Source organism: Conger conger, unplaced genomic scaffold (assembly GCF_963514075.1).
Source record: "Conger conger unplaced genomic scaffold, fConCon1.1 SCAFFOLD_37, whole genome shotgun sequence".
NCBI lineage: Eukaryota > Metazoa > Chordata > Actinopteri > Anguilliformes > Congridae > Conger > Conger conger.
In genome coordinates, this window is record NW_026890511.1 from 748,645 (window position 1) to 820,733 (window position 72,089).

The 72,089-nt window shown below is 40.2% G+C and overlaps 1 protein-coding gene and 1 long non-coding RNA gene across 2 annotated transcripts; both read right to left on the bottom strand.

Moving 5' to 3' along the window:
* Window positions 1-17,966: 17,966 nt before the first annotated feature.
* Window positions 17,967-23,853, bottom strand: LOC133120474 (uncharacterized). Its single transcript, XM_061230326.1, has 8 exons — window positions 23,813-23,853; window positions 23,379-23,515; window positions 23,172-23,265; window positions 22,953-23,052; window positions 21,688-21,938; window positions 21,363-21,549; window positions 20,936-21,063; window positions 17,967-20,840 (listed from the first exon to the last, which is right to left on the bottom strand). Exons 2-8 carry the CDS (start codon window positions 23,417-23,419, stop codon window positions 20,523-20,525), a joined length of 1,119 nt encoding a protein of 372 aa, XP_061086310.1. The 5' UTR covers window positions 23,420-23,515; window positions 23,813-23,853; the 3' UTR covers window positions 17,967-20,522.
* A 10-nt stretch (window positions 23,854-23,863) lies between these two features.
* Window positions 23,864-24,822, bottom strand: LOC133120475 (uncharacterized). Its single transcript, XR_009707342.1, has 4 exons — window positions 24,739-24,822; window positions 24,389-24,529; window positions 24,105-24,238; window positions 23,864-23,955 (listed from the first exon to the last, which is right to left on the bottom strand). It is a non-coding gene; the product is annotated as an uncharacterized LOC133120475 (long non-coding RNA).
* Between the last annotated feature and the right edge of the window lie 47,267 nt (window positions 24,823-72,089).

Genomic DNA, 72,089 nt, shown 5'->3' on the forward strand with positions numbered 1-72,089 from the left:
TGGGAGCAGCTAGTGTATTCTCTCTTCAAGATATGCTCTTTTTCACCAACTATGAAACTTAGAGTGCCAAAGCTTGAAATCGTCATTTTGGGGGATTTCACAAGCTCTGAATGCGGTTTCTGGCAAATGGGCATACACCTGATAGATTTTCGCCCCACCATCAAACCTTTTGGTTTTGGATGAAATGTGAATTTTGACTTTCAAGAAATGCGCACTCTGAAAAACTTTGTTTCTGAATGCGGGAAAAGTTAAAGTTTTTATAAGGCCTATATCTAAAGCTCCTAAAGGAGCACATGGCTACCTTTGGGATATATGATATGGAACCACTCACCATCATACATATTTCATTTGGGAGCAGCTAGTGTATTCTCTCTTCAAGATATGCTCTTTTTCACCAACTATGAAACTTAGAGTGCCAAAGCTTGAAATCGTCATTTTGGGGATTTCACAAGCTCTGAATGCGGTTTCTGGCAAATGGGCATACACCTGATAGATTTTCGCCCCACCCTCAAACCTTTTGGTTTTGGATGAAATGTGAGTTTTGACTTTCAAGAAATGCGCACTCTGAAAAACTTTGTTTCTGAATGCGGGAAAAGTTAAAGTTTTTATAAGGCCTATATCTAATGCTCCTAAAGGAGCACATGGCTACCTTTGGGATATATGATATGGAACCACTCACCATCATACATATTTCATTTGGGAGCAGCTAGTGTATTCTCTCTTCAAGATATGCTCTTTTTCACCAACTATGAAACTTAGAGTGCCAAAGCTTGAAATCGTCATTTTGGGGATTTCACAAGCTCTGAATGCGGTTTCTGGCAAATGGGCATACACCTGATAGATTTTCGCCCCACCATCAAACCTTTTGGTTTTGGATGAAATGTGAGTTTTGACTTTCAAGAAATGCGCACTCTGAAAAACTTTGTTTCTGAATGCGGGAAAAGTTTAAGTTTTTATAAGGCCTATATCTAAAGCTCCTAAAGGAGCACATGGCTACCTTTGGGATATATGATATGGAACCACTCACCATCATACATATTTCATTTGGGAGCAGCTAGTGTATTCTCTCTTCAAGATATGCTCTTTTTCACCAACTATGAAACTTAGAGTGCCAAAGCTTGAAATCGTCATTTTGGGGATTTCACAAGCTCTGAATGCGGTTTCTGGCAAATGGGCATACACCTGATAGATTTTCGCCCCACCATCAAACCTTTTGGTTTTGGATGAAATGTGAGTTTTGACTTTCAAGAAATGCGCACTCTGAAAAACTTTGTTTCTGAATGCGGGAAAAGTTAAAGTTGTTATAAGGCCTATATCTAAAGCTCCTAAAGGAGCACATGGCTACCTTTGGGATATATGACATGGAACCACTCACCATCATACATATTTCATTTGGGAGCAGCTAGTGTATTCTCTCTTCAAGATATGCTCTTTTTCACCAACTATGAAACTTAGAGTGCCAAAGCTTGAAATCGTCATTTTGGGGATTTCACAAGCTCTGAATGCGGTTTCTGGCAAATGGGCATACACCTGAAAGATTTTCGCCCCACCATCAAACCTTCTGGTTTTGGATGAAATGTGAGTTTTGACTTTCAAGAAATGCGCACTCTGAAAAACTTTGTTTCTGAATGCGGGAAAAGTTAAAGTTGTTATAAGGCCTATATCTAAAGCTCCTAAAGGAGCACATGTGTCACGTTTCAGGTCTGTCTCACCATGTTTTATGTTGATTTATGTTTGTTCATGTTGTCTTAGTCACGTAGTGTCTTATCATGTATTATGTTAGTCTAGGTTCGTCATGTTGTTTAGTTTATTTCTTGTTACGACTTATTTTCTCGTCATGTCTAGTTATGTTTCGTTACGATTATATTACCTGGTTATGTTGAGTGATTATCGTCTTAGATTCGCTTTGTGTTATGTTTCGATGCATGTTTATTGTTACGTTCACTGGTCGTTGTTATGCATACACTTTTACATGTTTTTCCGCAAACCTTGCGTTCCGCTTTTTCTCTCTCTCTCTCTCTCTCTCGTTCTGTCCTTCACTCCCCTAGCGTTTCTATTTGTCTATTTACTAAAACTACTAACGCTAGATCAGGATTGGGTAGAAACTAACAAGACTAATCATGTGTTCATGTTACCTTACGTTTCTCGTGCATGTCATTTACTAATTTACTAATGCTAGGGCAGGATAGGTTTATTACTAACGATTACTAATCTCCTTGTTAAACTTGTCATCCATCGCACCTGTTTTCCATTTCCTTGCTACGCTCTAACTAATTGTCTACACCTGTCTACACCTGCATTCATAGCCCAGTCGCGCAACTGTTCACTGCGAAATTGTCTGCCTCTGTTTTCCACGCAACTCTTGAGCATTATTTACTGTTTGATTACACGTTACGATCCACGCCTGTTTACCGACCATCGATTATTGATTTCTGTTTTGTGACCTTCGTTTTGTTTCTCGACTACGTCCCCGCCTACCGTTTTTGTACTTTTGCTTCGCTGATTGTTTCATGGTTTCGACTCCCGCTTCGTCCACGACTACGCCTCTGCCTGCCGTCCGTCTGTTCATCTGCCCCGCTGACAGCTCCCCTGCTACCGGACCTCCCTGCACGTCTACCGACTACGAGTTTGCCTCTTCCCTCGGCACCGTGCTTTTTGTTTGTTTACTTTTTGTTTGGCTGGATCTACGTGTATGGACTTTGCTTGTGTTGACTACTCTCCTGGGATTCGTCCCGAATAAAGCCCTGAGGGGTCTTTATATTACTATTGTTTCTGAGTCGTGCATTTTGGGTCCAACCCCCACGCACCCGACCAGGAGCCATCCCAGAGACTGATTGCTCTGCGCCAGGGACGGAAGACCGCGGCAGACCACTCCATCGACTTCCGCACCCTCGCGGCGGCCACTAGTTGGAACGATGCGGCGTTGGCGAATCTCTTCCTGGCCAGCCTGAGTGAGACGCTCCAGGACGAGTTGGCGCGACTGGACCCCATCACCCAGCTCGACCAACTCGTGCGCACCACGATCCGCCTGGACAACCGTGCCAGACTACGCCGGTCGGAGAGACCGATCCTTCCCGGCAACCCGTACCCCAGGCAGGGGCCAAATCCTCGACATGAGGAGTTGGAGGGACCCGAACCCATGGACCTGTCCCGGGCCAGTACCAAGATCTCTACCGAGGAACGAGCACGCCGCAGAACCACCGGCTCGTGCTTCTACTGTGGGAGGCCGGGTCACACCCAGGCTCGGTGCTCCTTCAGGACCAGGCGACCAGTAGAGGTGAGAGCAGTCGACAGGCATGAGGGTTCTGACAGAGACAACCATCGTCTCACGCTCACCACCCTGCTGATTCTTCCCGACGGAACAACCCGGGTTAACGCATTGGTGGATTCTGGAGCGGACGCCAACCTCATCGACGAAGTTCTGGTGTCTGAACTGAACATTCCCACCCTCCCTCTACCCCACCCTGAGAATGCGCGGTCGCTGGATGGAAGGACGTTCTGCCGCATGACGCACATCACTATTCCCGTACAACTGATCATTTCTGGGAACCATGACCTGGGCGCAGTGTTCTCCAAGATACAAGCTCAGTCTCTGCCACCTCATCGACCCTACGACTGCGCCAACGAGCTCCTTCCTGGTTCGTCACTTCCCTCAAGTCGCCTTTACAACGTCTCCAGACCTGAAAGGGAGGCTATGGAGACATACATCCGTGACTGCCTGGCTAACGGACTAATTCGCCCTTCTTCCTCTCCCGTCGGTGCGGGATTCTTCTTCGTCCAGAAGAAGGATGGCTCCCTACGCCCGTGCATCGACTACAGGGAGCTGAACAACATCACGGTGAGGAACAAGTATCCTCTGCCCCTGATGGACTCCGCGTTCCACCCACTTCACGAGGCCACCATCTTCACCAAGCTGGATCTTCGCAACGCGTACCACCTGGTCCGGATCCGTGAGGGCGATGAATGGAAGACCGCCTTCAATACCTCTCTCGGACACTTTGAATACCTGGTCATGCCATTCGGCCTCACCAATGCTCCTGCTGTGTTCCAGGCCCTGGTGAATGACGTTCTTCGGGACTTGTTGGGTCGCCATGTGTTCGTCTACCTGGATGACATCTTGATCTACTCCACTAATGCCAAGGATCATGAAAACCACGTCAGGCAAGTTCTACAAAAGCTTCTAGAAAACAAATTGTTTGTCAAGGCAGAGAAATGCGTCTTCCACTCCGACACAGTTGAGTTCCTTGGGTTTATCCTTGAGAAGGGACAGATCAGGGCGGATCCCAAGAAGATTCTGGCGGTCACCGACTGGCCCACACCCACCTCACGCAAGCAACTCCAGCGCTTCTTGGGATTCGCCAATTTCTACCGTAGGTTCATCCGTTCCTATAGTCAAGTGGTCTCCCCCCTAACCAAGCTCACGTCCCCAGCGGTGCCATTCCGGTGGAGCCCCGAAGCTGAGACGGCCTTCACCAAGGTCAAGAGACTGTTCGCTTCCGCTCCCATCCTGGTACACCCCGACCCCACCCGCCAGTTTGTGGTCGAGACGGATGCTTCCGACACAGGGGTGGGAGCAGTGCTCTCTCAGGTGGCGGCCGCTGACAACTGACTACACCCCTGCGCCTTCTTCTCCAAGAAGCTGTCCCCGGCGGAGAGGAACTACGACGTTGGAAACCGTGAGCTGCTGGCAGTCAAACTGGCGTTGGAGGAGTGGAGACATTGGCTGGAGGGGGCCGAGAAGCCGTTCATTGTTTGGACCGACCACAAGAACCTGGCATACCTCCAGACAGCCAAAAGGCTGAATTCTCGACAGGCAAGATGGGCGCTGTTCTTCGGGAGGTTCAACTTCTCTCTCACCTACCGTCCAGGTTCGAAGAACGTTAAGCCCGATGCCCTGTCCCGTCAATTCAACACCTGTTCTGAGCGTGAGATCCCCGAGAACATCCTTCCTACCTCCTGCACCATCGGATCTGTCACATGGAAGATCGAGGCGGTGATCCAGAGGACTCTACGAGAGGATCCCGATCCCAGGTCCAACCCCGGATTACGCCTATACGTCCCCTCAGCCGCTCGGACACAGGTGCTGCAATGGGCCCATTCATCCCTCCTTTCCTGCCATCCCGGCTTTACCCGCACCTTGGCGGTGCTGAAGCGGAGATTCTGGTGGAGTGCCATGATCCCCGACACCAGACGCTTCATCAAGGCTTGCACCACATGCGCCAGAAGCAAAGCATCTCACCAGGCCCCTGCTGGACTGCTTCAACCATTGCCGGTGCCCAGCCGACCATCCGACCCTGGAGTCACATCGGAGTGGACTTCGTGACCGGACTTCCCCTTTCCGAGGGTAACACCACCATCCTGACGGTGGTGGACCGATTCAGCAAAGCGGTACACTTCATCCCCCTGGCTGGATTGCCCACCGCCCAAGAGACCGCGGATGTTCTGGTGAGAGAGGTGTTCCGCATCCACGGACTTCCATCGGACATCGTATCTGACCGCGGCCCCCAATTCATTTCCCAAGTCTGGAAAGCGTTCTGCGTGGCCCTCGGGGCCACAGCTAGCCTCTCTTCGGGCTACCACCCTCAATCCAATAGCCAAACTGAGAGGGCCAATCAGGACCAGGGGGCCGCTCTACGCTGCGTATCGGCCAAGAACCCAGCCGGCTGGAGCAAGATGCTTACCTGGGTGGAGTACGCTCACAACACCCTACCCTGCGCTGCCACCGGGAAATCACCTTTTGAGGTCTCCCTGGGCTACCAACCTCCACTGTTCCCTGACCAAGAAGCCGAGATCGCTGTTCCCTCCCTCGCCATCCACATGAAACGGTGCGCCAAGGTTTGGAGGGATGCCAAGGCCGCGCTGCTAAGCACGGCAGACCGCAATCGGCGTTTTGCTGATCGCCACGCACTCCAGCTCCAGTCTACAAACCAGGTGACTCCGTCTGGCTGTCCACTAAGGACATTCCCCTCCAAGCCACCTCTCACAAGCTACAACCCCGCTTTATTGGTCCCTTTAAGATCCACAGAATCATCAACCCTTCCTCTGTTAAACTGTCACTCCCGGCTTCCCTTAAGATTCACCCCACATTCCATGTCTCATGTATTAAGCCCGTATCCTCTCACCCCGGATCCCCCACCACCTCCCCCCCGCATTATTGACAACCACCCCGCATTCACTGTTAAGAAACTCTTGTACATTCGTAAGAGGGGCCGTGGGGTGCAATACTTGGTTGACTGGGAGGGCTATGGCCCTGAGGAGCGTTCCTGGGTCGCTCCCAGTCTCATTCTGGACAAATCGCTCATCAGAGACTTCCATCGTGACCACCCTGATAAATTCCAAGGACCGCCAGGAGTCGGTCGTTAAGGGGGGGGTCCTGTCACGTTTCAGGTCTGTCTCACCATGTTTTATGTTGATTTATGTTTGTTCATGTTGTCTTAGTCACGTAGTGTCTTATCATGTATTATGTTAGTCTAGGTTCGTCATGTTGTTTAGTTTATTTCTTGTTACGATTTATTTTCTCGTCATGTCTAGTTATGTTTCGTTACGATTATATTACCTGGTTATGTTGAGTGATTATCGTCTTAGTTTCGCTTTGTGTTATGTTTCGATGCATGTTTATTGTTACGTTAACTGGTCGTTGTTATGCATACACTTTTACATGTTTTTCCGCAAACCTTGCGTTCCGCTTTTTCTCTCTCTCTCTCTCTCTCTCGTTCTGTCCTTCACTCCCCTAGCGTTTCTATTTGTCTATTTACTAAAACTACTAACGCTAGATCAGGATTGGGTAGAAACTAACAAGACTAATCATGTGTTCATGTTACCTTACGTTTCTCGTGCATGTCATTTACTAATTTACTAATGCTAGGGCAGGATAGGTTTATTACTAACGATTACTAATCTCCTTGTTAAACTTGTCATCCATCGCACCTGTTTTCCATTTCCTTGCTACGCTCTAACTAATTGTCTACACCTGTCTACACCTGCATTTATAGCCCAGTCGCGCAACTGTTCACTGCGAAATTGTCTGCCTCTGTTTTCCACGCAACTCTTGAGCATTATTTACTGTTTGATTACACGTTACGATCCACGCCTGTTTACCGACCATCGATTATTGATTTCTGTTTTGTGACCTTCGTTTTGTTTCTCGACTACGTCCCCGCCTACCGTTTTTGTACTTTTGCTTCGCTGATTGTTTCATGGTTTCGACTCCCGCTTCGTCCACGACTACGCCTCTGCCTGCCGTCCGTCTGTTCATCTGCCCCGCTGACAGCTCCCCTGCTACCGGACCTCCCTGCACGTCTACCGACTACGAGTTTGCCTCTTCCCTCAGCACCGTGCTTTTTGTTTGTTTACTTTTTGTTTGTTTACTTTTTGTTTGGCTGGATCTACGTGTATGGACTTTGCTTGTGTTGACAACTCTCCTGGGATTCGTCCCGAATAAAGCCCTGAGGGGTCTTTATGTTACTATTGTTTCTGAGTCGTGCATTTTGAGTCCAACCCCCACGCACCCGTCTCAACATGGCTACCTTTGGGATATATGATATGGAACCACTCACCATCATACATATTTCATTTGGGAGCAGCTAGTGTATTCTCTCTTCAAGATATGCTCTTTTTCACCAACTATGAAACTTAGAGTGCCAAAGCTTGAAATCGTCATTTTGGGGATTTCACAAGCTCTGAATGCGGTTTCTGGCAAATGGGCATACACCTGATAGATTTTCGCCCCACCATCAAACCTTTTGTTTTTGGATGAAATGTGAGTTTTGACTTTCAAGAAATGCGCACTCTGAAAAACTTTGTTTCTGAATGCGGGAAAAGTTAAAGTTTTTATAAGGCCTATATCTAAAGCTCCTAAAAGAGCACATGGCTACCTTTGGGATATATGATATGGAACCACTCACCAACATACATATTTCAATTGGGAGTAGCTAGTGTATTCTCTCTTCAAGATATGCTCTTTTTCACCAACTATGAAACTTAGAGTGCCAAAGCTTGAAATCGTCATTTTGGGGATTTCACTAGCTCTGAATGCGGTTTCTGGCAAATGGGCATACACCTGATAGATTTTCGCCCCACCATCAAACCTTCTGGTTTTGGATGAAATGTGAGTTTTGACTTTCAAGAAATGCGCACTCTGAAAAACTTTGTTTCTGAATGCGGGAAAAGTTAAAGTTGTTATAAGGCCTATATCTAAAGCTCCTAAAGGAGCACATGGCTACCTTTGGGATATATGATATGGAACCACTCACCATCATACATATTTCATTTGGGAGCAGCTAGTGTATTCTCTCTTCAAGATATGCTCTTTTTCACCAACTATGAAACTTAGAGTGGCAAAGCTTGAAATCGTCATTTTGGGGATTTCACAAGCTCTGAATGCGGTTTCTGGCAAATGGGCATACACCTGATAGATTTTCGCCCCACCATCAAACCTTTTGGTTTTGGATGAAATGTGAGTTTTGACTTTCAAGAAATGCGCACTCTGAAAAACTTTGTTTCTGAATGCGGGAAAAGTTAAAGTTTTTATAAGGCCTATATCTAAAGCTCCTAAAGGAGCACATGGCTACCTTTGGGATATATGATATGGAACCACTCACCATCATACATATTTCATTTGGGAGCAGCTAGTGTATTCTCTCTTCAAGATATGCTCTTTTTCACCAACTATGAAACTTAGAGTGCCAAAGCTTGAAATCGTCATTTTGGGGATTTCACAAGCTCTGAATGCGGTTTCTGGCAAATGGGCATGCACCTGATAGATTTTCGCCCCACCATCAAACCTTTTGGTTTTGGATGAAATGTGAGTTTTGACTTTCAAGAAATGCGCACTCTGAAAAACTTTGTTTCTGAATGCGGGAAAAGTTAAAGTTTTTATAAGGCCTATATCTAAAGCTCCTAAAGGAGCACATGGCTACCTTTGGGATATATGATATGGAACCACTCACCATCATACATATTTCATTTGGGAGCAGCTAGTGTATTCTCTCTTCAAGATATGCTCTTTTTCACCAACTATGAAACTTAGAGTGCCAAAGCTTGAAATCGTCATTTTGGGGATTTCACAAGCTCTGAATGCGGTTTCTGGCAAATGGGCATAAACCTGATAGATTTTCGCCCCACCATCAAACCTTTTGGTTTTGGATGAAATGTGAGTTTTGACTTTCAAGAAATGCGCTCTCTGAAAAACTTTGTTTCTGAATGCGGGAAAAGTTAAAGTTTTTATAAGGCCTATATCTAAAGCTCCTAAAGGAGCACATGGCTACCTTTGGGATATATGATATGGAACCACTCACCATCATACATATTTCATTTGGGAGGAGCTAGTGTATTCTCTCTTCAAGATATGCTCTTTTTCACCAACTATGAAACTAAGAGTGCCAAAGCTTGAAATCGTCATTTTGGCGATTTCACAAGCTCTGAATGCGGTTTCTGGCAAATGGGCATACACCTGATAGATTTTCGCCCCACCATCAAACCTTCTGGTTTTGGATGAAATGTGAGTTTTGACTTTCAAGAAATGCGCACTCTGAAAAACTTTGTTTCTGAATGCGGGAAAAGTTAAAGTTTTCATAAGGCCTATATCTAAAGCTCCTAAAGGAGCACATGGCTACCTTTGGGATATATGATATGGAACCACTCACCATCATACATATTTCATTTGGGAGCAGCTAGTGTATTCTCTCTTCAAGATATGCTCTTTTTCACCAACTATGAAACTTAGAGTGCCAAAGCTTGAAATCGTCATTTTGGGGATTTCACAAGCTCTGAATGCGGTTTCTGGCAAATGGGCATACACCTGATAGATTTTCGCCCCACCATCAAACCTTTTGGTTTTGGATGAAATGTGAGTTTTGACTTTCAAGAAATGCGCACTCTGAAAAACTTTGTTTCTGAATGCGGGAAAAGTTAAAGTTTTTATAAGGCCTATATCTAAAGCTCCTAAAGGAGCACATGGCTACCTTTGGGATATATGATATGGAACCACTCACCATCATACATATTTCATTTGGGAGCAGCTAGTGTATTCTCTCTTCAAGATATGCTCTTTTTCACCAACTATGAAACTAAGAGTGCCAAAGCTTGAAATCGTCATTTTGGCGATTTCACAAGCTCTGAATGCGGTTTCTGGCAAATGGGCATACACCTGATAGATTTTCGCCCCACCATCAAACCTTTTGGTTTTGGATGAAATGTGAGTTTTGACTTTCAAGAAATGCGCACTCTGAAAAACGTTGTTTCTGAATGCGGGAAAAGTTAAAGTTTTTATAAGGCCTATATCTAAAGCTCCTAAAAGAGCACATGGCTACCTTTGGGATATATGATATGGAACCACTCACCATCATACATATTTCAATTGGGAGTAGCTAGTGTATTCTCTCTTCAAGATATGCTCTTTTTCACCAACTATGAAACTTAGAGTGCCAAAGCTTGAAATCGTCATTTTGGGGATTTCACTAGCTCTGAATGCGGTTTCTGGCAAATGGGCATAAACCTGATAGATTTTCGCCCCACCATCAAACCTTTTGGTTTTGGATGAAATGTGAGTTTTGACTTTCAAGAAATGCGCACTCTGAAAAACGTTGTTTCTGAATACGGGAAAAGTTAAAGTTTTTATAAGGCCTATATCTAAAGCTCCTAAAGGAGCACATGGCTACCTTTGGGATATATGATATGGAACCACTCACCATCATACATATTTCATTTGGGAGCAGCTAGTGTATTCTCTCTTCAAGATATGCTCTTTTTCACCAACTATGAAACTTAGAGTGCCAAAGCTTGAAATCGTCATTTTGGGGATTTCACAAGCTCTGAATGCGGTTTCTGGCAAATGGACATAAACCTGATAGATTTTCGCCCCACCATCAAACCTTTTGGTTTTGGATGAAATGTGAGTTTTGACTTTCAAGAAATGCGCACTCTGAAAAACTTTGTTTCTGAATGCGGGAAAAGTTAAAGTTTTTATAAGGCCTATATCTAAAGCTCCTAAAGGAGCACATGGCTACCTTTGGGATATATGATATGGAACCACTCACCATCATACATATTTCATTTGGGAGCAGCTAGTGTATTCTCTCTTCAAGATATGCTCTTTTTCACCAACTATGAAACTAAGAGTGCCAAAGCTTGAAATCGTCATTTTGGGGATTTCACAAGCTCTGAATGCGGTTTCTGGCAAATGGGCATACACCTGATAGATTTTCGCCCCACCATCAAACCTTTTGGTTTTGGATGAAATGTGAGTTTTGACTTTCAAGAAATGCGCACTCTGAAAAACGTTGTTTCTGAATGCGGGAAAAGTTAAAGTTTTTATAAGGCCTATATCTAAAGCTCCTAAAAGAGCACATGGCTACCTTTGGGATATATGATATGGAACCACTCACCATCATACATATTTCAATTGGGAGTAGCTAGTGTATTCTCTCTTCAAGATATGCTCTTTTTCACCAACTATGAAACTTAGAGTGCCAAAGCTTGAAATCGTCATTTTGGGGATTTCACTAGCTCTGAATGCGGTTTCTGGCAAATGGGCATAAACCTGATAGATTTTCGCCCCACCATCAAACCTTTTGGTTTTGGATGAAATGTGAGTTTTGACTTTCAAGAAATGCGCACTCTGAAAAACGTTGTTTCTGAATACGGGAAAAGTTAAAGTTTTTATAAGGCCTATATCTAAAGCTCCTAAAGGAGCACATGGCTACCTTTGGGATATATGATATGGAACCACTCACCATCATACATATTTCATTTGGGAGCAGCTAGTGTATTCTCTCTTCAAGATATGCTCTTTTTCACCAACTATGAAACTTAGAGTGCCAAAGCTTGAAATCGTCATTTTGGGGATTTCACAAGCTCTGAATGCGGTTTCTGGCAAATGGACATAAACCTGATAGATTTTCGCCCCACCATCAAACCTTTTGGTTTTGGATGAAATGTGAGTTTTGACTTTCAAGAAATGCGCACTCTGAAAAACTTTGTTTCTGAATGCGGGAAAAGTTAAAGTTTTTATAAGGCCTATATCTAAAGCTCCTAAAGGAGCACATGGCTACCTTTGGGATATATGATATGGAACCACTCACCATCATACATATTTCATTTGGGAGCAGCTAGTGTATTCTCTCTTCAAGATATGCTCTTTTTCACCAACTATGAAACTAAGAGTGCCAAAGCTTGAAATCGTCATTTTGGGGATTTCACAAGCTCTGAATGCGGTTTCTGGCAAATGGGCATACACCTGATAGATTTTCGCCCCACCATCAAACCTTTTGTTTTTGGATGAAATGTGAGTTTTGACTTTCAAGAAATGCGCACTCTGAAAAACGTTGTTTCTGAATGCGGGAAAAGTTAAAGTTTTTATAAGGCCTATATCTAAAGCTCCTAAAGGAGCACATGGCTACCTTTGGGATATATGATATGGAACCACTCACCATCATACATATTTCATTTGGGAGCAGCTAGTGTATTCTCTCTTCAAGATATGCTCTTTTTCACCAACTATGAAACTTAGAGTGCCAAAGCTTGAAATCGTCATTTTGGGGATTTCACAAGCTCTGAATGCGGTTTCTGGCAAATGGGCATACACCTGATAGATTTTCGCCCCACCATCAAACCTTTTGGTTTTGGATGAAATGTGAGTTTTGACTTTCAAGAAATGCGCACTCTGAAAAACTTTGTTTCTGAATGCGGGAAAAGTTAAAGTTTTTATAAGGCCTATATCTAAAGCTCCTAAAGGAGCACATGGCTACCTTTGGGACATATGATCTGGAACCACTCACCATCATACATATTTCATTTGGGAGCAGCTAGTGTATTCTCTCTTCAAGATATGCTCTTTTTCACCAACTATGAAACTTAGAGTGCCAAAGCTTGAAATCGTCATTTTGGGGATTTCACTAGCTCTGAATGCGGTTTCTGGCAAATGGGCATACACCTGATAGATTTTCGCCCCACCATCAAACCTTCTGGTTTTGGATGAAATGTGAGTTTTGATTTTCAAGAAATGCGCACTCTGAAAAACTTTGTTTCTGAATGCGGGAAAAGTTAAAGTTGTTAAAAAGGCCTATATCTAAAGCTCCTAAAGGAGCACATGGCTACCTTTGGGATATATGATATGGAACCACTCAACATCATACATATTTCATTTGGGAGCAGCTAGTGTATTCTCTCTTCAAGATATGCTCTTTTTCACCAACTATGAAACTTAGAGTGCCAAAGCTTGAAATCGTCATTTTGGGGATTTCACAAGCTCTGAATGCGGTTTCTGGCAAATGGGCATACACCTGATAGATTTTCGCCCCACCATCAAACCTTTTGGTTTTGGATGAAATGTGAGTTTTGACTTTCAAGAAATGCGCACTCTGAAAAACGTTGTTTCTGAATACGGGAAAAGTTAAAGTTTTTATAAGGCCTATATCTAAAGCTCCTAAAGGAGCACATGGCTACCTTTGGGATATATGATATGGAACCACTCACCATCATACATATTTCATTTGGGAGCAGCTAGTGTATTCTCTCTTCAAGATATGCTCTTTTTCACCAACTATGAAACTTAGAGTGCCAAAGCTTGAAATCGTCATTTTGGGGATTTCACAAGCTCTGAATGCGGTTTCTGGCAAATGGGCATAAACCTGATAGATTTTCGCCCCACCATCAAACCTTTTGGTTTTGGATGAAATGTGAGTTTTGACTTTCAAGAAATGCGCTCTCTGAAAAACTTTGTTTCTGAATGCGGGAAAAGTTAAAGTTTTTAAAAGGCCTATATCTAAAGCTGCTAAAGGAGCACATGGCTACCTTTGGGATATATGATATGGAACCACTCACCATCATACATATTTCATTTGGGAGCAGCTAGTGTATTCTCTCTTCAAGATATGCTCTTTTTCACCAACTATGAAACTAAGAGTGCCAAAGCTTGAAATCGTCATTTTGGCGATTTCACAAGCTCTGAATGCGGTTTCTGGCAAATGGGCATACACCTGATAGATTTTCGCCCCACCATCAAACCTTCTGGTTTTGGATGAAATGTGAGTTTTGACTTTCAAGAAATGCGCACTCTGAAAAACTTTGTTTTTGAATGCGGGAAAAGTAAAAGTTTTTATAAGGCCTATATCTAAAGCTCCTAAAAGAGCACATGGCTACCTTTGGGATATATGATATGGAACCACTCACCATCATACATATTTCAATTGGGAGTAGCTAGTGTATTCTCTCTTCAAGATATGCTCTTTTTCACCAACTATGAAACTTAGAGTGCCAAAGCTTGAAATCGTCATTTTGGGGATTTCACTAGCTCTGAATGCGGTTTCTGGCAAATGGGCATACACCTGATAGATTTTCGCCCCACCATCAAACCTTCTGGTTTTGGATGAAATGTGAGTTTTGACTTTCAAGAAATGCGCACTCTGAAAAACTTTGTTTCTGAATGCGGGAAAAGTTAAAGTTGTTAAAAAGGCCTATATCTAAAGCTCCTAAAGGAGCACATGGCTACCTTTGGGATAAATGATATGGAACCACTCACCATCATACATATTTCATTTGGGAGCAGCTAGTGTATTCTCTCTTCAAGATATGCTCTTTTTCACCAACTATGAAACTTAGAGTGCCAAAGCTTGAAATCGTCATTTTGGGGATTTCACAAGCTCTGAATGCGGTTTCTGGCAAATGGGCATACACCTGATAGATTTTCGCCCCACCATCAAACCTTTTGGTTTTGGATGAAATGTGAGTTTTGACTTTCAAGAAATGCGCACTCTGAAAAACTTTGTTTCTGAATGCGGGAAAAGTTAAAGTTTTTATAAGGCCTATATCTAAAGCTCCTAAAGGAGCACATGGCTACCTTTGGGATATATGATATGGAACCACTCACCATCATACATATTTCATTTGGGAGCAGCTAGTGTATTCTCTCTTCAAGATATGCTCTTTTTCACCAACTATGAAACTAAGAGTGCCAAAGCTTGAAATCGTCATTTTGGCGATTTCACAAGCTCTGAATGCGGTTTCTGGCAAATGGGCATACACCTGATAGATTTTCGCCCCACCATCAAACCTTCTGGTTTTGGATGAAATGTGAGTTTTGACTTTCAAGAAATGCGCACTCTGAAAAACTTTGTTTTTGAATGCGGGAAAAGTAAAAGTTTTTATAAGGCCTATATCTAAAGCTCCTAAAAGAGCACATGGCTACCTTTGGGATATATGATATGGAACCACTCACCATCATACATATTTCAATTGGGAGTAGCTAGTGTATTCTCTCTTCAAGATATGCTCTTTTTCACCAACTATGAAACTTAGAGTGCCAAAGCTTGAAATCGTCATTTTGGGGATTTCACTAGCTCTGAATGCGGTTTCTGGCAAATGGGCATACACCTGATAGATTTTCGCCCCACCATCAAACCTTCTGGTTTTGGATGAAATGTGAGTTTTGACTTTCAAGAAATGCGCACTCTGAAAAACTTTGTTTCTGAATGCGGGAAAAGTTAAAGTTGTTAAAAAGGCCTATATCTAAAGCTCCTAAAGGAGCACATGGCTACCTTTGGGATATATGATATGGAACCACTCACCATCATACATATTTCATTTGGGAGCAGCTAGTGTATTCTCTCTTCAAGATATGCTCTTTTTCACCAACTATGAAACTTAGAGTGCCAAAGCTTGAAATCGTCATTTTGGGGATTTCACAAGCTCTGAATGCGGTTTCTGGCAAATGGGCATACACCTGATAGATTTTCGCCCCACCATCAAACCTTTTGGTTTTGGATGAAATGTGAGTTTTGACTTTCAAGAAATGCGCACTCTGAAAAACTTTGTTTCTGAATGCGGGAAAAGTTAAAGTTTTTATAAGGCCTATATCTAAAGCTCCTAAAGGAGCACATGGCTACCTTTGGGATATATGATATGGAACCACTCACCATCATACATATTTCATTTGGGAGCAGCTAGTGTATTCTCTCTTCAAGATATGCTCTTTTTCACCAACTATGAAACTTAGAGTGCCAAAGCTTGAAATCGTCATTTTGGGGATTTCACAAGCTCTGAATGCGGTTTCTGGCAAATGGGCATAAACCTGATAGATTTTCGCCCCACCATCAAACCTTTTGGTTTTGGATGAAATGTGAGTTTTGACTTTCAAGAAATGCGCACTCTGAAAAACTTTGTTTCTGAATGCGGGAAAAGTTAAAGTTTTTATAAGGCCTATATCTAAAGCTCCTAAAGGAGCACATGGCTACCTTTGGGATATATGATATGGAACCACTCACCATCATACATATTTCATTTGGGAGCAGCTAGTGTATTCTCTCTTCAAGATATGCTCTTTTTCACCAACTATGAAACTTAGAGTGCCAAAGCTTGAAATCGTCATTTTGGGGATTTCACTAGCTCTGAATGCGGTTTCTGGCAAATGGGCATACACCTGATAGATTTTCGCCCCACCATCAAACCTTCTGGTTTTGGATGAAATGTGAGTTTTGACTTTCAAGAAATGCGCACTCTGAAAAACTTTGTTTCTGAATGCGGGAAAAGTTAAAGTTGTTAAAAAGGCCTATATCTAAAGCTTTTAAAGGAGCACATGGCTACCTTTGGGATATATGATATGGAACCACTCACCATCATACATATTTCATTTGGGAGCAGCTAGTGTATTCTCTCTTCAAGATATGCTCTTTTTCACCAACTATGAAACTTAGAGTGCCAAAGCTTGAAATCGTCATTTTGGGGATTTCACAAGCTCTGAATGCGGTTTCTGGCAAATGGGCATGCACCTGATAGATTTTCGCCCCACCATCAAACCTTTTGGTTTTGGATGAAATGTGAGTTTTGACTTTCAAGAAATGCGCACTCTGAAAAACTTTGTTTCTGAATGCGGGAAAAGTTAAAGTTTTCATAAGGCCTATATCTAAAGCTCCTAAAGGAGCACATGGCTACCTTTGGGATATATGATATGGAACCACTCACCATCATACATATTTCATTTGGGAGCAGCTAGTGTATTCTCTCTTCAAGATATGCTCTTTTTCACCAACTATGAAACTTAGAGTGCCAAAGCTTGAAATCGTCATTTTGGGGATTTCACTAGCTCTGAATGCGGTTTCTGGCAAATGGGCATACACCTGATAGATTTTCGCCCCACCATCAAACCTTCTGGTTTTGGATGAAATGTGAGTTTTGACTTTCAAGAAATGCGCACTCTGAAAAACTTTGTTTCTGAATGCGGGAAAAGTTAAAGTTTTTATAAGGCCTATATCTAAAGCTCCTAAAGGAGCACATGGCTACCTTTGGGATATATGATATGGAACCACTCACCATCATACATATTTCATTTGGGAGCAGCTAGTGTATTCTCTCTTCAAGATATGCTCTTTTTCACCAACTACACAGTAAATCTTGCAGTGTCAAATGAACACTTAAAGAGTCAAATTTAACACTATTCCCGAGTGTATTTGGTCCCACTCAGAATTTGTGTTAAATTGACTCTTGCTCTTGTGTTAAAATTTTAGAGTTAAATTAACTCTAAATAGAGTACAAACTTAACACTCGCTTACACTGTATAGTGTTATTTAAACTTAACACTATAGGTTAAATAACTCTGGAGAGTGTAAATATTATTCTCAGTAGTGTTGATAATTTACTCTTCTGTGATAACAAATTAACTCTGATTGAGTTGAATTCCAATGCTCATTAACACTGCATTGAGTTATTAAAAGTTAACACTGGAGGGTCAAATAACTCTGATGAAGTGTTGATATTACACACTACTGTGTTGATAATTTACTCACTTGCAGTGAAAAAACATCTCTGAAAATAACACCCATTAACACTGCACAGTGTCAATGAAACCTGACACTATTGGTGAAAATAAACCTCACTGGTGTTAATTTTACACTTAATTTACTCTTGTAGTGTGAAATTATATTTACATACAATATACATTAAGTAAGTAAAAATCACAAGTTACCACAAAATAATGAATTCAACAATTTTATTTTTAGGTCAGGCCTAAAAAAATAATAAAACATCTCATAAAAAACAACAACATTGACCTCAGCAGGTCTGCATAAAGTGGCAATATGGAACAATGTAGTTTGAGAAATCTGTCGTTCCATACTTCATTTGAACATCAAATGGTTTGAAGTAACACAGCTGATTTATATCCAACACCTTTACAACTCTGTCTGGATGCAGTCTGACCTTAAAGGCATGGTAATGGTCATCAAAACACATGGTTTCCATCAGTTTTCCACAGAGCAATACACTGTCATCTTTCACAGCAATAGTCTTGATCTTACAAAACACAGGCATCTCAAATGCTACCTCAGTACAGATAATCAAGTCACAGCGGTACTCTGTACCATGATGTTTTATCCACTTGGCAGAAAAAACACTGGTTACTATCTCCAAATATGGAAGCAATCTCTGGACCTTCTTTGAGCTCAACAAGTGCCACCATCTTTCCTGGACCTAAGGTTAATCTTTCCTTGGTAAAGGACTCCTGATACATTGCCATACAACTTTGGTGCTTTTTGGCTAATGTCTTTGTAATGTTTTTAAAGCTTTTTAATTGTCTCTTAAAGAAGTTATGTTTAGCTTCATAACGCATGCACCACATGTGCAGAATTGGGCCGATGTTCCTTATATTACGAGGGTAATGTATCATGAAGTGATGCTTTGGCAATAGGTTGATTGTAGGAAATAACTGCTTGAAGAGCCGATGATGATCAGTGATTAAATGTTTGAGATAAATGGTCATGCCATCTGACAGGACTGGTGAAAATACAATGTTAACAATCTGTAGAAGCAAAAGCAGAAGATGCCAGTACTTATCATCTGTCTGTATTAAATCACCAAATAGCAGAGGCATATTGCGCAACAAGCACCAAGACTGTGTGGCATTCAACCCCAAATCATTACTTCCATCCAACAACTTGACTCTTGGAGGACGGTTTCGCTGCTGATTGTAACCATAGTCAAAAGCATGTATTCTGCCAGCCAGTTGTTCAGCATTTAGAAGTTTCTCCTGAAGAATGTACCGGAGAACAAGTTTCACCTCAAACTGAGCAACCCCCTCTAAAATATCATGCATGATATCTACAGAGAAGTTGGTGGCTGTGTTGAAATACTGAAGTGAATTCAACAGACAACTGCGTTTCACACCATATATATGAGGTAGCGTAGGATCTGTCTGTATAGTTTGACAGTGTTGTGCGTGCATCTCAACAGTTCTTAGTACAACATCCGGATCATCTTCACAGAATACAGTCTGAAAACGAGCTTTCTCAAGGAGACAGAAACGACAGCAATACCGAGCCCCAAATGACTCCACAAACCCAAACAGACCATGTAAGCCAAGGTTATCCCCGGTGACCTGAACTATGGTACCACGAATCACGTGTCTAAACATGGGAATTTTAAGTCCCTCTGTCTCCAGTACTTTCAGATCATTGACAAGTGGCTCAAGTATCAAATTAAAATCATAACGCTTAATGTCCTGTGCATGGAAAAGAGCACACAAATGAATATTAATCAAAGAGGAATTATAGATTGGGGGAAAATTTCTTAATGTAAAATATATAGCACCTAATTTATGTATACCCTTTTTAGAGCCCAATGGATTTGCAGTTTCAAAGTCATCATAAAAAAGCTGAATTTGTAAGGAATCTTTTTCTACAGAAAACAGGGGACTTTCTTTAAAATAGGTGGCATCTCTCAAGTCTGCATACACACCTTCCTTGGTCATGTGCCTGGGCTTTAACATGTCTGCAAGTTCTGGGTTTTGAAAAATGCTCTTCAGTGTTTCCAAAATGGGAATATATGCAAACTTATCAGTTACAATGACCTGGTCATATGTCCCAGTAGTTTTGTTTCTTCTGCTGTCAAATCTTGTGCCAAGCACCTTTTCAATGGGTTCAACTTTTCCCCATTTCTCTGTGAAGTGTTTGTTTCTTTTAGCCTCTGAATTTAAGGGTGTGAATGGGTTTTCCAACTTTTGGAATGACTGTTCTATGCTGTTCTTATTTTCTGTGTCCTGTGGAGATAAGCACTGTAGAGCTGCATCTTTAGCCTGACTATGAATCTTGGAAACCACTTCTTCCATGGTTGAGACAAAACTATTTACAGTAGACTGACTTAATCCAGCAGCCTTGAGTTGTGCGACAGCAGTGGCACACATATCTAGAGTGCTCCTATTGGAGTTTCTGAACAGTTCACATGTGGCCGTCACATCGACATCAGATGTTGTGGCGGTCTCATCTACATTAGCTATCACCGCCTCTCCTACACTGTTTACATTAACATCAGTGTCAACCTCTTGGTCAATATACTCAGTGTGTTTGGTGTTTAAATGTTTCCTAAAACCAGAAAACGTACCAAACATATAGCCACATCCAGTCTGAACACATTTAAGGCGAAGATTTTTTCCTGGCAAGTAACCGTGAACTAATCGCAAATGCCTAACAAGCATATTTGAACAACTTAACTCCTTCTGACAATCAAAACACTTCATGGTGGAGGAGAAACCTCATGCACTAATGAAGCAACCTCGCCCTAACTTCAGCAACACGAGGACTCTCCTTGACAATCCCAACATCAATACTGTACACAGTGGTCTGGAGGAACGTGTACATGTTGCGAAGCATGGTGTTGTATGCTGTGCCAAACACATAATGTGCCTTAAAGAGTTCATCAAAAGCACCAAGAGAAGAGATTGACTTGCAAGGTATGGCCTTCTTCTCGAGAACGATGTAGAACTGGTGGATCGCATTCTTCTTCACTCCAACAGCCAGGAGATAGGGTTGAACGCTGGTAGTGATGGCATCAAGATGCTCTTGGATGCTTGTTCCAGTCTGAGAAGACAAACACACATGGAGAAACGATTAGAATTACATGGTTGTAATATTATAATCATAAATTCATACATACATTAGGAGAAAATACCAACCTTCTTGAAGACCACAAGATGCTTCTCTGCTTGGGACGCCGACACCTTCCCTGGTCTCTTCCGACCCTGAGCAGAGGGTGGAATCAGGTGCAACAGCAGTAAAACCGATGAGAGGTCACTGTCCCAACCTGTAACGATACAAGTTGGATTTAAGACACTTGAATTATGTGGACCATAACCAAAATTCAGTCCATCTGCAATGTCAGCAGTATTTTTACAAAATAAGAGAAAAGACAGCAGTTCATCACAAGAAGCTCTGCCACTCAAAATATGAATATACAGTACCAGTAAAAAGCTTGGATGCACTCATTCAAGTGAATGGGAAGATAACTTTTGACTGGTTGATAATACAAAATGTCCTCGTACATTTTCCACAGAAGTCCATGAGTGAAAAACAACAAGAATGGTATGCTCAAAAGCAGCTTACCAACGTCAGCATCCACTTCAGTGTCATCCTCAGGAGGATCAGCTGCCAGCAGGAGCTCTTCAAGCTCACTGGTGGATGGAAGCTGTCTGCATTGTTGGATGATCTTTTTCTTGTATGTGGTCGGCCACCTTTCCAGAAGCTTGCCTGATACACCCTCTCCAAACATCAGAACGAAATCCTGTTCAACCTGGAGAGGGGGGATTGGGGGACAATTTCAGGATTTCACAGCCAACCAAAGTTAGTGGGTGCTAGTTGAGGTACAATACATCTACCATCTAGATTATTCAAGTGTCACAAAATGGTCAAAATAATGGCAGATAATTACCAAGCCCTTGACGTCTTGGAAACGTGGAAAGTCAGACAGTATGCTGCTTGACTGCTGGGGGTCGAGGACCTTGTTGCGCCTATAGTCAAATGTCAGTTTCATCTTGTTCTTCACTGTGTCCTCATCAGCTGAATGTTTCATTAGTGAGATCGCTTCCTTGCACTCCTCTTCGCTCAGGGCAGTCTCTGGAACAACATGGGAATCTCGTCTGGCAGTTGGTCCTCCTCCATGAGATGGTCCTCCACAGGATTCTACAGAATATGGGAAAATATCTCAACACACTCTACCAAGGCCACCAAGGCCTGATTGATGGAGTTCTGCAGGTACAGGTTTATACAGTAATCAATAATGTCGCTTGTTTTGTTAATCAACTCGTTGTACTCAAGATATGAATTGTCACATTGAAATTGATGAGCAGACTTTCAGCTTGTCATTGTTAGGCTGTACAGTGCTCAAAAAGTAATGAGCCAAAATGTACAAAAATTGTGTCACTAATATCATGTCTGGAGCTGACTAATTTAAAGGACAAGTTAGAGATTTAGCACTTTGAGGTCTGTTAGGTTATTTACCATCATATACAATGGTCCATATGAACATTTTGATGAACGGTGCACTCTTGTATATATTGCGAATTACTCATGGCTCCGCTATTTACACAATTGCTCCTTCAAACAGCATAAACTCACAGTGGTCAGGAAACTCAGGTGGTCAGAAAACTCACAGTGGTCACTGGCACTGATGTTCTGACAAAATAATTGCTGCAAAGTATGCTTCCTATCAGATTTTATGTAGCCTATAATTTAGCATGGAACTATTTTCAGTCACAGTGCAGCCATACACTTCCGCTGGAAATAGTTCCATGATACATAAACCTGATAGGCAGCATACTTTGCAGCAATGTTTTTGTCAGAACATCAGCGGACACCAGTGACCACTGAGTTTCCAGACTTTTAAAACGAGAGTTTATGGTGTTTCTTTTAAGGATTCTCTACATGCCAATCCAGATCCCATTGTGTAAATTAGCTGGGCCATGAGAAATTCGCAATATATAAGAATGCACGGTTGGTCAAAATCTTCATATGGACCATTGTATATAATAGTAAATAACCTTCTAACAGGCCTTAAAGTGCTAAATCCCGAACTTGTCTTTTAAGAAAACTGATTGTTTATTTATTGGCTGGAGAAACATGTGCAAAAAATAAAAGGCAATAACTGATCTTGTGACTGTTTTGTTTCATACATTTTCCCGGTATTATTAGTGTTACCTCCAAATGATGATCGTCTGTCTTTAGCAGCGCTTCTCTGAATAGTTTTAATCCTCCAGGCCAAGTACCCACTGCCACTCTCGCCATCATAATAATGCTCCTTGGAGGGTGAAAGGATAACAAAAACAGACACTTCACATTTAAAAGTGAAAAACAGCATGCTCTAGTAGGATTCAAAATGTATCAACATTGCCCCAACCATTACTGTGTGCAACTCACATAGCCATTCTTAGAGTGTGGGTCACTGAGGTAGGGGAATAAGGTCACGATTCCTCTGGCATACTTTTCTTTCAGCTGTCTGGGTGGTGAAGTACTGGAAGATTAAAGAAGAATGGATTTCTCAGTCATATTCCCTGGATTTCATTTAGATTTCAAATTCATCTGAAAGCTAGATTGAGAACAAACTAAAAACAAGGAGTTAATTACCCATTCTTCTCTGTCAAGTCAGCTGCCAATATGTTCACCATTTTCCTTCTGTTGTCATCCTGCAAGGACTTGGTTCGATGGTATTCATTTATTATGCGTTCTCCACCAGGTTTCTTGGAAAGAATGGATTCCACCAACTTGAAGCACAATGCAAAACAATTCAGTGTTAGGAATATACTGTATAGACTGCAATTCAAAGTTAAGGTAAAGGATAAGTATCCTTAATATCAGTTTTAACCCTATCTGAGGTCTGTCTAGCATGCTTCTGACTCGTGGAGATGATAATTTGAGAGATCCATCCAGTCTCAAGTGAGCTACGATATTCTTACAGGCGCGCGACCAGTACAATGGAAAAGATGGGGGCATAACATTGACCTTATAAAAATATGATAAACATGCATTTCTGAGTTGTGAATCACAGGGTGTAATCTTACCGGTCTCAGAATGCTCTCCTGTGAAATGTAGGCCAGCGTTTCCGCTGTTAAGGTTTTGCCGTGGCGTTGCGATAGATAGATAGCTCGGAGAGTGCAGACCTCTGCTCGTGATGCATGACCTTACTTCCTGTTTACGCGTTGACCTTGAGTGTTAAATTGCCATGTTAAATTGTGCCCATTGGCCCTCTTTCAAAATAGGCTACTGCTTCCTATACGGTTTGTACCTATACCTGTATCTTCACCTTATTGGTCATTTTATTAAGAGACATATTGCATGTGTGTCAACTCTTACTTGCTTAGCTTCTGTATCCAGCCTCTGGCGTTTTCTGGAAGGGCTCTCTGAAATGATGACAGTATCCTGTGAGCCCGACGAATCGAGGGATGATGGTTGGGACCGCTCAGATGAGGCTAGCGTGGAGACAGACTCTAACCATGAATGAAAAGGCAGGATAAATAAAAAAAGATTATACACAGTTCCCTCATAAACATGTCCCTTATCTAATCGAATGTAAGCTTCACATGACAAATAACTTATTCATTAAATCCATTAAATATAGATTACAAATGTAATCAAACCTGTGTCATATTTGATGGTTAGCACCCCAGTGGATGCATCTCTTGCTATATCCTCAAAAACATCGTCATCCAACTCGGTCCCTGAACTGTCAACAACTTTCACACCTTCTGTTACAGCTGGGACACCAAACTTTGCAAATGCTAGAAACAGGCACAAAAGCTTTTGTAAACAGAAATGTCATTGGATATCTAATGATTTCTAAATCTACTACTCACTAAATATTCACTTAATCTTGAATAATTGCTGTCTGCAATACAATAGATGAAGCCACAGCTCCGCCCAGTGGATAACCTGAGTCTCACATTGAGGACTTGATTTGTCACATTTCCCAAGTATCCCAATTTCTTACCTGCACTCAGAAACTCCGTCAGATTTGGTTCTGTAATCCGAACAAACTTTTGGACATCTCCCAGTTTTACTTTTAACAGCATGCTTGTAGCAGGCCTGCAAGAGAGTTACCGACGCAAAAAAGATTGGGCAACTTGAACACAGGAATGCAAACAGACAACAAAAAAGCGAGAGCTACCCCAGGGCTTTTCCTTGCATTTTCTAATGCACTCACTCTCATAACACACCGTTTCATAGTACAGATTACTTATATCATTCTCTAAGTCAGGGTATTTCCCCATTAACATTAGCTAGCAAGACACCTTCCAAGCTAAGCTAAGCTATAACACTCACCAAACCAAGGATTCAGAACTGACATTCTGCAATTTGTGAGTATCCAAAAACAGACATAAACGTTAGTCAACTCCGTGATTCTATAGATTTTTTTTCTTCTGTTGAATAGAGAAATTTACCTCAGTCCCTCGACGTGAAATGGCGCCCACGTGCAGTCTTGGCCGTCACTGAAATCTGTGGACGTTACAAAGAATACAATGCAATCACCCGCCACATTTCAACTCGGTCATGTTAGCCGTTTGAACTACGGTATTTTAAGATACAAAACCAGCTGGAGTATGGTGAACAATATTAAAGCTATTCTAAAAGGCTACTTCTGTTCAAATGTCAAATAACTGTTAATTGATTTCATACTGTAGGACAAATTTACCTCAGAACATGGCGTGCAAACGTTCGCCACTAAGCTAGCTAGCTAGGTAACGTAGCACTAACGTTAGTTTAGCCAACTCCCCAAAAATGGTCTTTGCCATTTCACTGGAACCTATGGAGCTAGCTACAAACAATACAATTCACAATCACCCCTCCACATTGTATTAACAACGTTAACATTACCTCTTGCAAGTTGCTGGAAGCCTATAGCTACCGAATTAATTAACTGTAGTCTAGGTTAGCTAGCACTAGCTAATGTTGCTTGCACATAGACTGCACGCATGAACTCGGTCACGTTAACGTTAGCCCTTTGAAATGTGGTATGTTAAGATACATAATCAGCTGGAGTATACGCGGTGAAGTTTGAAAGAGAAGGAGATGGGCGGAGCTTTCCAGAGTAGTTCTTACACCAGCCAATTAACTACGAAATATTTCACCAACACTGTGGGCATTTTACACAAACTGTTGTTGTAATAACTCTGAAAGAGTCAATGTACTTTGACACTGCATATTTTACACTGGGAAATTTACAGTGTATGAAACTTAGAGTGCCAAAGCTTGAAATCGTCATTTTGGGGATTTCACAAGCTCTGAATGCGGTTTCTGGCAAATGGGCATACACCTGATAGATTTTCGCCCCACCATCAAACCTTTTGGTTTTGGATGAAATGTGAGTTTTGACTTTCAAGAAATGCGCACTCTGAAAAACTTTGTTTCTGAATGCGGGAAAAGTTAAAGTTTTTATAAGGCCTATATCTAAAGCTCCTAAAGGAGCACATGGCTACCTTTGGGATATATGATATGGAACCACTCACCATCATACATATTTCATTTGGGAGCAGCTAGTGTATTCTCTCTTCAAGATATGCTCTTTTTCACCAACTATGAAACTTAGAGTGCCAAAGCTTGAAATCGTCATTTTGGGGATTTCACAAGCTCTGAATGCGGTTTCTGGCAAATGGGCATAAACCTGATAGATTTTCGCCCCACCATCAAACCTTTTGGTTTTGGATGAAATGTGAGTTTTGACTTTCAAGAAATGCGCACTCTGAAAAACTTTGTTTCTGAATGCGGGAAAAGTTAAAGTTTTTATAAGGCCTATATCTAAAGCTCCTAAAGGAGCACATGGCTACCTTTGGGATATATGATATGGAACCACTCACCATCATACATATTTAATTTGGGAGCAGCTAGTGTATTCTCTCTTCAAGATATGCTCTTTTTCACCAACTATGAAACTTAGAGTGCCAAAGCTTGAAATCGTCATTTTGGGGATTTCACAAGCTCTGAATGCGGTTTCTGGCAAATGGGCATACACCTGATAGATTTTCGCCCCACCATCAAACCTTTTGGTTTTGGATGAAATGTGAATTTTGACTTTCAAGAAATGCGCACTCTGAAAAACGTTGTTTCTGAATACGGGAAAAGTTAAAGTTTTTATAAGGCCTATATCTAAAGCTCCTAAAGGAGCACATGGCTACCTTTGGGATATATGATATGGAACCACTCACCATCATACATATTTCATTTGGGAGCAGCTAGTGTATTCTCTCTTCAAGATATGCTCTTTTTCACCAACTATGAAACTTAGAGTGCCAAAGCTTGAAATCGTCATTTTGGGGATTTCACAAGCTCTGAATGCGGTTTCTGGCAAATGGACATAAACCTGATAGATTTTCGCCCCATCATCAAACCTTTTGGTTTTGGATGAAATGTGAGTTTTGACTTTCAAGAAATGCGCACTCTGAAAAACTTTGTTTCTGAATGCGGGAAAAGTTAAAGTTTTTATAAGGCCTATATCTAAAGCTCCTAAAAGAGCACATGGCTACCTTTGGGATATATGATATGGAACCACTCACCATCATACATATTTCAATTGGGAGTAGCTAGTGTATTCTCTCTTCAAGATATGCTCTTTTTCACCAACTATGAAACTTAGAGTGCCAAAGCTTGAAATCGTCATTTTGGGGATTTCACTAGCTCTGAATGCGGTTTCTGGCAAATGGGCATACACCTGATAGATTTTCGCCCCACCATCAAACCTTCTGGTTTTGGATGAAATGTGAGTTTTGACTTTCAAGAAATGCGCACTCTGAAAAACTTTGTTTCTGAATGCGGGAAAAGTTAAAGTTGTTAAAAAGGCCTATATCTAAAGCTCCTAAAGGAGCACATGGCTACCTTTGGGATATATGATATGGAACCACTCACCATCACACATATTTCATTTGGGAGCAGCTAGTGTATTCTCTCTTCAAGATATGCTCTTTTTCACCAACTATGAAACTTAGAGTGCCAAAGCTTGAAATCGTCATTTTGGGGATTTCACAAGCTCTGAATGCGGTTTCTGGCAAATGGGCATACACCTGATAGATTTTCGCCCCACCATCAAACCTTTTGGTTTTGGATGAAATGTGAGTTTTGACTTTCAAGAAATGCACACTCTGAAAAACTTTGTTTCTGAATGCGGGAAAAGTTAAAGTTTTTATAAGGCCTATATCTAAAGCTCCTAAAGGAGCACATGGCTACCTTTGGGATATATGATATGGAACCACTCACCATCACACATATTTCATTTGGGAGCAGCTAGTGTATTCTCTCTTCAAGATATGCTCTTTTTCACCAACTATGAAACTTAGAGTGCCAAAGCTTGAAATCGTCATTTTGGGGATTTCACAAGCTCTGAATGCGGTTTCTGGCAAATGGGCATAAACCTGATAGATTTTCGCCCCACCATCAAACCTTTTGGTTTTGGATGAAATGTGAGTTTTGACTTTCAAGAAATGCGCACTCTGAAAAACTTTGTTTCTGAATGCGGGAAAAGTTAAAGTTTTTATAAGGCCTATATCTAAAGCTCCTAAAGGAGCACATGGCTACCTTTGGGATATATGATATGGAACCACTCACCATCATACATATTTCATTTGGGAGCAGCTAGTGTATTCTCTCTTCAAGATATGCTCTTTTTCACCAACTATGAAACTTAGAGTGCCAAAGCTTGAAATCGTCATTTTGGGGATTTCACAAGCTCTGAATGCGGTTTCTGGCAAATGGGCATAAACCTGATAGATTTTCGCCCCACCATCAAACCTTTTGGTTTTGGATGAAATGTGAGTTTTGACTTTCAAGAAATGCGCACTCTGAAAAACTTTGTTTCTGAATGCGGGAAAAGTTAAAGTTTTTATAAGGCCTATATCTAAAGCTCCTAAAGGAGCACATGGCTACCTTTGGGATATATGATATGGAACCACTCACCATCATACATATTTCATTTGGGAGCAGCTAGTGTATTCTCTCTTCAAGATATGCTCTTTTTCACCAACTATGAAACTTAGAGTGCCAAAGCTTGAAATCGTCATTTTGGGGATTTCACAAGCTCTGAATGCGGTTTCTGGCAAATGGGCATACACCTGATAGATTTTCGCCCCACCATCAAACTTTTGGTTTTGGATGAAATGTGAGTTTTGACTTTCAAGAAATGCGCACTCTGAAAAACGTTGTTTCTGAATACGGGAAAAGTTAAAGTTTTTATAAGGCCTATATCTAAAGCTCCTAAAGGAGCACATGGCTACCTTTGGGATATATGATATGGAACCACTCACCATCATACATATTTCATTTGGGAGCAGCTAGTGTATTCTCTCTTCAAGATATGCTCTTTTTCACCAACTATGAAACTAAGAGTGCCAAAGCTTGAAATCGTCATTTTGGCGATTTCACAAGCTCTGAATGCGGTTTCTGGCAAATGGGCATACACCTGATAGATTTTCGCCCCACCATCAAACCTTCTGGTTTTGGATGAAATGTGAGTTTTGACTTTCAAGAAATGCGCACTCTGAAAAACTTTGTTTCTGAATGCGGGAAAAGTTAAAGTTTTTATAAGGCCTATATCTAAAGCTCCTAAAAGAGCACATGGCTACCTTTGGGATATATGATATGGAACCACTCACCATCATACATATTTCAATTGGGAGTAGCTAGTGTATTCTCTCTTCAAGATATGCTCTTTTTCACCAACTATGAAACTTAGAGTGCCAAAGCTTGAAATCGTCATTTTGGGGATTTCACTAGCTCTGAATGCGGTTTCTGGCAAATGGGCATACACCTGATAGATTTTCGCCCCACCATCAAACCTTCTGGTTTTGGATGAAATGTGAGTTTTGACTTTCAAGAAATGCGCACTCTGAAAAACTTTGTTTCTGAATGCGGGAAAAGTTAAAGTTGTTAAAAAGGCCTATATCTAAAGCTCCTAAAGGAGCACATGGCTACCTTTGGGATATATGATATGGAACCACTCACCATCATACATATTTCATTTGGGAGCAGCTAGTGTATTCTCTCTTCAAGATATGCTCTTTTTCACCAACTATGAAACTTAGAGTGCCAAAGCTTGAAATCGTCATTTTGGCGATTTCACAAGCTCTGAATGCGGTTTCTGGCAAATGGGCATAAACCTGATAGATTTTCGCCCCACCATCAAACCTTTTGGTTTTGGATGAAATGTGAGTTTTGACTTTCAAGAAATGCGCACTCTGAAAAACTTTGTTTCTGAATGCGGGAAAAGTTAAAGTTTTTATAAGGCCTATATCTAAAGCTCCTAAAGGAGCACATGGCTACCTTTGGGATATATGATATGGAACCACTCACCATCATACATATTTCATTTGGGAGCAGCTAGTGTATTCTCTCTTCAAGATATGCTCTTTTTCACCAACTATGAAACTTAGAGTGCCAAAGCTTGAAATTGTCATTTTGGGGATTTCACAAGCTCTGAATGCGGTTTCTGGCAAATGGGCATAAACCTGATAGATTTTCGCCCCACCATCAAACCTTTTGGTTTTGGATGAAATGTGAGTTTTGACTTTCAAGAAATGCGCACTCTGAAAAACTTTGTTTCTGAATGCGGGAAAAGTTAAAGTTTTTATAAGGCCTATATCTAAAGCTCCTAAAGGAGCACATGGCTACCTTTGGGATATATGATATGGAACCACTCACCATCATACATATTTCATTTGGGAGCAGCTAGTGTATTCTCTCTTCAAGATATGCTCTTTTTCACCAACTATGAAACTTAGAGTGCCAAAGCTTGAAATCGTCATTTTGGGGATTTCACAAGCTCTGAATGCGGTTTCTGGCAAATGGGCATACACCTGATAGATTTTCGCCCCACCATCAAACCTTTTGGTATTGGATGAAATGTGAGTTTTGACTTTCAAGAAATGCGCACTCTGAAAAACGTTGTTTCTGAATGCGGGAAAAGTTAAAGTTTTTATAAGGCCTATATCTAAAGCTCCTAAAAGAGCACATGGCTACCTTTGGGATATATGATATGGAACCACTCACCATCATACATATTTCAATTGGGAGTAGCTAGTGTATTCTCTCTTCAAGATATGCTCTTTTTCACCAACTATGAAACTTAGAGTGCCAAAGCTTGAAATCGTCATTTTGGGGATTTCACTAGCTCTGAATGCGGTTTCTGGCAAATGGGCATACACCTGATAGATTTTCGCCCCACCATCAAACCTTCTGGTTTTGGATGAAATGTGAGTTTTGACTTTCAAGAAATGCGCACTCTGAAAAACTTTGTTTCTGAATGCGGGAAAAGTTAAAGTTGTTAAAAAGGCCTATATCTAAAGCTCCTAAAGGAGCACATGGCTACCTTTGGGATATATGATATGGAACCACTCACCATCATACATATTTCATTTGGGAGCAGCTAGTGTATTCTCTCTTCAAGATATGCTCTTTTTCACCAACTATGAAACTTAGAGTGCCAAAGCTTGAAATTGTCATTTTGGGGATTTCACAAGCTCTGAATGCGGTTTCTGGCAAATGGGCATAAACCTGATAGATTTTCGCCCCACCATCAAACCTTTTGGTTTTGGATGAAATGTGAGTTTTGACTTTCAAGAAATGCGCACTCTGAAAAACTTTGTTTCTGAATGCGGGAAAAGTTAAAGTTTTTATAAGGCCTATATCTAAAGCTCCTAAAGGAGCACATGGCTACCTTTGGGATATATGATATGGAACCACTCACCATCATACATATTTCATTTGGGAGCAGCTAGTGTATTCTCTCTTCAAGATATGCTCTTTTTCACCAACTATGAAACTTAGAGTGCCAAAGCTTGAAATCGTCATTTTGGGGATTTCACAAGCTCTGAATGCGGTTTCTGGCAAATGGGCATACACCTGATAGATTTTCGCCCCACCATCAAACCTTTTGGTTTTGGATGAAATGTGAGTTTGACTTTCAAGAAATGCGCACTCTGAAAAACGTTGTTTCTGAATGCGGGAAAAGTTAAAGTTTTTATAAGGCCTATATCTAAAGCTCCTAAAAGAGCACATGGCTACCTTTGGGATATATGATATGGAACCACTCACCATCATACATATTTCAATTGGGAGTAGCTAGTGTATTCTCTCTTCAAGATATGCTCTTTTTCACCAACTATGAAACTTAGAGTGCCAAAGCTTGAAATCGTCATTTTGGGGATTTCACTAGCTCTGAATGCGGTTTCTGGCAAATGGGCATACACCTGATAGATTTTCGCCCCACCATCAAACCTTCTGGTTTTGGATGAAATGTGAGTTTTGACTTTCAAGAAATGCGCACTCTGAAAAACTTTGTTTCTGAATGCGGGAAAAGTTAAAGTTGTTAAAAAGGCCTATATCTAAAGCTCCTAAAGGAGCACATGGCTACCTTTGGGATATATGATATGGAACCACTCACCATCATACATATTTCATTTGGGAGCAGCTAGTGTATTCTCTCTTCAAGAGATGCTCTTTTTCACCAACTATGAAACTTAGAGTGCCAAAGCTTGAAATCGTCATTTTGGCGATTTCACAAGCTCTGAATGCGGTTTCTGGCAAATGGGCATACTCCTGATAGATTTTCGCCCCACCATCAAACCTTTTGGTTTTGGATGAAATGTGAGTTTTGACTTTCAAGAAATGCGCACTCTGAAAAACTTTGTTTCTGAATGCGGGAAAAGTTAAAGTTTTTATAAGGCCTATATCTAAAGCTCCTAAAGGAGCACATGGCTACCTTTGGGATATATGATATGGAACCACTCACCATCATACATATTTCATTTGGGAGCAGCTAGTGTATTCTCTCTTCAAGATATGCTCTTTTTCACCAACTATGAAACTTAGAGTGCCAATGCTTGAAATCGTCATTTTGGGGATTTCACAAGCTCTGAATGCGGTTTCTAGCAAATGGGCATACACCTGATAGATTTTCGCCCCACCATCAAACCTTCTGGTTTTGGATGAAATGTGAGTTTTGACTTTCAAGAAATGCGCACTCTGAAAAACTTTGTTTCTGAATGCGGGAAAAGTTAAAGTTGTTAAAAAGGCCTATATCTAAAGCTCCTAAAGGAGCACATGGCTACCTTTGGGATATATGATATGGAACCACTCACCATCATACATATTTCATTTGGGAGCAGCTAGTGTATTCTCTCTTCAAGAGATGCTCTTTTTCACCAACTATGAAACTTAGAGTGCCAAAGCTTGAAATCGTCATTTTGGCGATTTCACAAGCTCTGAATGCGGTTTCTGGCAAATGGGCATACTCCTGATAGATTTTCGCCCCACCATCAAACCTTTTGGTTTTGGATGAAATGTGAGTTTTGACTTTCAAGAAATGCGCACTCTGAAAAACTTTGTTTCTGAATGCGGGAAAAGTTAAAGTTTTTATAAGGCCTATATCTAAAGCTCCTAAAGGAGCACATGGCTACCTTTGGGATATATGATATGGAACCACTCACCATCATACATATTTCATTTGGGAGCAGCTAGTGTATTCTCTCTTCAAGATATGCTCTTTTTCACCAACTATGAAACTTAGAGTGCCAAAGCTTGAAATCGTCATTTTGGGGATTTCACAAGCTCTGAATGCGGTTTCTGGCAAATGGGCATACACCTGATAGATTTTCGCCCCACCATCAAACCTTTTGGTTTTGGATGAAATGTGAGTTTTCACTTTCAAGAAATGCGCACTCTGAAAAACTTTGTTTCTGAATGCGGGAAAAGTTAAAGTTTTTATAAGGCCTATATCTAAAGCTCCTAAAGGAGCACATGGCTACCTTTGGGATATATGATATGGAACCACTCACCATCATACATATTTCATTTGGGAGCAGCTAGTGTATTCTCTCTTCAAGATATGCTCTTTTTCACCAACTATGAAACTTAGAGTGCCAAAGCTTGAAATCGTCATTTTGGGGATTTCACAAGCTCTGAATGCGGTTTCTGGCAAATGGGCATAAACCTGATAGATTTTCGCCCCACCATCAAACCTTTTGGTTTTGGATGAAATGTGAGTTTTGACTTTCAAGAAATGCGCACTCTGAAAAACTTTGTTTCTGAATGCGGGAAAAGTTAAAGTTTTTATAAGGCCTATATCTAAAGCTCCTAAAGGAGCACATGGCTACCTTTGGGATATATGATATGGAACCACTCACCATCATACATATTTCATTTGGGAGCAGCTAGTGTATTCTCTCTTCAAGATATGCTCTTTTTCACCAACTATGAAACTTAGAGTGCCAAAGCTTGAAATCGTCATTTTGGGGATTTCACAAGCTCTGAATGCGGTTTCTGGCAAATGGGCATACACCTGATAGATTTTCGCCCCACCATCAAACCTTTTGGTTTTGGATGAAATGTGAGTTTTGACTTTCAAGAAATGCGCACTCTGAAAAACGTTGTTTCTGAATGCGGGAAAAGTTAAAGTTTTTATAAGGCCTATATCGAAAGCTCCTAAAGGAGCACATGGCTACCTTTGGGATATATGATATGGAACCACTCACCATCATACATATTTCATTTGGGAGCAGATAGTGTATTCTCTCTTCAAGATATGCTCTTTTTCACCAACTATGAAACTTAGAGTGCCAAAGCTTGAAATCGTCATTTTGGGGATTTCACAAGCTCTGAATGCGGTTTCTGGCAAATGGGCATAAACCTGATAGATTTTCGCCCCACCATCAAACCTTTTGGTTTTGGATGAAATGTGAGTTTTGACTTTCAAGAAATGCGCACTCTGAAAAACTTTGTTTCTGAATGCGGGAAAAGTTAAAGTTGTTATAAGGCCTATATCTAAAGCTGCTAAAGGAGCACATGGCTACCTTTGGGATATATGATATGGAACCACTCACCATCATACATATTTCATTTGGGAGCAGCTAGTGTATTCTCTCTTCAAGATATGCTCTTTTTCACCAACTATGAAACTTAGAGTGCCAAAGCTTGAAATCGTCATTTTGGGGATTTCACAAGCTCTGAATGCGGTTTCTGGCAAATGGGCATACACCTGATAGATTTTCGCCCCACCATCAAACCTTTTGGTTTTGGATGAAATGTGAGTTTTGACTTTCAAGAAATGCGCACTCTGAAAAACTTTGTTTCTGAATGCGGGAAAAGTTAAAGTTGTTATAAGGCCTATATCTGAAGCTCCTAAAGGAGCACATGGCTACCTTTGGGATATATGATATGTAACCACTCACCATCATACATATTTCATTTGGGAGCAGCTAGTGTATTCTCTCTTCAAGATATGCTCTTTTTCACCAACTATGAAACTTAGAGTGCCAAAGCTTGAAATCGTCATTTTGGGGATTTCACAAGCTCTGAATGCGGTTTCTGGCAAATGGGCATACACCTGATAGATTTTCGCCCCACCATCAAACCTTTTGGTTTTGGATGAAATGTGAGTTTTGACTTTCAAGAAATGCGCACTCTGAAAAACTTTGTTTCTGAATGCGGGAAAAGTTAAAGTTGTTATAAGGCCTATATCTAAAGCTCCTAAAGGAGCACATGGCTACCTTTGGGATATATGATATGGAACCACTCACCATCATACATATTTCATTTGGGAGCAGCTAGTGTATTCTCTCTTCAAGATATGCTCTTTTTCACCAACTATGAAAGTTAGAGTGCCAAAGCTTGAAATCGTCATTTTGGGGATTTCACAAGCTCTGAATGCGGTTTCTGGCAAATGGGCATACACCTGATAGATTTTCGCCCAACCATCAAACCTTTTGGTTTTGGATGAAATGTGAGTTTTGACTTTCAAGAAATGCGCACTCTGAAAAACTTTGTTTCTGAATGCGGGAAAAGTTAAAGTTGTTATAAGGCCTATATCTAAAGCTCCTAAAGGGGCACATGGCAACCTTTGGGATATATGATATGTAACCACTCACCATCATACATATTTCATTTGGGAGCAGCTAGTGTATTCTCTCTTCAAGATATGCTCTTTTTCACCAACTATGAAACTTAGAGTGCCAAAGCTTGAAATCGTCATTTTGGCGATTTCACAAGCTCTGAATGCGGTTTCTGGCAAATGGGCATACACCTGATAGATTTTCGCCCCACCATCAAACCTTTTGGTTTTGGATGAAATGTGAGTTTTGACTTTCAAGAAATGCGCACTCTGAAAAACTTTGTTTCTGAATGCGGGAAAAGTTAAAGTTTTTATAAGGCCTATATCTAAAGCTCCTAAAGGAGCACATGGCTACCTTTGGGATATATGATATGGAACCACTCACCATCATACATATTTCATTTGGGAGCAGCTAGTGTATTCTCTCTTCAAGATATGCTCTTTTTCACCAACTATGAAACTTAGAGTGCCAAAGCTTGAAATCGTCATTTTGGGGATTTCACAAGCTCTGAATGCGGTTTCTGGCAAATGGGCATACACCTGATAGATTTTCGCCCCACCATCAAACCTTTTGGTTTTGGATGAAATGTGAGTTTTGACTTTCAAGAAATGCGCACTCTGAAAAACTTTGTTTCTGAATGCGGGAAAAGTTAAAGTTTTTATAAGGCCTATATCTAAAGCTCCTAAAGGAGCACATGGCTACCTTTGGGATATATGATATGGAACCACTCACCATCATACATATTTCATTTGGGAGCAGCTAGTGTATTCTCTCTTCAAGATATGCTCTTTTTCACCAACTATGAAACTTAGAGTGCCAAAGCTTGAAATCGTCATTTTGGGGATTTCACAAGCTCTGAATGCGGTTTCTGGCAAATGGGCATACACCTGATAGATTTTCGCCCCACCATCAAACCTTTTGGTTTTGGATGAAATGTGAGTTTTGACTTTCAAGAAATGCGCACTCTGAAACACTTTGTTTCTGAATGCGGGAAAAGTTAAAGTTTTTATAAGGCCTATATCTAAAGCTCCTAAAGGAGCACATGGCTACCTTTGGGATATATGATATGGAACCACTCACCATCATACATATTTCATTTGGGAGCAGCTAGTGTATTCTCTCTTCAAGATATGCTCTTTTTCACCAACTATGAAACTTAGAGTGCCAAAGCTTGAAATCGTCATTTTGGGGATTTCACAAGCTCTGAATGCGGTTTCTGGCAAATGGGCATACACCTGATAGATTTTCGCCCCACCATCAAACCTTTTGGTTTTGGATGAAATGTGAGTTTTGACTTTCAAGAAATGCGCACTCTGAAACACTTTGTTTCTGAATGCGGGAAAAGTTAAAGTTTTTATAAGGCCTATATCTAAAGCTCCTAAAGGAGCACATGGCTACCTTTGGGATATATGATATGGAACCACTCACCATCATACATATTTCATTTGGGAGCAGCTAGTGTATTCTCTCTTGAAGATATGCTCTTTTTCACCAACTATGAAACTTAGAGTGCCAAAGCTTGAAATCGTCATTTTGGGGATTTCACAAGCTCTGAATGCGGTTTCTGGCAAATGGGCATACACCTGATAGATTTTCGCCCCACCATCAAACCTTTTGGTTTTGGATGAAATGTGAGTTTTGACTTTCAAGAAATGCGCACTCTGAAAAACGTTGTTTCTGAATGCGGGAAAAGTTAAAGTTTTTATAAGGCCTATATCTAAAGCTCCTAAAGGAGCACATGGCTACCTTTGGGATATATGATATGGAACCACTCACCATCATACATATTTCATTTGGGAGCAGATAGTGTATTCTCTCTTCAAGATATGCTCTTTTTCACCAACTATGAAACTTAGAGTGCCAAAGCTTGAAATCGTCATTTTGGGGATTTCACAAGCTCTGAATGCGGTTTCTGGCAAATGGGCATAAACCTGATAGATTTTCGCCCCACCATCAAACCTTTTGGTTTTGGATGAAATGTGAGTTTTGACTTTCAAGAAATGCGCACTCTGAAAAACTTTGTTTCTGAATGCGGGAAAAGTTAAAGTTTTTATAAGGCCTATATCTAAAGCTCCTGAAGGAGCACATGGCTACCTTTGGGATATATGATTTGGAACCACTCACCATCATACATATTTCATTTGGGAGCAGCTAGTGTATTCTCTCTTCAAGATATGCTCTTTTTCACCAACTATGAAACTTAGAGTGCCAAAGCTTGAAATCGTCATTTTGGGGATTTCACAAGCTCTGAATGCGGTTTCTGGCAAATGGGCATACACCTGATAGATTTTCGCCCCACCATCAAACCTTTTGGTTTTGGATGAAATGTGAGTTTTGACTTTCAAGAAATGCGCACTCTGAAAAACTTTGTTTCTGAATGCGGGAAAAGTTAAAGTTGTTATAAGGCCTATATCTGAAGCTCCTAAAGGAGCACATGGCTACCTTTGGGATATATGATATGTAACCACTCACCATCATACATATTTCATTTGGGAGCAGCTAGTGTATTCTCTCTTCAAGATATGCTCTTTTTCACCAACTATGAAACTTAGAGTGCCAAAGCTTGAAATCGTCATTTTGGGGATTTCACAAGCTCTGAATGCGGTTTCTGGCAAATGGGCATACACCTGATAGATTTTCGCCCCACCATCAAACCTTTTGGTTTTGGATGAAATGTGAGTTTTGACTTTCAAGAAATGCGCACTCTGAAAAACTTTGTTTCTGAATGCGGGAAAAGTTAAAGTTTTCATAAGGCCTATATCTAAAGCTCCTAAAGGAGCACATGGCTACCTTTGGGATATATGATATGGAACCACTCACCATCATACATATTTCATTTGGGAGCAGCTAGTGTATTCTCTCTTCAAGATATGCTCTTTTTCACCAACTATGAAACTTAGAGTGCCAAAGCTTGAAATCGTCATTTTGGGGATTTCACAAGCTCTGAATGCGGTTTCTGACAAATGGGCATACACCTGATAGATTTTCGCCCAACCATCAAACCTTTTGGTTTTGGATGAAATGTGAGTTTTGACTTTCAAGAAATGCGCACTCTGAAAAACTTTGTTTCTGAATGCGGGAAAAGTTAAAGTTGTTGTAAGGCCTATATCTAAAGCTCCTAAAGGGGCACATGGCAACCTTTGGGATATATGATATGTAACCACTCACCATCATACATATTTCATTTGGGAGCAGCTAGTGTATTCTCTCTTCAAGATATGCTCTTTTTCACCAACTATGAAACTTAGAGTGCCAAAGCTTGAAATCGTCATTTTGGCGATTTCACAAGCTCTGAATGCGGTTTCTGGCAAATGGGCATACACCTGATAGATTTTCGCCCCACCATCAAACCTTTTGGTTTTGGATGAAATGTGAGTTTTGACTTTCAAGAAATGCGCACTCTGAAAAACTTTGTTTCTGAATGCGGGAAAAGTTAAAGTTTTTATAAGGCCTATATCTAAAGCTACTAAAGGAGCACATGGCTACCTTTGGGATATATGATATGGAACCACTCACCATCATACATATTTCATTTGGGAGCAGCTAGTGTATTCTCTCTTCAAGATATGCTCTTTTTCACCAACTATGAAACTTAGAGTGCCAAAGCTTGAAATCGTCATTTTGGGGATTTCACAAGCTCTGAATGCGGTTTCTGGCAAATGGGCATACACCTGATAGATTTTCGCCCCACCATCAAACCTTTTGGTTTTGGATGAAATGTGAGTTTTGACTTTCAAGAAATGCGCACTCTGAAAAACTTTGTTTCTGAATGCGGGAAAAGTTAAAGTTTTTATAAGGCCTATATCTAAAGCTCCTAAAGGAGCACATGGCTACATTTGGGATATATGATATGGAACCACTCACCATCATACATATTTCATTTGGGAGCAGCTAGTGTATTCTCTCTTCAAGATATGCTCTTTTTCACCAACTATGAAACTTAGAGTGCCAAAGCTTGAAATCGTCATTTTGGGGATTTCACAAGCTCTGAATGCGGTTTCTGGCAATTGGGCATACACCTGATAGATTTTCGCCCCACCATCAAACCTTTTGGTTTTGGATGAAATGTGAGTTTTGACTATAAAGAAATGCGCACTCTGAAAAACTTTGTTTCTGAATGCGGGAAAAGTTAAAGTTTTTATAAGGCCTATATCTAAAGCTCCTAAAGGAGCACATGGCTACCTTTGGGATATATGATATGGAACCACTCACCATCATACATATTTCATTTGGGAGCAGCTAGTGTATTCTCTCTTCAAGATATGCTCTTTTTCACCAACTATGAAACTTAGAGTGCCAAAGCTTGAAATCGTCATTTTGGGGATTTCACAAGCTCTGAATGCGGTTTCTGGCAAATGGGCATACACCTGATAGATTTTCGCCCCACCATCAAACCTTTTGGTTTTGGATGAAATGTGAGTTTTGACTTTCAAGAAATGCGCACTCTGAAAAACGTTGTTTCTGAATGCGGGAAAAGTTAAAGTTGTTATAAGGCCTATATCTAAAGCTCCTAAAGGAGCACATGGCTACCTTTGGGATATATGATATGGAACCACTCACCATCATACATATTTCATTTGGGAGCAGATAGTGTATTCTCTCTTCAAGATATGCTCTTTTTCACCAACTATGAAACTTAGAGTGCCAAAGCTTGAAATCGTCATTTTGGGGATTTCACAAGCTCTGAATGCGGTTTCTGGCAAATGGGCATAAACCTGATAGATTTTCGCCCCACCATCAAACCTTTTGGTTTTGGATGAAATGTGAGTTTTGACTTTCAAGAAATGCGCACTCTGAAAAACTTTGTTTCTGAATGCGGGAAAAGTTAAAGTTTTTATAAGGCCTATATCTAAAGCTCCTGAAGGAGCACATGGCTACCTTTGGGATATATGATATGGAACCACTCACCATCATACATATTTCATTTGGGAGCAGCTAGTGTATTCTCTCTTCAAGATATGCTCTTTTTCACCAACTATGAAACTTAGAGTGCCAAAGCTTGAAATCGTCATTTTGGGGATTTCACAAGCTCTGAATGCGGTTTCTGGCAAATGGGCATACACCTGATAGATTTTCGCCCCACCATCAAACCTTTTGGTTTTGGATGAAATGTGAGTTTTGACTTTCAAGAAATGCGCACTCTGAAAAACTTTGTTTCTGAATGCGGGAAAAGTTAAAGTTTTCATAAGGCCTATATCTAAAGCTCCTAAAGGAGCACATGGCTACCTTTGGGATATATGATATGGAACCACTCACCATCATACATATTTCATTTGGGAGCAGCTAGTGTATTCTCTCTTCAAGATATGCTCTTTTTCACCAACTATGAAAGTTAGAGTGCCAAAGCTTGAAATCGTCATTTTGGGGATTTCACAAGCTCTGAATGCGGTTTCTGGCAAATGGGCATACACCTGATAGATTTTCGCCCAACCATCAAACCTTTTGGTTTTGGATGAAATGTGAGTTTTGACTTTCAAGAAATGCGCACTCTGAAAAACTTTGTTTCTGAATGCGGGAAAAGTTAAAGTTGTTATAAGGCCTATATCTAAAGCTCCTAAAGGAGCACATGGCTACCTTTGGGATATATGATATGGAACCACTCACCATCATACATATTTCATTTGGGAGCAGCTAGTGTATTCTCTCTTCAAGATATGCTCTTTTTCACCAACTATGAAACTTAGAGTGCCAAAGCTTGAAATCGTCATTTTGGGGATTTCACAAGCTCTGAATGCGGTTTCTGGCAAATGGCCATACACCTGATAGATTTTCGCCCCACCATCAAACCTTTTGGTTTTGGATGAAATGTGAGTTTTGACTTTCAAGAAATGCGCACTCTGAAAAACTTTGTTTCTGAATGCGGGAAAAGTTAAAGTTTTTATAAGGCCTATATCTAAAGCTCCTAAAGGAGCACATGGCTACCTTTGGGATATATGATATGGAACCACTCACCATCATACATATTTCATTTGGGAGCAGCTAGTGTATTCTCTCTTCAAGATATGCTCTTTTTCACCAACTATGAAACTTAGAGTGCCAAAGCTTGAAATCGTCATTTTGGGGATTTCACAAGCTCTGAATGCGGTTTCTGGCAAATGGGCATACACCTGATAGATTTTCGCCCCACCATCAAACCTTTTGGTTTTGGATGAAATGTGAGTTTTGACTTTCAAGAAATGTGCACTCTGAAAAACTTTGTTTCTGAATGCGGGAAAAGTTAAAGTTTTTATAAGGCCTATATCTAAAGCTACTAAAGGAGCACATGGCTACCTTTGGGATATATGATATGGAACCACTCACCATCATACATATTTCATTTGGGAGCAGCTAGTGTATTCTCTCTTCAAGATATGCTCTTTTTCACCAACTATGAAACTTAGAGTGCCAAAGCTTGAAATCGTCATTTTGGGGATTTCACAAGCTCTGAATGCGGTTTCTGGCAAATGGGCATACACCTGATAGATTTTCGCCCCACCATCAAACCTTTTGGTTTTGGATGAAATGTGAGTTTTGACTTTCAAGAAATGCGCACTCTGAAAAACTTTGTTTCTGAATGCGGGAAAAGTTAAAGTTGTTATAAGGCCTATATCTAAAGCTCCTAAAGGAGCACATGGCTACCTTTGGGATATATGATATGGAACCACTCACCATCATACATATTTCATTTGGGAGCAGCTAGTGTATTCTCTCTTCAAGATATGCTCTTTTTCACCAACTATGAAACTTAGAGTGCCAAAGCTTGAAATCGTCATTTTGGGGATTTCACAAGCTCTGAATGCGGTTTCTGGCAATTGGGCATACACCTGATAGATTTTCGCCCCACCATCAAACCTTTTGGTTTTGGATGAAATGTGAGTTTTGACTATCAAGAAATGCGCACTCTGAAAAACTTTGTTTCTGAATGCGGGAAAAGTTAAAGTTTTTATAAGGCCTATATCTAAAGCTCCTAAAGGAGCACATGGCTACCTTTGGGATATATGATATGGAACCACTCACCATCATACATATTTCATTTGGGAGGAGCTAGTGTATTCTCTCTTCAAGATATGCTCTTTTTCACCAACTATGAAACTTAGAGTGCCAAAGCTTGAAATCGTCATTTTGGGGATTTCACAAGCTCTGAATGCGGTTTCTGGCAAATGGGCATAAACCTGATAGATTTTCGCCCCACCATCAAACCTTTTGGTTTTGGATGAAATGTGAGTTTTGACTTTCAAGAAATGCGCACTCTGAAAAACTTTGTTTCTGAATGCGGGAAAAGTTAAAGTTGTTATAAGGCCTATATCTAAAGCTCCTAAAGGAGCACATGGCTACCTTTGGGATATATGATATGGAACCACTCACCATCATACATATTTCATTTGGGAGCAGCTAGTGTATTCTCTCTTCAAGATATGCTCTTTTTCACCAACTATGAAACTTAGAGTGCCAAAGCTTGAAATCGTCATTTTGGGGATTTCACAAGCTCTGAATGCGGTTTCTGGCAAATGGGCATACACCTGATAGATTTTCGCCCCACCATCAAACCTTTTGGTTTTGGATGAAATGTGAGTTTTGACTTTCAAGAAATGCGCACTCTGAAAAACTTTGTTTCTGAATGCGGGAAAAGTTAAAGTTTTTATAAGGCCTATATCTAAAGCTACTAAAGGAGCACATGGCTACCTTTGGGATATATGATATGGAACCACTCACCATCATACATATTTCATTTGGGAGCAGCTAGTGTATTCTCTCTTCAAGATATGCTCTTTTTCACCAACTATGAAACTTAGAGTGCCAAAGCTTGAAATCGTCATTTTGGGGATTTCACAAGCTCTGAATGCGGTTTCTGGCAAATGGGCATACACCTGATAGATTTTCGCCCCACCATCAAACCTTTTGGTTTTGGATGAAATGTGAGTTTTGACTTTCAAGAAATGCGCACTCTGAAAAACTTTGTTTCTGAATGCGGGAAAAGTTAAAGTTTTTATAAGGCCTATATCTAAAGCTCCTAAAGGAGCACATGGCTACCTTTGGGATATATGATATGGAACCACTCACCATCATACATATTTCATTTGGGAGCAGCTAGTGTATTCTCTCTTCAAGATATGCTCTTTTTCACCAACTATGAAACTTAGAGTGCCAAAGCTTGAAATCGTCATTTTGGGGATTTCAAAAGCTCTGAATGCGGTTTCTGGCAATTGGGCATACACCTGATAGATTTTCGCCCCACCATCAAACCTTTTGGTTTTGGATGAAATGTGAGTTTTGACTATCAAGAAATGCGCACTCTGAAAAACTTTGTTTCTGAATGCGGGAAAAGTTAAAGTTTTTATAAGGCCTATATCTAAAGCTCCTAAAGGAGCACATGGCTACCTTTGGGATATATGATATGGAACCACTCACCATCATACATATTTCATTTGGGAGGAGCTAGTGTATTCTCTCTTCAAGATATGCTCTTTTTCACCAACTATGAAACTTAGAGTGCCAAAGCTTGAAATCGTCATTTTGGGGATTTCACAAGCTCTGAATGCGGTTTCTGGCAAATGGGCATAAACCTGATAGATTTTCGCCCCACCATCAAACCTTTTGGTTTTGGATGAAATGTGAGTTTTGACTTTCAAGAAATGCGCACTCTGAAAAACTTTGTTTCTGAATGCGGGAAAAGTTAAAGTTGTTATAAGGCCTATATCTAAAGCTCCTAAAGGAGCACATGGCTACCTTTGGGATATATGATATGGAACCACTCACCATCATACATATTTCATTTGGGAGCAGCTAGTGTATTCTCTCTTCAAGATATGCTCTTTTTCACCAACTATGAAACTTAGAGTGCCAAAGCTTGAAATCGTCATTTTGGGGATTTCACAAGCTCTGAATGCGGTTTCTGGCAAATGGGCATACACCTGATAGATTTTCGCCCCACCATCAAACCTTTTGGTTTTGGATGAAATGTGAGTTTTGACTTTCAAGAAATGCGCACTCTGAAAAACTTTGTTTCTGAATGCGGGAAAAGTTAAAGTTTTTATAAGGCCTATATCTAAAGCTACTAAAGGAGCACATGGCTACCTTTGGGATATATGATATGGAACCACTCACCATCATACATATTTCATTTGGGAGCAGCTAGTGTATTCTCTCTTCAAGATATGCTCTTTTTCACCAACTATGAAACTTAGAGTGCCAAAGCTTGAAATCGTCATTTTGGGGATTTCACAAGCTCTGAATGCGGTTTCTGGCAAATGGGCATACACCTGATAGATTTTCGCCCCACCATCAAACCTTTTGGTTTTGGATGAAATGTGAGTTTTGACTTTCAAGAAATGCGCACTCTGAAAAACTTTGTTTCTGAATGCGGGAAAAGTTAAAGTTTTTATAAGGCCTATATCTAAAGCTCCTAAAGGAGCACATGGCTACCTTTGGGATATATGATATGGAACCACTCACCATCATACATATTTCATTTGGGAGCAGCTAGTGTATTCTCTCTTCAAGATATGCTCTTTTTCACCAACTATGAAACTTAGAGTGCCAAAGCTTGAAATCGTCATTTTGGGGATTTCAAAAGCTCTGAATGCGGTTTCTGGCAATTGGGCATACACCTGATAGATTTTCGCCCCACCATCAAACCTTTTGGTTTTGGATGAAATGTGAGTTTTGACTATCAAGAAATGCGCACTCTGAAAAACTTTGTTTCTGAATGCGGGAAAAGTTCAAGTTTTTATAAGGCCTATATCTAAAGCTCCTAAAGGAGCACATGGCTACCTTTGGGATATATGATATGGAACCACTCACCATCATACATATTTCATTTGGGAGGAGCTAGTGTATTCTCTCTTCAAGATATGCTCTTTTTCACCAACTATGAAACTTAGAGTGCCAAAGCTTGAAATCGTCATTTTGGGGATTTCACAAGCTCTGAATGTGGTTTCTGGCAAATGGGCATACACCTGATAGATTTTCGCCCCACCATCAAACCTTTTGGTTTTGGATGAAATGTGAGTTTTGACTTTCAAGAAATGCGCACTCTGAAAAACTTTGTTTCTGAATGCGGGAAAAGTTAAAGTTTTTATAAGGCCTATATCTAAAGCTCCTAAAGGAGCACATGGCTACCTTTGGGATATATGATATGGAACCACTCACCATCATACATATTTCATTTGGGAGCAGCTAGTGTATTCTCTCTTCAAGATATGCTCTTTTTCACCAACTATGAAACTTAGAGTGCCAAAGCTTGAAATCGTCATTTTGGGGATTTCACAAGCTCTGAATGCGGTTTCTGGCAAATGGGCATACACCTGATAGATTTTCGCCCCACCATCAAACCTTTTGGTTTTGGATGAAATGTGAGTTTTGACTTTCAAGAAATGCGCACTCTGAAAAACTTTGTTTCTGAATGCGGGAAAAGTTAAAGTTTTTATAAGGCCTATATCTAAAGCTCCTAAAGGAGCACATGGCTACCTTTGGGATATATGATATGGAACCACTCACCATCATACATATTTCATTTGGGAGCAGCTAGTGTATTCTCTCTTCAAGATATGCTCTTTTTCACCAACTATGAAACTTAGAGTGCCAAAGCTTGAAATCGTCATTTTGGGGATTTCACAAGCTCTGAATGCGGTTTCTGGCAAATGGGCATACACCTGATAGATTTTCGCCCCACCATCAAACCTTTTGGTTTTGGATGAAATGTGAGTTTTGACTTTCAAGAAATGCGCACTCTGAAAAACTTTGTTTCTGAATGCGGGAAAAGTTAAAGTTTTTATAAGGCCTATATCTAAAGCTCCTAAAGGAGCACATGGCTACCTTTGGGATATATGATATGGAACCACTCACCATCATACATATTTCATTTGGGAGCAGCTAGTGTATTCTCTCTTCAAGATATGCTCTTTTTCACCAACTATGAAACTTAGAGTGCCAAAGCTTGAAATCGTCATTTTGGGGATTTCACAAGCTCTGAATGCGGTTTCTGGCAATTGGGCATACACCTGATAGATTTTCGCCCCACCATCAAACCTTTTGGTTTTGGATGAAATGTGAGTTTTGACTATCAAGAAATGCGCACTCTGAAAAACTTTGTTTCTGAATGCGGGAAAAGTTAAAGTTTTTATAAGGCCTATATCTAAAGCTCCTAAAGGAGCACATGGCTACCTTTGGGATATATGATATGGAACCACTCACCATCATACATATTTCATTTGGGAGCAGCTAGTGTATTCTCTCTTCAAGATATGCTCTTTTTCACCAACTATGAAACTTAGAGTGCCAAAGCTTGAAATCGTCATTTTGGGGATTTCACAAGCTCTGAATGCGGTTTCTGGCAAATGGGCATAAACCTGATAGATTTTCGCCCCACCATCAAACCTTTTGGTTTTGGATGAAATGTGAGTTTTGACTTTCAAGAAATGCGCACTCTGAAAAACTTTGTTTCTGAATGCGGGAAAAGTTAAAGTTGTTATAAGGCCTATATCTAAAGCTCCTAAAGGAGCACATGGCTACCTTTGGGATATATGATATGGAACCACTCACCATCATACATATTTCATTTGGGAGCAGCTAGTGTATTCTCTCTTCAAGATATGCTCTTTTTCACCAACTATGAAAGTTAGAGTGCCAAAGCTTGAAATCGTCATTTTGGGGATTTCACAAGCTCTGAATGCGGTTTCTGGCAAATGGGCATACACCTGATAGATTTTCGCCCCACCATCAAACCTTTTGGTTTTGGATGAAATGTGAGTTTTGACTTTCAAGAAATGCGCACTCTGAAAAACTTTGTTTCTGAATGCGGGAAAAGTTAAAGTTGTTATAAGGCCTATATCTAAAGCTCCTAAAGGAGCACATGGCTACCTTTGGGATATATGATATGGAACCACTCACCATCATACATATTTCATTTGGGAGCAGCTAGTGTATTCTCTCTTCAAGATATGCTCTTTTTCACCAACTATGAAACTTAGAGTGCCAAAGCTTGAAATCGTGATTTTGGGGATTTCACGAGCTCTGAGTGCGGTTTCTGGCAAATGGGCATACAGCTGATAGATTTTCGCCCCACCATCAAACCTTTTGGTTTTGGATGAAATGTGAGTTTTGACTTTCAAGAAATGCGCACTCTGAAAAACTTTGTTTCTGAAGCGGGAAAAGTTAAAGTTGTTATAAGGCCTATATCTAAAGCTCCTAAAGGAGCACATGGCTACCTTTGGGATATATGATATGGAACCACTCACCATCATACATATTTCATTTGGGAGCAGCTAGTGTATTCTCTCTTCAAGATATGCTCTTTTTCACCAACTATGAAACTTAGAGCGCCAAAGCTTGAAATCGTCATTTTGGGGATTTCACAAGCTGTGAATGCGGTTTCTGGCAAATGGGCATACAGCTGATAGATTTTCGCCCCACCATCAAACCTTTTGGTTTTGGATGAAATGTGAGTTTTGACTTTCAAGAAATGCGCACTCTGAAAAACTTTGTTTCTGAATGCGGGAAAAGTTAAAGTTTTTATAAGGCCTATATCTAAAGCTCCTAAAGGAGCACATGGCTACCTTTGGGATATATGATATGGAACCACTCACCATCATACATATTTCATTTGGGTGCAGCTAGTGTATTCTCTCTTCAAGATATGCTCTTTTTCACTAACTATGAAACTTAGAGTGCCAAAGCTTGAAATCGTGATTTTGGGGATTTCACGAGCTCTGAGTGCGGTTTCTGGCAAATGGGCATACAGCTGATAGATTTTCGCCCCACCATCAAACCTTTTGGTTTTGGATGAAATGTGAGTTTTGACTTTCAAGAAATGCGCACTCTGAAAAACTTTGTTTCTGAATGCGGGAAAAGTTAAAGTTGTTATAAGGCCTATATCTAAAGCTCCTAAAGGAGCACATGGCTACCTTTGGGATATATGATATGGAACCACTCACCATCATACATATTTCATTTGGGAGCAGCTAGTGTATTCTCTCTTCAAAATATGCTCTTTTTCACCAACTATGAAACTTAGAGCGCCAAAGCTTGAAATCGTCATTTTGGGGATTTCACAAGCTGTGAATGCGGTTTCTGGCAAATCGGCATACAGCTGATAGATTTTCGCCCCACCATCAAACCTTTTGGTTTTGGATGAAATGTGAGTTTTGACTTTCAAGAAATGCGCACTCTGAAAAACTTTGTTTCTTAATGCAGGAAAAGTTAAAGTTTTTATAAGGCCTATATCTAAAGCTCCTAAAGGAGCACATGGCTACCTTTGGGATATATGATATGGAACCACTCACCATCATACATATTTCATTTGGGAGCAGCTAGTGTATTCTCTCTTCAAGATATGCTCTTTTTCACCAACTATGAAACTTAGAGTGCCAAAGCTTGAAATCGTCATTTTGGGGATTTCACAAGCTCTGAATGCGGTTTCTGGCAAATGGGCATACACCTGATAGATTTTCGCCCCACCATCAAACCTTTTGGTTTTGGATGAAATGTGAGTTTTGACTTTCAAGAAATGCGCACTCTGAAAAACTTTGTTTCTGAATGCGGGAAAAGTTAAAGTTGTTATAAGGCCTATATCTAAAGCTCCTAAAGGAGCACATGGCTACCTTTGGGATATATGATATGGAACCACTCACCATCATACATATTTCATTTGGGAGCAGCTAGTGTATTCTCTCTTCAAGATATGCTCTTTTTCACCAACTAAGAAACTTAGAGTGCCAAAGCTTGAAATCGTCATTTTGGGGATTTCACAAGCTCTGAATGCGGTTTCTGGCAAATGGGCATACACCTGATAGATTTTCGCCCCACCATCAAACCTTTTGGTTTTGGATGAAATGTGAGTTTTGACTTTCAAGAAATGCGCACTCTGAAAAACTTTGTTTCTGAATGCGGGAAAAGTTAAAGTTGTTATAAGGCCTATATCTAAAGCTCCTAAAGGAGCACATGGCTACCTTTGGGATATATGATATGGAACCACTCACCATCATACATATTTCATTTGGGTGCAGCTAGTGTATTCTCTCTTCAAGATATGCTCTTTTTCACTAACTATGAAACTTAGAGTGCCAAAGCTTGAAATCGTGATTTTGGGGATTTCACGAGCTCTGAATGCGGTTTCTGGCAAATGGGCATACAGCTGATAGATTTTCGCCCCACCATCAAACCTTTTGGTTTTGGATGAAATGTGAGTTTTGACTTTCAAGAAATGCGCACTCTGAAAAACTTTGTTTCTGAATGCGGGAAAAGTTAAAGTTGTTATAAGGCCTATATCTGAAGCTCCTGAAGGAGCACATGGCTCCCTTTGGGATATATGATATGTAACCACTCACCATCATACATATTTCATTTGGGAGCAGCTAGTGTATTCTCTCTTCAAGATATGCTCTTTTTCACCAACTAAGAAACTTAGAGTGCCAAAGCTTGAAATCGTCATTTTGGGGATTTCACAAGCTCTGAATGCGGTTTCTGGCAAATGGGCATACACCTGATAGATTTTCACCCCACCATCAAATCTTTTGGTTTTGGATGAAATGTGAGTTTTGACTTTCAAGAAATGCGCACTCTGAAAAACTTTGTTTCTGAATGCGGGAAAAGTTAAAGTTGTTATAAGGCCTATATCTAAAGCTCCTAAAGGAGCACATGGCTACCTTTGGGATATATGATATGGAACCACTCACCATCATACATATTTCATTTGGGAGCAGCTAGTGTATTCTCTCTTCAAGATATGCTCTTTTTCACCAACTATGAAACTTAGAGTGCCAAAGCTTGAAATCGTCATTTTGGGGATTTCACAAGCTCTGAATGCGGTTTCTGGCAAATGGCCATACACCTGATAGATTTTCGCCCCACCATCAAACCTTTTGGTTTTGGATGAAATGTGAGTTTTGACTTTCAAGAAATGCGCACTCTGAAAAACTTTGTTTCTGAATGCGGGAAAAGTTAAAGTTTTTATAAGGCCTATATCTAAAGCTCCTAAAGGAGCACATGGCTACCTTTGGGATATATGATATGGAACCACTCACCATCATACATATTTCATTTGGGAGCAGCTAGTCTATTCTCTCTTCAAGATATGCTCTTTTTCACCAACTATGAAACTTAGAGTGCCAAAGCTTGAAATCGTCATTTTGGGGATTTCACAAGCTGTGAATGCGGTTTCTGGCAAATGGGCATACAGCTGATAGATTTTCGCCCCACCATCAAACCTTTTGGTTTTGGATGAAATGTGAGTTTTGACTTTCAAGAAATGCGCACTCTGAAAAACTTTGTTTCTGAATGCGGGAAAAGTTAAAGTTGTTATAAGGCCTATATCTAAAGCTCCTAAAGGAGCACATGGCTACCTTTGGGATATATGATATGGAACCACTCACCATCATACATATTTCATTTGGGAGCAGCTAGTGTATTCTCTCTTCAAGATATGCTCTTTTTCACCAACTATGAAACTTAGAGCGCCAAAGCTAGAAATCGTCATTTTGGGGATTTCACAAGCTGTGAATGCGGTTTCTGGCAAATGGGCATACAGCTGATAGATTTTCGCCCCACCATCAAACCTTTTGGTTTTGGATGAAATGTGAGTTTTGACTTTCAAGAAATGCGCACTCTGAAAAACTTTGTTTCTTAATGCGGGAAAAGTTAAAGTTTTTATAAGGCCTATATCTAAAGCTCCTAAAGGAGCACATGGCTACCTTTGGGATATATGATATGGAACCACTCACCATCATACATATTTAATTTGGGAGCAGCTAGTGTATTCTCTCTTCAAGATATGCTCTTTTTCACCAACTATGAAACTTAGAGTGCCAAAGCTTGAAATCGTGATTTTGGGGATTTCACGAGCTCTGAATGCGGTTTCTGGCAAATGGGCATACAGCTGATAGATTTTCGCCCCACCATCAAACCTTTTGGTTTTGGATGAAATGTGAGTTTTGACTTTCAAGAAATGCGCACTCTGAAAAACTTTGTTTCTGAATGCGGGAAAAGTTAAAGTTGTTATAAGGCCTATATCTGAAGCTCCTGAAGGAGCACATGGCTCCCTTTGGGATATATGATATGTAACCACTCACCATCATACATATTTCATTTGGGAGCAGCTAGTGTATTCTCTCTTCAAGATATGCTCTTTTTCACCAACTAAGAAACTTAGAGTGCCAAAGCTTGAAATCGTCATTTTGGGGATTTCACAAGCTCTGAATGCGGTTTCTGGCAAATGGGCATACACCTGATAGATTTTCACCCCACCATCAAACCTTTTGGTTTTGGATGAAATGTGAGTTTTGACTTTCAAGAAATGCGCACTCTGAAAAACTTTGTTTCTGAATGCGGGAAAAGTTAAAGTTGTTATAAGGCCTATATCTAAAGCTCCTAAAGGAGCACATGGCTACCTTTGGGATATATGATATGGAACCACTCACCATCATACATATTTCATTTGGGAGCAGCTAGTGTATTCTCTCTTCAAGATATGCTCTTTTTCACCAACTATGAAACTTAGAGTGCCAAAGCTTGAAATCGTCATTTTGGGGATTTCACAAGCTCTGAATGCGGTTTCTGGCAAATGGCCATACACCTGATAGATTTTCGCCCCACCATCAAACCTTTTGGTTTTGGATGAAATGTGAGTTTTGACTTTCAAGAAATGCGCACTCTGAAAAACTTTGTTTCTGAATGCGGGAAAAGTTAAAGTTTTTATAAGGCCTATATCTAAAGCTCCTAAAGGAGCACATGGCTACCTTTGGGATATATGATATGGAACCACTCACCATCATACATATTTCATTTGGGAGCAGCTAGTGTATTCTCTCTTCAAGATATGCTCTTTTTCACCAACTATGAAACTTAGAGTGCCAAAGCTTGAAATCGTCATTTTGGGGATTTCACAAGCTGTGAATGCGGTTTCTGGCAAATGGGCATACAGCTGATAGATTTTCGCCCCACCATCAAACCTTTTGGTTTTGGATGAAATGTGAGTTTTGACTTTCAAGAAATGCGCACTCTGAAAAACTTTGTTTCTGAATGCGGGAAAAGTTAAAGTTGTTATAAGGCCTATATCTAAAGCTCCTAAAGGAGCACATGGCTACCTTTGGGATATATGATATGGAACCACTCACCATCATACATATTTCATTTGGGAGCAGCTAGTGTATTCTCTCTTCAAGATATGCTCTTTTTCACCAACTATGAAACTTAGAGCGCCAAAGCTAGAAATCGTCATTTTGGGGATTTCACAAGCTGTGAATGCGGTTTCTGGCAAATGGGCATACAGCTGATAGATTTTCGCCCCACCATCAAACCTTTTGGTTTTGGATGAAATGTGAGTTTTGACTTTCAAGAAATGCGCACTCTGAAAAACTTTGTTTCTGAATGCGGGAAAAGTTAAAGTTGTTATAAGGCCTATATCTAAAGCTCCTAAAGGAGCACATGGCTACCTTTGGGATATATGATATGGAACCACTCACCATCATACATATTTCATTTGGGTGCAGCTAGTGTATTCTCTCTTCAAGATATGCTCTTTTTCACCAACTATGAAACTTAGAGTGCCAAAGCTTGAAATCGTGATTTTGGGGATTTCACGAGCTCTGAATGCGGTTTCTGGCAAATGGGCATACAGCTGATAGATTTTCGCCCCACCATCAAACCTTTTGGTTTTGGATGAAATGTGAGTTTTGACTTTCAAGAAATGCGCACTCTGAAAAACTTTGTTTCTGAATGCGGGAAAAGTTAAAGTTGTTATAAGGCCTATATCTGAAGCTCCTGAAGGAGCACATGGCTACCTTTGGGATATATGATATGTAACCACTCACCATCATACATATTTCATTTGGGAGCAGCTAGTGTATTCTCTCTTCAAGATATGCTCTTTTTCACCAACTAAGAAACTTAGAGTGCCAAAGCTTGAAATCGTCATTTTAGGGATTTCACAAGCTCTGAATGCGGTTTCTGGCAAATGGGCATACACCTGATAGATTTTCGCCCCACCATCAAACCTTTTGGTTTTGGATGAAATGTGAGTTTTGACTTTCAAGAAATGCGCACTCTGAAAAACTTTGTTTCTGAATGCGGGAAAAGTTAAAGTTGTTATAAGGCCTATATCTGAAGCTCCTGAAGGAGCACATGGCTACCTTTGGGATATATGATATGTAACCACTCACCATCATACATATTTCATTTGGGAGCAGCTAGTGTATTCTCTCTTCAAGATATGCTCTTTTTCACCAACTAAGAAACTTAGAGTGCCAAAGCTTGAAATCGTCATTTTGGGGATTTCACAAGCTCTGAATGCGGTTTCTGGCAAATGGGCATACACCTGATAGATTTTCGCCCCACCATCAAACCTTTTGGTTTTGGATGAAATGTGAGTTTTGACTTTCAAGAAATGCGCACTCTGAAAAACTTTGTTTCTGAATGCGGGAAAAGTTAAAGTTGTTATAAGGCCTATATCTAAAGCTCCTAAAGGAGCACATGGCTACCTTTGGGATATATGATATGGAACCACTCACCATCATACATATTTCATTTGGGAGCAGCTAGTGTATTCTCTCTTCAAGATATGCTCTTTTTCACCAACTATGAAACTTAGAGTGCCAAAGCTTGAAATCGTCATTTTGGGGATTTCACAAGCTGTGAATGCGGTTTCTGGCAAATGGGCATACAGCTGATAGATTTTCGCCCCACCATCAAACCTTTTGGTTTTGGATGAAATGTGAGTTTTGACTTTCAAGAAATGCGCACTCTGAAAAACTTTGTTTCTGAATGCGGGAAAAGTTAAAGTTGTTATAAGGCCTATATCTAAAGCTCCTAAAGGAGCACATGGCTACCTTTGGGATATATGATATGGAACCACTCACCATCATACATATTTCATTTGGGAGCAGCTAGTGTATTCTCTCTTCAAGATATGCTCTTTTTCACCAACTATGAAACTTAGAGCGCCAAAGCTAGAAATCGTCATTTTGGGGATTTCACAAGCTGTGAATGCGGTTTCTGGCAAATGGGCATACAGCTGATAGATTTTCGCCCCACCATCAAACCTTTTGGTTTTGGATGAAATGTGAGTTTTGACTTTCAAGAAATGCGCACTCTGAAAAACTTTGTTTCTGAATGCGGGAAAAGTTAAAGTTGTTATAAGGCCTATATCTAAAGCTCCTAAAGGAGCACATGGCTACCTTTGGGATATATGATATGGAACCACTCACCATCATACATATTTCATTTGGGTGCAGCTAGTGTATTCTCTCTTCAAGATATGCTCTTTTTCACCAACTATGAAACTTAGAGTGCCAAAGCTTGAAATCGTGATTTTGGGGATTTCACGAGCTCTGAATGCGGTTTCTGGCAAATGGGCATACAGCTGATAGATTTTCGCCCCACCATCAAACCTTTTGGTTTTGGATGAAATGTGAGTTTTGACTTTCAAGAAATGCGCACTCTGAAAAACTTTGTTTCTGAATGCGGGAAAAGTTAAAGTTGTTATAAGGCCTATATCTGAAGCTCCTGAAGGAGCACATGGCTACCTTTGGGATATATGATATGTAACCACTCACCATCATACATATTTCATTTGGGAGCAGCTAGTGTATTCTCTCTTCAAGATATGCTCTTTTTCACCAACTAAGAAACTTAGAGTGCCAAAGCTTGAAATCGTCATTTTAGGGATTTCACAAGCTCTGAATGCGGTTTCTGGCAAATGGGCATACACCTGATAGATTTTCGCCCCACCATCAAACCTTTTGGTTTTGGATGAAATGTGAGTTTTGACTTTCAAGAAATGCGCACTCTGAAAAACTTTGTTTCTGAATGCGGGAAAAGTTAAAGTTGTTATAAGGCCTATATCTGAAGCTCCTGAAGGAGCACATGGCTACCTTTGGGATATATGATATGTAACCACTCACCATCATACATATTTCATTTGGGAGCAGCTAGTGTATTCTCTCTTCAAGATATGCTCTTTTTCACCAACTATGAAACTTAGAGTGCCAAAGCTTGAAATCGTCATTTTGGGGATTTCACAAGCTCTGAATGCGGTTTCTGGCAAATGGGCATTCACCTGATAGATTTTCGCCCCACCATCAAACCTTTTGGTTTTGGATGAAATGTGAGTTTTGACTTTCAAGAAATGCGCACTCTGAAAAACTTTGTTTCTGAATCCGGGAAAAGTTAAAGTTGTTATAAGGCCTATATCTAAAGCTCCTAAAGGAGCACATGGCTACCTTTGGGATATATGATATGGAACCACTCACCATCATACATATTTCATTTGGGTGCAGCTAGTGTATTCTCTCTTCAAGATATGCTCTTTTTCACTAACTATGAAACTTAGAGTGCCAAAGCTTGAAATCGTGATTTTGGGGATTTCACGAGCTCTGAATGCGGTTTCTGGCAAATGGGCATACAGCTGATAGATTTTCGCCCCACCATCAAACCTTTTGGTTTTGGATGAAATGTGAGTTTTGACTTTCAAGAAATGCGCACTCTGAAAAACTTTGTTTCTGAATGCGGGAAAAGTTAAAGTTGTTATAAGGCCTATATCTAAAGCTCCTAAAGGAGCACATGGCTACCTTTGGGATATATGATATGGAACCACTCACCATCATACATATTTCATTTGGGAGCAGCTAGTGTATTCTCTCTTCAAGATATGCTCTTTTTCACCAACTATGAAACTTAGAGCGCCAAAGCTTGAAATCGTCATTTTGGGGATTTCACAAGCTGTGAATGCGGTTTCTGGCAAATGGGCATACAGCTGATAGATTTTCGCCCCACCATCAAACCTTTTGGTTTTGGATGAAATGTGAGTTTTGACTTTCAAGAAATGCGCACTCTGAAAAACTTTGTTTCTTAATGCAGGAAAAGTTAAAGTTTTTATAAGGCCTATATCTAAAGCTCCTAAAGGAGCACATGGCTACCTTTGGGATATATGATATGGAACCACTCACCATCATACATATTTCATTTGGGAGCAGCTAGTGTATTCTCTCTTCAAGATATGCTCTTTTTCACCAACTATGAAACTTAGAGTGCCAAAGCTTGAAATCGTCATTTTGGGGATTTCACAAGCTCTCAATGCGGTTTCTGGCAAATGGGCATACACCTGATAGATTTTCGCCCGAACATCAAACCTTTTGGTTTTGGATGAAATGTGAGTTTTGACTTTCAAGAAATGCGCACTCTGAAAAACTTTGTTTCTGAATGCGGGAAAAGTTAAAGTTTTTATAAGGCCTATATCTAAAGCTCCTAAAGGAGCACATGGCTACCTTTGGGATATATGATATGGAACCACTCACCATCATACATATTTCATTTGGGAGCAGCTAGTGTATTCTCTCTTCAAGATATGCTCTTTTTCACCAACTATGAAAGTTAGAGTGCCAAAGCTTGAAATCGTCATTTTGGGGATTTCACAAGCTCTGAATGCGGTTTCTGGCAAATGGGCATACACCTGATAGATTTTCGCCCCACCATCAAACCTTTTGGTTTTGGATGAAATGTGAGTTTTGACTTTCAAGAAATGCGCACTCTGAAAAACTTTGTTTCTGAATGCGGGAAAAGTTAAAGTTTTTATAAGGCCTATATCTAAAGCTCCTAAAGGAGCACATGGCTACCTTTGGGATATATGATATGTAACCACTCACCATCATACATATTTCATTTGGGAGCAGCTAGTGTATTCTCTCTTCAAGATATGCTCTTTTTCACCAACTATGAAACTTAGAGTGCCAAAGCTTGAAATCGTCATTTTGGGGATTTCACAAGCTCTGAATGCGGTTTCTGGCAAATGGGCATTCACCTGATAGATTTTCGCCCCACCATCAAACCTTTTGGTTTTGGATGAAATGTGAGTTTTGACTTTCAAGAAATGCGCACTCTGAAAAACTTTGTTTCTGAATCCGGGAAAAGTTAAAGTTGTTATAAGGCCTATATCTAAAGCTCCTAAAGGAGCACATGGCTACCTTTGGGATATATGATATGGAACCACTCACCATCATACATATTTCATTTGGGTGCAGCTAGTGTATTCTCTCTTCAAGATATGCTCTTTTTCACTAACTATGAAACTTAGAGTGCCAAAGCTTGAAATCGTGATTTTGGGGATTTCACGAGCTCTGAATGCGGTTTCTGGCAAATGGGCATACAGCTGATAGATTTTCGCCCCACCATCAAACCTTTTGGTTTTGGATGAAATGTGAGTTTTGACTTTCAAGAAATGCGCACTCTGAAAAACTTTGTTTCTGAATGCGGGAAAAGTTAAAGTTGTTATAAGGCCTATATCTAAAGCTCCTAAAGGAGCACATGGCTACCTTTGGGATATATGATATGGAACCACTCACCATCATACATATTTCATTTGGGAGCAGCTAGTGTATTCTCTCTTCAAGATATGCTCTTTTTCACCAACTATGAAACTTAGAGCGCCAAAGCTTGAAATCGTCATTTTGGGGATTTCACAAGCTGTGAATGCGGTTTCTGGCAAATGGGCATACAGCTGATAGATTTTCGCCCCACCATCAAACCTTTTGGTTTTGGATGAAATGTGAGTTTTGACTTTCAAGAAATGCGCACTCTGAAAAACTTTGTTTCTTAATGCAGGAAAAGTTAAAGTTTTTATAAGGCCTATATCTAAAGCTCCTAAAGGAGCACATGGCTACCTTTGGGATATATGATATGGAACCACTCACCATCATACATATTTCATTTGGGAGCAGCTAGTGTATTCTCTCTTCAAGATATGCTCTTTTTCACCAACTATGAAACTTAGAGTGCCAAAGCTTGAAATCGTCATTTTGGGGATTTCACAAGCTCTCAATGCGGTTTCTGGCAAATGGGCATACACCTGATAGATTTTCGCCCGAACATCAAACCTTTTGGTTTTGGATGAAATGTGAGTTTTGACTTTCAAGAAATGCGCACTCTGAAAAACTTTGTTTCTGAATGCGGGAAAAGTTAAAGTTTTTATAAGGCCTATATCTAAAGCTCCTAAAGGAGCACATGGCTACCTTTGGGATATATGATATGGAACCACTCACCATCATACATATTTCATTTGGGAGCAGCTAGTGTATTCTCTCTTCAAGATATGCTCTTTTTCACCAACTATGAAAGTTAGAGTGCCAAAGCTTGAAATCGTCATTTTGGGGATTTCACAAGCTCTGAATGCGGTTTCTGGCAAATGGGCATACACCTGATAGATTTTCGCCCCACCATCAAACCTTTTGGTTTTGGATGAAATGTGAGTTTTGACTTTCAAGAAATGCGCACTCTGAAAAACTTTGTTTCTGAATGCGGGAAAAGTTAAAGTTTTTATAAGGCCTATATCTAAAGCTCCTAAAGGAGCACATGGCTACCTTTGGGATATATGATATGGAACCACTCACCATCATACATATTTCATTTGGGAGCAGCTAGTGTATTCTCTCTTCAAGATATGCTCTTTTTCACCAACTATGAAACTTAGAGCGCCAAAGCTTGAAATCGTCATTTTGGGGATTTCACAAGCTGTGAATGCGGTTTCTGGCAAATGGGCATTCAGCTGATAGATTTTCGCCCCACCATCAAACCTTTTGGTTTTGGATGAAATGTGAGTTTTGACTTTCAAGAAATGCGCACTCTGAAAAACTTTGTTTCTTAATGCGGGAAAAGTTAAAGTTTTTATAAGGCCTATATCTAAAGCTCCTAAAGGAGCACATGGCTACCTTTGGGATATATGATATGGAACCACTCACCATCATACATATTTCATTTGGGAGCAGCTAGTGTATTCTCTCTTCAAGATATGCTCTTTTTCACCAACTATGAAACTTAGAGTGCCAAAGCTTGAAATCGTCATTTTGGGGATTTCACAAGCTCTGAATGCGGTTTCTGGCAAATGGGCATACACCTGATAGATTTTCGCCCCACCATCAAACCTTTTGGTTTTGGATGAAATGTGAGTTTTGACTTTCAAGAAATGCGCACTCTGAAAAACTTTGTTTCTGAACACGGGAAAAGTTAAAGTTTTTATAAGGCCTATATCTAAAGCTCCTAAAGGAGCACATGGCTACCTTTGGGATATATGATATGGAACCACTCACCATCATACATATTTCATTTGGGAGCAGCTAGTGTATTCTCTCTTCAAGATATGCTCTTTTTCACCAACTATGAAACTTAGAGTGCCAAAGCTTGAAATCGTCATTTTGGGGATTTCACAAGCTCTGAATGCGGTTTCTGGCAAATGGGCATACACCTGATAGATTTTCGCCCCACCATCAAACCTTTTGGTTTTGGATGAAATATGAGTTTTGACTTTCAAGAAATGCGCACTCTGAAAAACTTTGTTTCTGAATGCGGGAAAAGTTAAAGTTGTTATAAGGCCTATATCTAAAGCTCCTAAAGGAGCACATGGCTACCTTTGGGATAAATGATATGGAACCACTCACCATCATACATATTTCATTTGGGTGCAGCTAGTGTATTCTCTCTTCAAGATATGCTCTTTTTCACTAACTATGAAACTTAGAGTGCCAAAGCTTGAAATCGTCATTTTGGGGATTTCACGAGCTCTGAATGCGGTTTCTGGCAAATGGGCATACAGCTGATAGATTTTCGCCCCACCATCAAACCTTTTGGTTTTGGATGAAATGTGAGTTTTGACTTTCAAGAAATGCGCACTCTGAAAAACTTTGTTTCTGAATGCGGGAAAAGTTAAAGTTGTTATAAGGCCTATATCTGAAGCTCCTGAAGGAGCACATGGCTACCTTTGGGATATATGATATGTAACCACTCACCATCATACATATTTCATTTGGGAGCAGCTAGTGTATTCTCTCTTCAAGATATGCTCTTTTTCACCAACTAAGAAACTTAGAGTGCCAAAGCTTGAAATCGTCATTTTGGGGATTTCACAAGCTCTGAATGCGGTTTCTGGCAAATGGGCATACACCTGATAGATTTTCTCCCCACCATCAAACCTTTTGGTTTTGGATGAAATGTGAGTTTTGACTTTCAAGAAATGCGCACTCTGAAAAACTTTGTTTCTGAATGCGGGAAAAGTTAAAGTTGTTATAAGGCCTATATCTAAAGCTCCTAAAGGAGCACATGGCTACCTTTGGGATATATGATATGGAACCACTCACCATCATACATATTTCATTTGGGAGCAGCTAGTGTATTCTCTCTTCTAGATATGCTCTTTTTCACCAACTATGAAACTTAGAGTGCCAAAGCTTGAAATCGTCATTTTGGGGATTTCACAAGCTCTGAATGCGGTTTCTGGCAAATGGCCATACACCTGATAGATTTTCGCCCCACCATCAAACCTTTTGGTTTTGGATGAAATGTGAGTTTTGACTTTCAAGAAATGCGCACTCTGAAAAACTTTGTTTCTGAATGCGGGAAAAGTTAAAGTTTTTATAAGGCCTATATCTAAAGCTCCTAAAGGAGCACATGGCTACCTTTGGGATATATGATATGGAACCACTCACCATCATACATATTTCATTTGGGAGCAGCTAGTGTATTCTCTCTTCAAGATATGCTCTTTTTCACCAACTATGAAACTTAGAGTGCCAAAGCTTGAAATCGTCATTTTGGGGATTTCACAAGCTCTGAATGCGGTTTCTGGCAAATGGGCATACACCTGATAGATTTTCGCCCCACCATCAAACCTTTTGGTTTTGGATGAAATGTGAGTTTTGACTTTCAAGAAATGCGCACTCTGAAAAACTTTGTTTCTGAATGCGGGAAAAGTTAAAGTTTTTATAAGGCCTATATCTAAAGCTACTGAAGGAGCACATGGCTACCTTTGGGATATATGATATGGAACCACTCACCATCATACATATTTCATTTGGGAGCAGCTAGTGTATTCTCTCTTCAAGATATGCTCTTTTTCACCAACTATGAAACTTAGAGTGCCAAAGCTTGAAATCGTCATTTTGGGGATTTCACAAGCTCTGAATGCGGTTTCTGGCAAATGGGCATACACCTGATAGATTTTCGCCCCACCATCAAACCTTTTGGTTTTGGGTCAAATGTGAGTTTTGACTTTCAAGAAATGCGCATTCTGAAAAACTTTGTTTCTGAATGCAGGAAAAGTTAAAGTTTTTATAAGGCCTATATCTAAAGCTCCTAAAGGAGCACATGGCTACCTTTGGTATATGTGATATGGAACCACTCACCATCATACATATTTCATTTGGGAGCAGCTAGTGTATTCTCTCTTCAAGATATGCTCTTTTTCACCAACTATGAAACTTAGAGTGCCAAAGCTTGAAATCGTCATTTTGGGGATTTCACAAGCTCTGAATGCGGTTTCTGGCAAATGGGCATACACCTGATAGATTTTCGCCCCACACTCAAACCTTTTGGTTTTGGCTGAAATGTGAGTTTTGACTTTCAAGAAATGCGCACTCTGAAAAACTTTGTTTCTGAATGCAGGAAAAGTTTAAGTTTTTATAAGGCCTATATCTAAAGCTCCTAAAGGAGCACATGGCTACCTTTGGGATATATGATATGGAACCACTCACCATCATACATATTTCATTTGGGAGCAGCTAGTGTATTCTCTCTTCAAGATATGCTCTTTTTCACCAACTATGAAACTTAGAGTGCCAAAGCTTGAAATCGTCATTTTGGGGATTTCACAAGCTCTGAATGCGGTTTCTGGCAAATGGGCATTCACCTGATAGATTTTCGCCCCACCATCAAACCTTTTGGTTTTGGATGAAATGTGAGTTTTGACTTTCAAGAAATGCGCACTCTGAAAAACTTTGTTTCTGAATCCGGGAAAAGTTAAAGTTGTTATAAGGCCTATATCTAAAGCTCCTAAAGGAGCACATGGCTACCTTTGGGATATATGATATGGAACCACTCACCATCATACATATTTCATTTGGGTGCAGCTAGTGTATTCTCTCTTCAAGATATGCTCTTTTTCACTAACTATGAAACTTAGAGTGCCAAAGCTTGAAATCGTGATTTTGGGGATTTCACGAGCTCTGAATGCGGTTTCTGGCAAATGGGCATACAGCTGATAGATTTTCGCCCCACCATCAAACCTTTTGGTTTTGGATGAAATGTGAGTTTTGACTTTCAAGAAATGCGCACTCTGAAAAACTTTGTTTCTGAATGCGGGAAAAGTTAAAGTTGTTATAAGGCCTATATCTAAAGCTCCTAAAGGAGCACATGGCTACCTTTGGGATATATGATATGGAACCACTCACCATCATACATATTTCATTTGGGAGCAGCTAGTGTATTCTCTCTTCAAGATATGCTCTTTTTCACCAACTATGAAACTTAGAGCGCCAAAGCTTGAAATCGTCATTTTGGGGATTTCACAAGCTGTGAATGCGGTTTCTGGCAAATGGGCATACAGCTGATAGATTTTCGCCCCACCATCAAACCTTTTGGTTTTGGATGAAATGTGAGTTTTGACTTTCAAGAAATGCGCACTCTGAAAAACTTTGTTTCTTAATGCAGGAAAAGTTAAAGTTTTTATAAGGCCTATATCTAAAGCTCCTAAAGGAGCACATGGCTACCTTTGGGATATATGATATGGAACCACTCACCATCATACATATTTCATTTGGGAGCAGCTAGTGTATTCTCTCTTCAAGATATGCTCTTTTTCACCAACTATGAAACTTAGAGTGCCAAAGCTTGAAATCGTCATTTTGGGGATTTCACAAGCTCTCAATGCGGTTTCTGGCAAATGGGCATACACCTGATAGATTTTCGCCCGAACATCAAACCTTTTGGTTTTGGATGAAATGTGAGTTTTGACTTTCAAGAAATGCGCACTCTGAAAAACTTTGTTTCTGAATGCGGGAAAAGTTAAAGTTTTTATAAGGCCTATATCTAAAGCTCCTAAAGGAGCACATGGCTACCTTTGGGATATATGATATGGAACCACTCACCATCATACATATTTCATTTGGGAGCAGCTAGTGTATTCTCTCTTCAAGATATGCTCTTTTTCACCAACTATGAAACTTAGAGCGCCAAAGCTTGAAATCGTCATTTTGGGGATTTCACAAGCTGTGAATGCGGTTTCTGGCAAATGGGCATTCAGCTGATAGATTTTCGCCCCACCATCAAACCTTTTGGTTTTGGATGAAATGTGAGTTTTGACTTTCAAGAAATGCGCACTCTGAAAAACTTTGTTTCTTAATGCGGGAAAAGTTAAAGTTTTTATAAGGCCTATATCTAAAGCTCCTAAAGGAGCACATAGCTACCTTTGGGATATATGATATGGAACCACTCACCATCATACATATTTCATTTGGGAGCAGCTAGTGTATTCTCTCTTCAAGATATGCTCTTTTTCACCAACTATGAAACTTAGAGTGCCAAAGCTTGAAATCGTCATTTTGGGGATTTCACAAGCTCTGAATGCGGTTTCTGGCAAATGGGCATACACCTGATAGATTTTCGCCCCACCATCAAACCTTTTGGTTTTGGATGAAATGTGAGTTTTGACTTTCAAGAAATGCGCACTCTGAAAAACTTTGTTTCTGAATACGGGAAAAGTTAAAGTTGTTATAAGGCCTATATCTAAAGCTCCTAAAGGAGCACATGGCTACCTTTGGGATATATGATATGGAACCACTCACCATCATACATATTTCATTTGGGAGCAGCTAGTGTATTCTCTCTTCAAGATATGCTCTTTTTCACTAACTATGAAACTTAGAGTGCCAAAGCTTGAAATCGTGATTTTGGGGATTTCACGAGCTCTGAATGCGGTTTCTGGCAAATGGGCATACAGCTGATAGATTTTCGCCCCACCATCAAACCTTTTGGTTTTGGATGAAATGTGAGTTTTGACTTTCAAGAAATGCGCACTCTGAAAAACTTTGTTTCTGAATGCGGGAAAAGTTAAAGTTGTTATAAGGCCTATATCTAAAGCTCCTAAAGGAGCACATGGCTACCTTTGGGATATATGATATGGAACCACTCACCATCATACATATTTCATTTGGGAGCAGCTAGTGTATTCTCTCTTCAAGATATGCTCTTTTTCACCAACTATGAAACTTAGAGCGCCAAAGCTTGAAATCGTCATTTTGGGGATTTCACAAGCTGTGAATGCGGTTTCTGGCAAATGGGCATTCAGCTGATAGATTTTCGCCCCACCATCAAACCTTTTGGTTTTGGATGAAATGTGAGTTTTGACTTTCAAGAAATGCGCACTCTGAAAAACTTTGTTTCTTAATGCGGGAAAAGTTAAAGTTTTTATAAGGCCTATATCTAAAGCTCCTAAAGGAGCACATGGCTACCTTTGGGATATATGATATGGAACCACTCACCATCATACATATTTCATTTGGGAGCAGCTAGTGTATTCTCTCTTCAAGATATGCTCTTTTTCACCAACTATGAAACTTAGAGTGCCAAAGCTTGAAATCGTCATTTTGGGGATTTCACAAGCTCTGAATGCGGTTTCTGGCAAATGGGCATACACCTGATAGATTTTCGCCCCACCATCAAACCTTTTGGTTTTGGATGAAATGTGAGTTTTGACTTTCAAGAAATGCGCACTCTGAAAAACTTTGTTTCTGAATACGGGAAAAGTTAAAGTTTTTATAAGGCCTATATCTAAAGCTCCTAAAGGAGCACATGGCTACCTTTGGGATATATGATATGGAACCACTCACCATCATACATATTTCATTTGGGAGCAGCTAGTGTATTCTCTCTTCAAGATATGCTCTTTTTCACCAACTATGAAACTTAGAGTGCCAAAGCTTGAAATCGTCATTTTGGGGATTTCACAAGCTCTCAATGCGGTTTCTGGCAAATGGGCATACACCTGATAGATTTTCGCCCGAACATCAAACCTTTTGGTTTTGGATGAAATGTGAGTTTTGACTTTCAAGAAATGCGCACTCTGAAAAACTTTGTTTCTGAATGAGGGAAAAGTTAAAGTTTTTATAAGGCCTATATCTAAAGCTCCTAAAGGAGCACATGGCTACCTTTGGGATATATGATATGGAACCACTCACCATCATACATATTTCATTTGGGAGCAGCTAGTGTATTCTCTCTTCAAGATATGCTCTTTTTCACCAACTATGAAACTTAGAGCGCCAAAGCTTGAAATCGTCATTTTGGGGATTTCACAAGCTGTGAATGCGGTTTCTGGCAAATGGGCATTCAGCTGATAGATTTTCGCCCCACCATCAAACCTTTTGGTTTTGGATGAAATGTGAGTTTTGACTTTCAAGAAATGCGCACTCTGAAAAACTTTGTTTCTTAATGCGGGAAAAGTTAAAGTTTTTATAAGGCCTATATCTAAAGCTCCTAAAGGAGCACATGGCTACCTTTGGGATATATGATATGGAACCACTCACCATCATACATATTTCATTTGGGAGCAGCTAGTGTATTCTCTCTTCAAGATATGCTCTTTTTCACCAACTATGAAACTTAGAGTGCCAAAGCTTGAAATCGTGATTTTGGGGATTTCACAAGCTCTGAATGCGGTTTCTGGCAAATGGGCATACACCTGATAGATTTTCGCCCCACCATCAAACCTTTTGGTTTTGGATGAAATGTGAGTTTTGACTTTCAAGAAATGCGCACTCTGAAAAACTTTGTTTCTGAATACGGGAAAAGTTAAAGTTTTTATAAGGCCTATATCTAAAGCTCCTAAAGGAGCACATGGCTACCTTTGGGATATATGATATGGAACCACTCACCATCATACATATTTCATTTGGGAGCAGCTAGTGTATTCTCTCTTCAAGATATGCTCTTTTTCACCAACTATGAAAGTTAGAGTGCCAAAGCTTGAAATCGTCATTTTGGGGATTTCACAAGCTCTGAATGCGGTTTCTGGCAAATGGGCATACACCTGATAGATTTTCGCCCCACCATCAAACCTTTTGGTTTTGGATGAAATGTGAGTTTTGACTTTCAAGAAATGCGCACTCTGAAAAACTTTGTTTCTGAATCCGGGAAAAGTTAAAGTTGTTATAAGGCCTATATCTAAAGCTCCTAAAGGAGCACATGGCTACCTTTGGGATATATGATATGGAACCACTCACCATCATACATATTTCATTTGGGAGCAGCTAGTGTATTCTCTCTTCAAGATATGCTCTTTTTCACTAACTATGAAACTTAGAGTGCCAAAGCTTGAAATCGTGATTTTGGGGATTTCACGAGCTCTGAATGCGGTTTCTGGCAAATGGGCATACAGCTGATAGATTTTCGCCCCACCATCAAACCTTTTGGTTTTGGATGAAATGTGAGTTTTGACTTTCAAGAAATGCGCACTCTGAAAAACTTTGTTTCTGAATGCGGGAAAAGTTAAAGTTGTTATAAGGCCTATATCTAAAGCTCCTAAAGGAGCACATGGCTACCTTTGGGATATATGATATGGAACCACTCACCATCATACATATTTCATTTGGGAGCAGCTAGTGTATTCTCTCTTCAAGATATGCTCTTTTTCACCAACTATGAAACTTAGAGTGCCAAAGCTTGAAATCGTGATTTTGGGGATTTCACGAGCTCTGAATGCGGTTTCTGGCAAATGGGCATACAGCTGATCGATTTTCGCCCCACCATCAAACCTTTTGGTTTTGGATGAAATGTGAGTTTTGACTTTCAAGAAATGCGCACTCTGAAAAACTTTGTTTCTTAATGCGGGAAAAGTTAAAGTTTTTATAAGGCCTATATCTAAAGCTCCTAAAGGAGCACATGGCTACCTTTGGGATATATGATATGGAACCACTCACCATCATACATATTTCATTTGGGAGCAGCTAGTGTATTCTCTCTTCAAGATATGCTCTTTTTCACCAACTATGAAACTTAGAGCGCCAAAGCTTGAAATCGTCATTTTGGGGATTTCACAAGCTGTGAATGCGGTTTCTGGCAAATGGGCATTCAGCTGATAGATTTTCGCCTCACCATCAAACCTTTTGGTTTTGGATGAAATGTGAGTTTTGACTTTCAAGAAATGCGCACTCTGAAAAACTTTGTTTCTTAATGCGGGAAAAGTTAAAGTTTTTATAAGGCCTATATCTAAAGCTCCTAAAGGAGCACATGGCTACCTTTGGGATATATGATATGGAACCACTCACCATCATACATATTTCATTTGGGAGCAGCTAGTGTATTCTCTCTTCAAGATATGCTCTTTTTCACCAACTATGAAACTTAGAGTGCCAAAGCTTGAAATCGTCATTTTGGGGATTTCACAAGCTCTGAATGCGGTTTCTGGCAAATGGGCATACACCTGATAGATTTTAGCCCCACCATCAAACCTTTTGGTTTTGGATGAAATGTGAGTTTTGACTTTCAAGAAATGCGCACTCTGAAAAACTTTGTTTCTGAATGCGGGAAAAGTTAAAGTTTTTATAAGGCCTATATCTAAAGCTCCTAAAGGAGCACATGGCTACCTTTGGGATATATGATATGGAACCACTCACCATCATACATATTTCATTTGGGAGCAGCTAGTGTATTCTCTCTTCAAGATATGCTCTTTTTCACCAACTATGAAACTTAGAGTGCCAAAGCTTGATATCGTCATTTTGGGGATTTCACAAGCTGTGAATGCGGTTTCTGGCAAATGGGCATACAGCTGATAGATTTTCGCCCCACCATCAAACCTTTTGGTTTTGGATGAAATGTGAGTTTTGACTTTCAAGAAATGCGCACTCTGAAAAACTTTGTTTCTTAATGCGGGAAATGTTAAAGTTTTTATAAGGCCTATATCTAAAGCTCCTAAAGGAGCACATGGCTACCTTTGGGATATATGATATGGAACCACTCACCATCATACATATTTCATTTGGGAGCAGCTAGTGTATTCTCTCTTCAAGATATGCTCTTTTTCACCAACTATGAAACTTAGAGTGCCAAAGCTTGAAATCGTCATTTTGGGGATTTCACAAACTCTGAATGCGGTTTCTGGCAAATGGGCATACACCTGATAGATTTTCGCCCCACCATCAAACCTTTTGGTTTTGGATGAAATGTGAGTTTTGACTTTCAAGAAATGCGCACTCTGAAAAACTTTGTTTCTGAATGCGGGAAAAGTTAAAGTTTTTATAAGGCCTATATCTAAAGCTCCTAAAGGAGCACATGGCTACCTTTGGGATATATGATATGGAACCACTCACCATCATACATATTTCATTTGGGAGCAGCTAGTGTATTCTCTCTTCAAGATATGCTCTTTTTCACCAACTATGAAACTTAGAGTGCCAAAGCTTGAAATCGTCATTTTGGGGATTTCACAAGCTCTGAATGCGGTTTCTGGCAAATGGGCATACACCTGATAGATTTTCGCCCCACCATCAAACCTTTTGGTTTTGGATGAAATGTGAGTTTTGACTTTCAAGAAATGCGCACTCTGAAAAACTTTGTTTCTGAATGCGGGAAAAGTTAAAGTTTTTATAAGGCCTATATCTAAAGCTCCTAAAGGAGCACATGGCTACCTTTGGGATATATGATATGGAACCACTCACCATCATACATATTTCATTTGGGAGCAGCTAGTGTATTCTCTCTTCAAGATATGCTCTTTTTCACTAACTATGAAACTTAGAGTGCCAAAGCTTGAAATCGTGATTTTGGGGATTTCACGAGCTCTGAATGCGGTTTCTGGCAAATGGGCATACACCTGATAGATTTTCGCCCCACCATCAAACCTTTTGGTTTTGGATGAAATGTGAGTTTTGACTTTCAAGAAATGCGCACTCTGAAAAACTTTGTTTCTGAATGCGGGAAAAGTTAAAGTTTTTATAAGGCCTATATCTAAAGCTCCTAAAGGAGCACATGGCTACCTTTGGGATATATGATATGGAACCACTCACCATCATACATATTTCATTTGGGAGCAGCTAGTGTATTCTCTCTTCAAGATATGCTCTTTTTCACTAACTATGAAACTTAGAGTGCCAAAGCTTGAAATCGTGATTTTGGGGATTTCACGAGCTCTGAATGCGGTTTCTGGCAAATGGGCATACAGCTGATAGATTTTCGCCCCACCATCAAACCTTTTGGTTTTGGATGAAATGTGAGTTTTGACTTTCAAGAAATGCGCACTCTGAAAAACTTTGTTTCTGAATGCGGGAAAAGTTAAAGTTTTTATAAGGCCTATATCTAAAGCTCCTAAAGGAGCACATGGCTACCTTTGGGATATATGATATGGAACCACTCACCATCATACATATTTCATTTGGGAGCAGCTAGTGTATTCTCTCTTCAAGATATGCTCTTTTTCACTAACTATGAAACTTAGAGTGCCAAAGCTTGAAATCGTGATTTTGGGGATTTCACGAGCTCTGAATGCGGTTTCTGGCAAATGGGCATACACCTGATAGATTTTCGCCCCACCATCAAACCTTTTGGTTTTGGATGAAATGTGAGTTTTGACTTTCAAGAAATGCGCACTCTGAAAAACTTTGTTTCTGAATGCGGGAAAAGTTAAAGTTGCTATAAGGCCTATATCTAAAGCTCCTAAAGGAGCACATGGCTACCTTTGGGATATATGATATGGAACCACTCACCATCATACATATTTCATTTGGGAGCAGCTAGTGTATTCTCTCTTCAAGATATGCTCTTTTTCACCAACTATGAAACTTAGAGCGCCAAAGCTTGAAATCGTCATTTTGGGGATTTCACAAGCTGTGAATGCGGTTTCTGGCAAATGGGCATACAGCTGATAGATTTTCGCCCCACCATCAAACCTTTTGGTTTTGGATGAAATGTGAGTTTTGACTTTCAAGAAATGCGCACTCTGAAAAACTTTGTTTCTGAATGCGGGAAAACTTAAAGTTTTTATAAGGCCTATATCTAAAGCTCCTAAAGGAGCACATGGCTACCTTTGGGATATATGATATGGAACCACTCACCATCATACATATTTCATTTGGGAGCAGCTAGTGTATTCTCTCTTCAAGATATGCTCTTTTTCACCAACTATGAAACTTAGAGTGCCAAAGCTTGAAATCGTCATTTTGGGGATTTCACTAGCTCTGAATGCGGTTTCTGGCAAATGGGCATACACCTGATAGATTTTCGCCCCACCATCAAACCTTTTGGTTTTGGATGAAATGTGAGTTTTGACTTTCAAGAAATGCGCACTCTGAAAAACTTTGTTTCTGAATGCGGGAAAAGTTAAAGTTTTTATAAGGCCTATATCTAAAGCTCCTAAAGGAGCACATGGCTACCTTTGGGATATATGATATGGAACCACTCACCATCATACATATTTCATTTGGGAGCAGCTAGTGTATTCTCTCTTCAAGATATGCTCTTTTTCACCAACTATGAAACTTAGAGTGCCAAAGCTTGAAATCGTCATTTTGGGGATTTCACAAGCTCTGAATGCGGTTTCTGGCAAATGGGCATACACCTGATAGATTTTCGCCCCACCATCAAACCTTTTGGTTTTGGATGAAATGTGAGTTTTGACTTTCAAGAAATGCGCACTCTGAAAAACTTTGTTTCTGAATGCGGGAAAAGTTAAAGTTTTTATAAGGCCTATATCTAAAGCTCCTAAAGGAGCACATGGCTACCTTTGGGATATATGATATGGAACCACTCACCATCATACATATTTCATTTGGGAGCAGCTAGTGTATTCTCTCTTCAAGATATGCTCTTTTTCACTAACTATGAAACTTAGAGTGCCAAAGCTTGAAATCGTGATTTTGGGGATTTCACGAGCTCTGAATGCGGTTTCTGGCAAATGGGCATACAGCTGATAGATTTTCGCCCCACCATCAAACCTTTTGGTTTTGGATGAAATGTGAGTTTTGACTTTCAAGAAATGCGCACTCTGAAAAACTTTGTTTCTGAATGCGGGAAAAGTTAAAGTTGTTATAAGGCCTATATCTAAAGCTCCTAAAGGAGCACATGGCTACCTTTGGGATATATGATATGGAACCACTCACCATCATACATATTTCATTTGGGAGCAGCTAGTGTATTCTCTCTTCAAGATATGCTCTTTTTCACCAACTATGAAACTTAGAGTGCCAAAGCTTGAAATCGTCATTTTGGGGATTTCACAAGCTGTGAATGCGGTTTCTGGCAAATGGGCATACACCTGATAGATTTTCGCCCCACCATCAAACCTTTTGGTTTTGGATGAAATGTGAGTTTTGACTTTCAAGAAATGCGCACTCTGAAAAACTTTGTTTCTGAATGCGGGAAAAGTTAAAGTTGTTATAAGGCCTATATCTAAAGCTCCTAAAGGAGCACATGGCTACCTTTGGGATATATGATATGGAACCACTCACCATTATACATATTTCATTTGGGAGCAGCTAGTGTATTCTCTCTTCAAGATATGCTCTTTTTCACCAACTAAGAAACTTAGAGTGCCAAAGCTTGAAATCGTCATTTTGGGGATTTCACAAGCTCTGAATGCGGTTTCTGGCAAATGGGTATACAGCTGATAGATTTTCGCCCCACCATCAAACCTTTTGGTTTTGGATGAAATGTGAGTTTTGACTTTCAAGAAATGCGCACTCTGAAAAACTTT

Excerpts from the sequence above, each read along its gene's own strand:
- LOC133120474 (XM_061230326.1), bottom strand. The coding sequence starts at position 23,419 with ATGGTGAACATATTGGCAGCTGACTTGACAGAGAAGAATGG. Across the intron at positions 23,266-23,378 it reads GACTTGACAGAGAAGAATGG|TACTTCACCACCCAGACAGC; the intron begins GTAATTAACTCC and ends TTAATCTTCCAG. Across the intron at positions 21,550-21,687 it reads TCCAAGACGTCAAGGGCTTG|GTTGAACAGGATTTCGTTCT; the intron begins GTAATTATCTGC and ends CCCCCTCTCCAG.